This window comes from Sminthopsis crassicaudata, chromosome 1, assembly GCF_048593235.1.
Source record: "Sminthopsis crassicaudata isolate SCR6 chromosome 1, ASM4859323v1, whole genome shotgun sequence".
NCBI lineage: Eukaryota > Metazoa > Chordata > Mammalia > Dasyuromorphia > Dasyuridae > Sminthopsis > Sminthopsis crassicaudata.
In genome coordinates this window covers 397798371-397866068 of record NC_133617.1, presented here as the reverse complement: position 1 = coordinate 397866068, position 67698 = coordinate 397798371, and the positions used below count along the sequence as shown (strand labels likewise).

The window sequence follows — 67698 nt, the reverse complement described above, 5'->3', positions numbered from 1 at the left end:
CAAATTTGTCATTTAAGAAAATCAATTTTGTTTGATATCTATAGTTTTGACGTATGAAATTTCTGGTTTTATTTTCTATTTTCTAGGTGCCCAGGAATTTCTACTATTTTAAATTTTTTTCTTCTATTTTGAAGTTAACAGTTATTAACAAACATGAACATTTCAGTACAGGAAATAAAAAAGACTATGACATGTGACATGGAATTTCTTTTACATTATTGTTGTTTATTTCTTTACTGAATCATGTCACACAAATGCTTTATTGACAACTTACAGAAAAAAAATTTATTCAAAACAACACACTCACAAAATAGATGGTTAAAACTAAATGGAGTTGGTTATGCTAAGTTGACAAATTTATTCCTACTATTGTTTTAAAGTAATAAAACATTCTTATTACAGAGTCCATAGGCTTTATTAAACTACCAACGTGGTCCATAACAGAAAAAAGGTTAAGAATGCTTGACATAGGGGCAGCTATATGGCACAGTGGATAGAGCACCAGCTTTAAAGTCAGGAGGACTGGAGTTCAAATTTGACCTCAGACCACTTAACACTTTCTATGTGACCCTAGGCAAGTCACTTAACCTCAATTGCCTCAGAAAAAAAAAAAAAAAAAAAGAATGCTTGACATAAATGAAGGCAATATTGAAGGTCAGTTTGACTCTGAATAAGTGAAATGATCAATTTTGGTTTTGTAGAATTATGAAAACTATTTTCTATTTTTTGGTAGAAAGATGGGTACCTATATATGGCATACTGTAAATTTTGACAGTCAGTTTTTTAAAATAATATTTTATTTTTTACAATTACATGTAAAGACAATTTTTGGCATTCATTTTTTTCCATTTAAAAAGTTTTAATGAAAATGATATATGATTAGTATTACAAAGAAGTTCAATAAAACGCTATGCTTCTATGCAGTTCATTTTTTTCAGTTGGAGCAGTCTTTAAAACTCCTTCCAAAAATGTGACACATAGCCTTTGGTACAATGTCTCATGTCATTTTTACTTTAAAACAAGTATAGGGAGAATCAGAATGGGAGAACAGAATGACACAGATAATCATTCTTTTTGGTATTCATTTTTTAAAATTTTATTTTTTATTATAGCTTTTTATATATAAAACATATGCATGGGTAATTTTTCAACATTGACCTCTGCAAAAACTTTTGTTCCAACTTTTCCCTCTTTCCTCCCACCCTCTTCCCTAGATGGCAGGTAATCCCATACATGTTAAACATGTTAAAGCATATGTTAAATACTATATATATATATATATATATATATATATACAGTTATCTTGTTGCACAGGAAAGATCAGATTTAGAAAGAAGGTAAAAATAATCTGAGAAGAAAAAAAAAACAAAAATGCAAGCAAACAATAACAGAAAGAGTGGAAATGTTATGTTGTGGTCCATGTTCATTTCCCAGTGTTCTTTCTCTAGGTGTAGTTGGTTCTGTTCATTACAGATCCATTGGGACTGATTTGAATCCTCTCATTGTTGAAAAGAGCCTCATCCATCAGAATTAGTCATCATGTAGTATTGTTGTTGAAGTGTATAATGATCTCCTGGTTTTTCTCATTTCACTTAGTATCAATTCATGTATGTCTCTCCAAGCCTCTCTGTTTTCATTCTGCTAGTCGTTTCTTATATAACAATAATATTTTTGGTATTCATTTTCAAAATTTTGAGTTCTAAAATTTTTTCCCTCCCTCTTTCTCTTCGCCTCCTCCTAAATTGGCAAAAAACAAAAAAAACCCAAAAAAACCAGTTTGAAACAAACAAAAAGGAAAAAAAATAACAATAAAAAATGAAAATAGTGTTTTTCTATTTGTATTCAGAGTCTATTAGTTCTTTATCTGAATGTGGATGGTATGTTCCATCATGAACCCTTTGTAATTGTTTTGGATCATTGTATTGCTGGGAAGATCTAGTACTTCATAGTTGTTCATCACACAATATTTCTTTTACTGTATAGAACGTTTTCTTGGTTATGCTCATTTCACTTTGCACCAGTTCATATAAGTCCAGATTTTTCTGAAATGCGCCTGCTCATTATGTCTTATTGCACAATGAAGTATTTCATTACATATACCACAGCTTATTCAACCATTCCCTGATTAATGGACATCCCCTCAATTTCCAATTGTTTGCCACCACAAAAAAGATTTGCTATAAATATTATTGTACAAATAAGTCCAAATAAAATTATTATGGCCATTTACTCGTGTATCTTGTGTATCTAATCTATTCCACTGATCTACCACTCTTTCATAGCCAATACCAGATAGTTTTGATGATTACTACTTTATAAAATAATTTGAAATCTGATACAACTAGGCCACTTTCTTGAATTTTTTTTCCATCAATTCCTTTGATGTTCGTGACTTTTTTTTTTTTTTTTTTTTTTTCCCTGAGGCTGGGGTTAAGTGACTTGCCCAGGCTCACACAGCTAGGAAGTGTTAAGTGTCTGAGACCAGATTTGAACTTGAGGTCTCCTGATTTCAGGGCTGGTGCTCTATCCACTGTGCCACCTAGGTGCCCCTATGGTTTAAAATTTTAAGGAATGTTCCCTTTATTCTGTGCTCTCTAATTTTTAATAGGAATCGGTGCAATGTTTTCTTGGAAGTTTTTTTTTTTTTTGACATCTAGTGATATAATCATGATTTCTGTTGGTTTTGTTTTTGAGATGGCCAATTATATATAGTTTTCCTAATACTAAATCATTCCTACATTCCTGGTATAAATCCCACCTGATCATAGTGTATGATCTTTGTGACATATTGCTGTAATCTCTTTGCTAGTGTTTTATTTAAATTATTATGGAATTGATCTATCTATCTCTATATATCTATCTATATCTATCTATCTATCTATCTATCTATTTATCTATCTATCTATCTATCTATCTATCTATGAAATAGATCTTTCTCTGTTGTTGTTCTTCCTGTTTTAGGTATTAGTAGTGGTGTTGGAGAAAGAATTTGGCCTTCTTTGCCTATTTCCCCCAAATGCTTCATATATTATTGGAATTGTTCTTTAAATATTATTAAATTTATGTATGCATTTGATCCTGGAGATTTTTTTCTTAAGCAGTTTATTTATAGCTTGTTCAGTTTCTTTTTCTAAGATAGGGGTTATTTAAGTATTCGATTTCCTCTTCTGTTATTTTGTGCAATTTATATTTTTGTAAATATTCATCCATTTCACTTACTTTGTCAGATTTATTGGCATCTAATTGGACAATATATTTCCTAATGATTGCTTCAATTTCTTCCTCATTATTGGTGAATTCACTCATTTTATTTTTGATATTGGATATTTAGTTTCTTTATTTTTTAAATTAAATTAAACAATGGTTTATCTATCTTATTGGTTTTTTCACAATGCCAGCTCATAGTTTTATTTATTAGCTGAATAGTTTCATATTTTCTTTTTCTTTTTTAATTAAAGAATTTAATAAACTTTTAATAAAATGTTTTATTTACAAACCACATGCATGGGTCACTTCCCCTCCTTTCCTCATCTCCTCCCCTAAATGTCAGGTAGTCCAATACATGTTAAATATATTAAAATATATGTTAAATCCAATATATGTTAGTTTTCATATTTTCAGTTTTATTAATCTTACCTTTTGGTTTCAGGATTTCCAATTTTGTGCTCAATTGGAGATTTTTCATTTATTCTTTTTCTAGCATGCCCAACATTGATCTGTTCTTTATATTATTGATGTAAGAATTTAGAGAAATGAAATTTCCCCTAAATACAATATTGGCTGTATCCCATAAGTTTTGTCATGTTGTCTTATTGTCATTCTCTTTAATGAAATTATTGATTGTTTTGATGATTTGTTCTTTGACCCATTTATTTTTTAGGATTAGATTATTTCATTTCCAATTTTTTATCTATATTTTCACTGCCCTTTGTTGAATTTAGGTTTTATCCTAGTATGTTACAAAAAGGATCCATTTGATATTTCTGCCTTTCTATATTTGATTTTGATATTTTTATGCTAATATGTGGCCAGTTTTTGTGTAGATACCTACTGCTGTGAAAAGGTATATTCTTTTCTATTCTCATTCAATTTTCTCCAAAGAGTCATCATATGTAACTTTTCTAAAATTCTAAAATTTCTAAAATTCTTAGTTTCTTTCTTGTTTATGTTATGATTGGACTTATCAACTTCTGAGAACAGACAGCTCCTTTCTCTTTTTTTAAATTAAATTTAATTATTAAATTTAATTAATTAAAATTAATTATTTTATTAATTTTATAATTATAAAAATTTTTTTGACAGTACATATGCATGAGTAATTTTTAAAATAACATTATCCCTTGTATTCATTTTTTCAAATTTTCCCCTCTACTCCCTCCCCTAGATGACAGGCAATCCCATACATTTAACATGTGTTACAGTATAACCTAGATACAATATATGTGTGTAAATCCAATTTTCTTGTTGCACATTAAGTATTAGATTCTGAAGGTGTAAGTAACCTGTGTAGATAGACAGTAGTGCTAACAGTTTACATTCAATTCCCAGTGTTCCTTCTCTGGGTGTAGTTGTTTCTGTCCCTCATTGATCAACTGGAAGTGAGTTGGATCTTCTTTATGTTGAAGATATCCACTTCCATCAGAATACATCTTCATACAGCATTGTTGTTGAAGTGTATAGTGATCTCCTGGTTCTGTTCATTTCACTCAGCATCAGTTCATGTAAGTCTTTCCAAACCTCTCTGTATTCATCCTGCTGGTCATTTCCCACAGAGCAATAATATTCCATAACCTTCATATACCATAATTTACCCAACCATTCTCCAATTGATGGACATCCATTCATTTTCCAGTTTCTAGCCACTACGAAAAGAGCTGCCACAAACAAGCTGCCACAAGGTCCCTTTTCCCCTCTTGGGATATAAGCCCAGTAGCAGCACTGCTGGATCAAAGGGTATGCACAGTTTGATAACTTTTTGGGCATAGTTCCAAATTGCTCTCCAGAACGGCCAGATTCTTTCCAAACTCCACCAACAATGCATTAGTGTCCCAGTTTTCCCACATCCCCTCCAATATTCATCATTATTTGTTCCTGTCATCTTAGCCAATCTGACAGGTGTGTAATGGTATCTCAGAGTTGTCTTAATTTGCATTTCTCTGATCAGTAGTGATTTGGAAACACTCTTTCATATGAGTGGATAAACAGCTCCTTTCTCTCTCCTCTACCATCCCAGTACAATTTTGCTATTTCCTCCTGTAACTCACTTAAGTTTTTTAAGAAGTTGGATGTTATACTGCTTGGTGTATATATGTTTAATATTGTTATTACTTAATGTCTATTCTACCTTTTAGCAAATTGTAATTTCTTATCTCTTTCAATTAGATATATTTTTGCTTTTGCTTTGTCCTGAATCATGATTCTTACCTCTTTTTTCTTTGTTTTAGCTGAAACATAATAAATTCTGCTCCAGCTTCTTACCTTTAGTCTGTGTGTAGCTCTCTAATTCAAGTGTGTTTCTTATAAACAACATATTGTAGAATTCTGGTTTTTGATCCCCTATGTGTAATTTTTTTTGGTTCGGTTTTCTTGGGGTCTCTGGGAGCAGCCTTCTTTTCAGGAGAGTAATCACTACAAGAGTAGCCAGGGGTTAAAGTCCAAATCCTTTATTATCTCTTTCAAAGTCTTTTCTCCTTTCTTGGGGCCCAATTAGCTTTCTTATAATCCAGATTCTGTATTATCTCCTTCCTGGGGCTGGGCAGCTTTCTGGAGAGCTTTTCAGACTGGCCTTGGTCTCAGTGGAGAAATACAGGGGGAGAGCCTGCTACCAGTGGCCTGACTGAAGATCAAATGAATCTCTGTCCTTGGTTTCCAGAGCTTGAGCTCCCGCCTGTCTTCTCTACCCTCGAAAGCTTCTCTTCTGTGGCTCTCAGTCCCTGCTTATATGCTCCACACTGAGTATAAACCAATCATTATATCACTAGGAAACCATTATTTGTTGTAAGATTAAATCAATCATACTGAACCATGCTAATCTAGATAACCATTGTCTTTATTAATTCCACTGATTTAACACCTTGTAAAAATCCTTGTTTCAGAGTTCTGGCCCATAGCAACTATGCTATCCACTTCTGTTTTATGGGAGAGTTCATCCATTCACATTCATAGTTATGGTTATTAATTATATATTTCCTTCCATCTTATTTTTCTTTCTGTTTGTCCTTTTTCTCCTTTCGCTCTTTTCTTCCTCATCAGTGTTTTGCTTCTTTCCACTACTTCCCCTGGTCTGCCCTCTCTTCTGTTACCCTTTCTCTTCTCACCTCATTCCTCTTCCTATACCCTTTACCCTCCCACACACCCACTCTTATTTTATATGACTTTATTTTATTTCTTTTATTCCTGCTTCCCTGTTTTGTAAGATACATTTCTCTGTGCAATTGATTATAAGTTATTCCCTCTTTGAGCCAATTCTGATGAGAGTAAAGTTCAGGTGATACCTACCACCCACCCTCCTATTTTCCCCTCCATTGTAATAGGTCTTTTGCTCTTCTTCATGCAGAATAATTTAACCTCTTTTACCTTTCTCTTCCTACTGCTTCCAGTGTAAGCCTCTTTTACAGCCTTTAATTAATTTTTTATGTCATTTCCTCAAATTCACCTTAGACCTATATCCTTTGTCTCTGTGTAGTCATTTTAACTACACAATAAATGATATAGTTCTTAAGAATTATAAGTATCATCTTTCCATGTAGGGAACAGTTTAGCCTCATTGAATCCCTTATGTTTTCACTTTCCTTTTTCTTTTTTTATGCTTCTCTTGAGTCCTGATATTAGAAATGAAATTTTTTTGTTTAGCTCTTATATTCTCCTTATGAAAGCCTTTTATGTCATTGAATAACATTTTTTTCCTTGAAGGATCATGCACAGTTTCATGTCATAGATGATTTTTAATTATAGTTCTAGCTTCTTTGTCTTTCCTGTTTATTCCACCATCCTGACTCCTGGAAGTCTCAAAGTTACTGTAAATTGCTTTTCTGTAATTATTAGTAATTTAGAACATTTTAAAAATATGGCTAGAGACAGCTTAGATTTCTTCCCCATTAATATCCTCTTTAGCAGTTTATCAGTTGGGGAAGGACTCAGTCATATAATTTGAATTCATTTTTTATGTATCTGGGAAATGAGAACTTTATCAAAGAACTTTGCTGTAAATATTTTTTCCTAGTTAACTGTTTCTCTTGTAATCTTAGTTATATTAGTTTTGTTTGTGTAAAACCTTTTAAAGTTAGTATAATTATAATTATTGATTTTATCTTCTATGATCTTTTCTATCCCTTGTTTGGTCATTAAATCTTCCTCTATTCATAGATCTGTAAGACTATTTCTTCCTTATACCTCTATTAAAAAAAAAATACTAGGTCTCCCTATCTTACTCAGGCTAGCAGTACAGTATCCTTTTATAGGCCTGATTCCAGGAGAATTCTTATAGGCCTGGCAGAGGCTTTGATATGCTCCATTTCTGATCCATGCAGGTTATCTCCTCTTTAGGAAGCCTTGTGCCCTTCTTTGTATTGGTGTTGGATTTAGGCCTACACCTGATTGGCTTAGTCACTTCTCTGAATACTTGAGCTTGATCCACCAGCCTCAACCTTCCTGGTTGTAGGGATTAGAGAGGCTTGATACCATATCTGAACTCATATTTCTTTCTGATAGGACCTTTTTTGTCTAGTTCATGTATCCATTTGGAGCTATTATTGATACATCTTGTGAAATATCCAGTCTTCTTTTCAATATATCAAGCTGGGGGTGGAGCCAAGATGGCAGAGAGTAGACATATCTTTATCTGAGCTCTTCCTAGTGTCCCTCAGATAAATACCAGTTTAAGCTTCTGAATTGGTTTTGGAATGATAGAACCCATAAATATTTGGAGTGTAACACAATTTCCAGCAGAAGATACTTTGGAAGAACTTCAGAAAAGGTCTGAAAAAAAGGACATAGCCCAATGCAGACACAGTGCAGGGAACCAGGGGTTGTGGCTTTTACACCAGGTATCAGCAGATTAGCTATGAGACATCGAAAGTAAATGCAAAAGGCAATTAGTGAGCCTCTGAACCCCTTAAAAACACAGGACCTGACTATGCCTACAAGTACCAAAAGTCAGTCAGCAGCACTGGCCCCAGGGCAGCCTAAAGCAGGCTATCTCCTCTTTGGTCTAAGAACATACCTCAACCTTAAAAAAATGAGCAAAAAAGCAAAAGGAATTGTGACCATAGATAGCTTTTATGGAGAAAGAGAAGACAAACCCTGAGGATTCTAAAGCCAAATAATTTCTACATGAATCCCCAAGGGTGATATTAGTTGGTCCCCATTTCACAAGATGTACTGGAAGGATTAAAAAAAAAGATCTCAAAAGAGAGTTAGAAGAAAAATGGGGAAAGGAAATGAGAACTTGGCAAGTTTGGAAAAGGAAAAGCACAAATTATCTGAAGAAAACTCCTTAAAAATTGATTTGATGAAATGGAAAAATCATTTAAGTCCAATATAACAGGTGCCTTCCTATGCCATGGAATAGGACTGAATATAACTAGTTTTACCAATCTCAAGAAGGGTACATACTATACAATAAAATATAATCAAGAGCTTTAAAATATCTTCTAATTTTCTATATAAAACCAGGACATTATAAGGGCAGCCAGGAGTCAAATCAAGAACAAAAGCACTGTTGCCTCATCCATCCCAAGAAGCATATTTATTGAGGATCACTTATCTAGGACTAGGGGTAGACAAAATAGTGAATTGAATGAAACTCTGGACAGTTTTTTGTCCTCTCACCCAAATCAAGCAACTTTTTTCCATGGTTACCCTGTTCTTTCTAAGGTATTAAACACTAATCTATAAACTAATTCTAGGTAATGAAAATATATACTTAAAAAAAACTTTATAATTATCCAATATATAGTATTATGTGAAATAATAGTTCAAGTTTTTATAGTGCTTTCCCTATCTTGAAGTTAAGTAGTGGGATAAATATTTTTCCTATTTGACAAGCAATACTCGGAGAGGTGGTGCTTTGCCAACATCCATTATTCAATATGTATGAACCAGAACTTGAACCTAGATCTCTCTCTCTCTCTCTATGCTGGGTGCTCATTCACTAGCTTCATGCACCTGGTGTTTCATGGTCTCTTATGGATTGTCCCTTGGTGGCACCAAGAGATTCAAAAATTCTAGATGAGATGCAGGATTGGTGTGACCTAGAATCCTAGAAGAGTTGATTTTGTGTGTGTGTGTGTGTGTGTGTGTGTGGTGGTGGGAAGCCCAGAATGTAAATTTGAAATGAAAATGAGATTATTAAGATGAGCTGTACCTGTCAGATCCGTAGAGTGATGGCTCCTCTAGCAATCCTCAGCCTCTTCTCTTTTAACCTCTTCTTTCTGCCTCCTAGCCACTATTGTTCTTTTCCGATTTTCTCTCTGCTTTACCTGTAGTGTTCCTCAATTGACTTTTGCTTCTTGCTCATCAAGTACTGTCATCAGTGAACCAATTTCCTCTTTCAGATATGGTCTCTTCTTCCTCTCCTTTCAGATTCATTTCTATGACCTCATTTAGTAATTAGTTTTCCATCACTTCTACTAAGCTCCTGTTTATATTTGAGTAGAAGGCCCCTCACATAAAGTGAGGAGGGAAGAGTGGTTTTGGAAAGATCTTGCTCTCAAAATTTAGGGCTCTTATCTGAAAAGAAGAGAAATTCCCAGGTTTGTAAATGAAGAAAAGAGGAAGTTGGATGTGTGACAGGAATATTTCATATCACTTTGGGAAAATACTTTTGTGACTATTTGATGACCAAGCCATGAGAAATGAAATGTAGGAATTTCCTCAAAATATTTGCATTTAATCTGCTTAGCCTTCATCCACTCCTTGTAAAAGGCAAGCTAGTATATGTAAGAATATTTGGTGCCTTCATAAATGTGTGGAAAAGGAGAAAAGCTTTAGGCACAAGCCATTCTAATTTATTTTGGAGAGCTGAAAGTTAGGAAGTGAATAGAAGAGAAGAAATATTCTAGAGAATCAAATTGAAATTAATTAAAATAATAATTTCACCAAAGTTTTAGAATAGAAAAATAAATATGTATTAATTATCAGAACTTTTGTATATTATTGATGAGATTAGATTCGGGGAACCAAATAATGAGATTAAGGTTCTTTGTAGTCCGGGAGTTAAATCATGAGGTTAGTGGCAGGTTCAGGGTTCAGGAAACCAAATGAAGAGGCTTGGCTCCCCTAAACCCCCTTAGGATTGGCGCAAGGTAGGGAGTTTTGGGAACCCCCCTTTTGGTGGCACAGAGATCCTTTGTAAAGGAATTTAAGAATCCAAAAAGCTAGACTGATTAAAAGAAGTTTATTATTGGCATTGGGAAGTCAGCTATTCAAGAATAGAAAGGTTGAATTCCTTAACCGCAAAATCCCAACAGAGAGATATAAAGTCTCATTAGGAAAATAGGTGAGGATAAAGAGAAGGTAACGCTGAAAGAGAATATTATAGTGGGCAGAGTTTGCTATGCCAGGAAGAGAGAATTTCCTTGGCATGGCATATAAGCTCCTCTGCAAGGAGTGAGTTCCAAGTTGGCTCTTTTTATTTACAAGCAGGGTTTCAGTTTGAGCTGGAATTGAATAGAAAAGCTTAGAATTGAATGGGTGTTTCTATTGAATTAAATTAAACCCCATTGAATTAAAGAATGGGGTTTGAATCTCCAGCTCTGGACTCAGCTAGCTCTACCTAGATAACAGAATAAAGCTGTTTGTCCTGGGGCAAGATCAAGGAGAATATTTTCTTCAAGGAGTTTTAGAGTTTCGGGGCTCCCTTTGACATTATCACAAAACCAACAGAATGAGATGGAAGAGAAATTATATCTATTTAAAATAACTCTAGGATGCATATAAAACTTGAGAGTCTACCTACCAACACACATATGAGAACTGTGAATAGAACTATAAAGCACTGTTATAAAAATAAAGAACCTAAATATCTGGAGAAATATTAGTTGCCCATAGATAGACTATGCCAATATAATAAAAATGACAATGCTAGTCAAGTTAATTTATTTATTCAATGCCACATTGATCAGATTACTAAAGGATTATTTTATAGACTAACAAAATTCATCTGGCGAAGCAAGAAGCCAAATATCTCAAAGGAATTAATCCAAAAAATGGGAAGGAAGGATATAACAATACCAGATCTTAATCTCTACTTCAAAGCAGTAATCATTAATATAAGTTGAGACAGGTTAAGAAACAAGAGAGTTTTATCAGTGAAATAGATTAGATACACACTATATGAAAGCAACTTAATCCAGTAACCTGATGTTTGATGGAGCCCCAATTCCCAACTCTAGCAACTAGAGGTAAAAACAAACAAACAAAAAAAACCCAACAACAACAACAACAACAAAACTAATTATTCCACAAAAACTTCTGGAAAAATTGAAAAGCAGTTTGTCAGAAACTTAGACCAATATCTCATACTATACACTAAAATTAGCTCAAAATGGACACATGACTTAGATATTAAAAAAGCAAGTTATAAATAAGAGAAACAAGCAATACTTTCCTTGGCAGATCTATAGTCAGGGAAAGAGTTCAAGGGAAGATTGTAGAAGATAAATTAGGTAATTGTGATTATACAAATTAAAAAAAAATTTGAAGAGAAAACCAATGCAGCTTAAATGAGAAGGTAAATGGGGGGAAACTCTATGACAAGCCTTTTTTCATACATGCATATACATATATGGGTATATATATGCATATGTGTGTGTACTTATATATGGAATTGATTGAAATTTGTAAGATAAACTCAATTTCCCATTTGATAAATGAATTAGCAGGGAGGAAGTAAGGGAAAGAGAGACACAGAAAATGGCTATTTTCATTTTACAGATGAGGAAACTAAGGCTCATAGATGCAAGGTGAGTTGCCCATTCATTGATACATAAGCAGTAAATATTGGAGCCTGGCCTAATTGGAGCTTCTGGGACTAGTACCTTCTAGTACAACATGTTGCATCCAGATCTTCTGCATTAGGATAAAGTTCCAGGTTTATCTCTATCAAGAAATCTTTCTTGACCAGTTAAGTATATTGTATTCTCTTTCTTCTTCATCTCAGAGGAATTAATCTAAAATATAGTTTTCTCTGTGGAATAGAATTAATCATTCACTGCTTTGCATTTTACTCAATTGATTTGTATGTGATCTTTTTCTTGATAAGATTCAAAGTTCCTTGAGGGCATGGACATTGTCATCTACTTCTGTAAGTCCCATAGTCTTAGTATAGGGCTAGAAAAATAGTAGATTTAGGTAGTTGTTGATTTGAAATTCTATCCTCAAAATACCTACTGAGTTGATACTGGGGGCCATGATGTCTCATTTTGGTAGTGTGGAGCTCAGGCACTGGTAACCTAAATGAATCAGAATTGTTATCCTATTCCTAGGAAGTGTTATTCTTGCCTACATTCAAGGACATCTCATTGGTCCCTTATATTCCTAATACTCTCAGGATGCTTTCTGATTGTCTGATTCCATCTACCACTTTAGAGGGGGAGATGGTACTCCAGATCTACCTTCCTGATAATAGTAGTAGATGCTAAAACTACCTTCTCTTCAATCTTCAGTCAAAACTCTTATCCTCTTGGTGGGGTTCATTATATCTAGATTTTAAAAGAAAAGTGAAGTAGAAGTGAATTATTAGTTAATTCAACTTTTTCAGGACACTTATAATTTCAAATTGCAAATCGTTTATCCAAAATGAATCTTCATTTAGCCAAATCAGTACAGAATTTTTTTTTTAATTGCAGATACCCTTCCTAAGACTTCTAGTCTACTAAGGTTATCACTATTGTAAACCTTGACCCATCAAACTCTATCAATCCTGTCAAAAGAAAAGAGTTGGATGAGCTTTTATTCTTTTTCCTTAACTTTCATCCCTTTCAGGCAAGTGGACTTTGGCCAATTTTTTTTTTTTTTTTAGGTTCAAATACTACAAGTTTATAGAATTTCTCAATGTCTGACTTAACATACTAGGCCAACAAGTAGGTCTTCTAGGACTTGTTCTAGGAAAGGCTTTTTGATGGAGTATAGAGAATATTAGACCTAAATTAGGAAAAACAGACTTCTGAAACCAGGTGGTATAGTACAAAGAGTCTGGATTGTGGATTTAGAGTTCGTAGGTTCAAATGCTCTTTTGGGGGAGTAGGTCATCCACTCTAACTTAGGTGACCTTGAAAAAATCACTTAGGTTGAGGTAGAAGAGTTAGGAATAGTCATACAAAATTTCATTTGTCTTTGATGACCATTTAGACTTGTGAACAAACACATATCTCTAGCTGGATTTTAAAGTGTGTGTATATCTGTCCAATGAATAGGATTGTTCTCAGATTAGAGAAATGCAAAATTAAAACACAATTTGAGGTACCACTTCATATTTATCAAATTGGCTAGTATGATGACAAAAAAGGAAAATGATAAATGTGGGAGAGGATATGGGAAAGTTGTAATATTGATGCATTGCTGGTAGAATTTAAACTGATCCAACCATTCTAGAGAGCAATTTGGAACATTTATAGTTCTTCTTCTCAGCAACACAATGATCCATGACTAGTATAAAGGACTAATGAAGGAAGGAAAATGCTATCCACATCCAGATAAAGAACTGATAGATTCTGAAAACAAATCAAAACACACTTTTTTTTTCATTTACTTATTCTTTTTCATGGCTTTTTCCTTTTGATCTGTTTCTTCTTTTACAACTATGACTAATATGGAAATGTTTTACATGATGGCACATGTTTAACCTGTATCAGATTACCTATCATTTTAGGAAGAGGGGAGATGAAGGAGAGAGGGAGAAAAATTTGGAACTTAGAAGCTTGTAAAAATGAATGCTAAAAATTATCTTGATATATAATTGGGGGAAAATACTATTAGAAGATGTATTGTAATAAAATCTACACTACCTGCCTCAAAGAATTGTGTGAAAAGCATTTTGTAGACTGAAAAGTATCTTATAAATGTTAATTGTTCTTATCATTATCATTATTCCTTGGACCTTTCTACAACCACCTGGCTAAAATAGCTGGGTGGTGGTCTCCCTAGCATCTGATTGTTTCTTTCACATTTAGATGATAGAAGTTATCGTCCCTAAAATTCTTCATGATATTTCCATGCCATAGAGTAGTGATTGATCAGCTGGTGGTGGGGAGGAGGTAGCCAGACCTCTGTCACAACAAAAGAACTTACACTTTAATAGGAATGGGTGGAGTCTGGTACTCTACTGGTCCTCCCTCTTCTTCCTGTTCTTCTTCCTTTATTTCACAACTTTTTACTTCTCTAAATCTTATTCATAGCTCCAGGGCTGGAAATTTCTGTAGCCTTACTGATGCCTGGCTTGGCTTGTCGGCTCAAGCAGCATTGACCAGGTCTTATGGCAAAGACCCTGAGTGACCACCTGTTGCATACCTTAGAGAGCCTGGTGGCCTATGATCTGGAGAAGTTCAAGTTCAAACTACAAAATGCCAACTTGGATAAAGATAGAGATCGTATTCCCCAAGGCAGGCTTCAAGATGCTGATGGACCAGTGAAGCTTGCTGCACTTCTGGTCAATTCTTATGGGGAAAAATATGCTGTGAAGTTGACCCTGCAGGTGTTGCAAGCTATCAACCAAAATCTCCTGATGGAGGAGCTCAGCAAAGCAACTAACTCAGGTAAATCTGGTGGATATAACAAGCGCCTCTCTCTTTTTTTCCCTTCCAAAATGATACTAATACCTCTTTGCATTTGTATTGTGTTTCAAACTTTCAAAGCACTCTCACCCTCTGTATCTAGAAGGTAAGAACTGAAAGAGGCCTTATTTTTAGAATTTAGAACATAGAGTATCACTGACTCACAAAAATTGTTAAGAGCTCTTGCCTTAGAACATGTTATAGAAGTATTCTACAGAGCATAGAATATTAGAAGTAGGAGGAATCTTAGGATATAGACCACAGAATATCAGAGTTATAAGGGATTTTATCATATAAATCACAATATGCCAGTGTTAGAAGAGTCATTAAAACAGAGATCATAAAAATGGCAAAGCTGGAAGGAACATTAGAGAACATTTTACAAAGAAGGAAATCAATAAAGTGTCAAGTTTACACTACTTATTAATAGAACTAGGTCTTTGACTCCTAATCCAATATTCTTTGCACAACAGAATGTACCTTATACTGGTTCTTTGAGACAGGGCAAGTAACTAATAGACCCATTTGATAGATGGTGAAACTTGCAAAGCTGGTGACTTGTCCAAAATTAATTGGTTAATAGCTAAACCCAAATGAAAACCTAGATTGCAAGCCCAGGTTCTTTCCATTAGGTCAGAGTGCTAATGGGTTTCTCTTCATAACTCTTAAGTTTTATCATAGCTGGTAGTCTTCCTCCTAAGTGTTCCTCCTTCTCAGAGGCAGAAGAATGAATTCTAATTGTGTGTAAAGTCTTAGACCCAGATCATTGTATTTCAGGAAAGTCCTGGTTTCACTTCCTCTTTGGTTTCTCATTTTTTTTCTCTTGTTCATATGTACCTCCTCTGGTAGGTAAGTGACTCAGTGGATAGAATTCAGGGCCTGAACTATTCCAGTATTTTTGCCAAAGAAATCCCCAAGGTCGATGAAGAATGAGATATGACTGAAGGCCATCCTTTTGATCATCAAAAGCTTCCTTCCCCTTTTTCTGAGAACAATCTCTTGCATCAGACAGTAAAACACTGCAGAGCCCAGCTAGGGATATATGTTTATTCACACGTCTAGAGTTCCAATTTCTTTCTTCTTTTTTTTCTTCTGGATTATTCTTTTTTTTTTAATTTAATTTTTATTTTATTTTATAATTATAACTTTTTTTTTGACAGTACATATGCATGGGTAATTTTTTACAACATTATCCCTTGCACTTATTTCTATTCAGATTTTTTCCCTTCCTCCCCCAACCCCCTCCCCCAGATGGCAGGCAGTCTTATACATGTTAAATATATTACAATATATTCTAGATACAATATATGTGTGTAGAACCAAATTTCTTGTTGCACAGGAAGAATTGGATTCAGAAGGTAAAAATAACAGTTTACACTCATTTCCCAGTGTTCCTTTTCTGGATGTAGCTGATTCTGTCCATCATTAATCAATTGGAATTGGATTAGCTCTTCTCTATGTTGAAGATATCCACTTCCATCAGAATACATCCTCATACAGTATCATTGTTGAAGTGTATAATGATCTCCTAGTTCTGTTCGTTTCACTCAGCATCAGTTGATGTAAGTCTCTCCAAGCCTCTCTGTATTTCTCCTGTTGGTCATTTCTTACAGAACAATAATATTCCATAACATTCATATACCATAATTTACCCAATCATTCTCCAATTGATGGACATCCATTCATCTTCCAGCTTCTAGCCACTATGAAAAGGGCTGCTACAAACATTTTGGCACATACAGGTCCCTTTCCCTTCTTTAGTATTTCCTTGGGATATAAGCCCAGTAGTAGTTTGGCTGGGTCAAAGGGTATGCACATTTTGATAACTTTTTGGGCATAATTCCAGATTGCTCTCCAGAATGGTTGGATTCTTTCACAACTCCACCAACAATGCATCAGTGTCCCAGTTTTCCCACAGCTCCTCCAACATTCATCGTTATTTGTTCCTGTCATCTTAGCCAATCTGACAGGTGTGTAATGATATCTCAGAGTTGTCTTAATTTGCATTTCTCTGATCAATAGTGATTTGGAATAGAGTTCCAATTTCTAAAGATTGATCATCAAAGATAGTTGGAATTTTGTGTGACTTTTTTCTAACTCTTCCACTTGTTTCAAAAAGATCCTTGTTGGAAATTGCCAGCTATCTAGCTACCTATTCCATTATATACTGAATCCCATTTTTTTTTAAATACTGCTTGTGCCTTGTCATGCTCCAATCCTGAATTACCTCTACTACCTCCCTTCTCTACTTCTTGCATACTACTGGATGCTATTAGAGAAAGTTATTCAATGATACTTACTGGATACACTATGAATTTGTTATCTACCATCAGCTAGCTGTTCATGGCTACATACCAGATCTTTTATTCTTCCATGACATAAGTAGCAGGTTGTTAATGCATTTTTCTTGTCCCCTGCCTTTTTGTGGGCTAGATAGCTTTACCACCAAGGGAGAAGTTTACTTCTTAATCCAAGCTTAGAAAAATGGAAAGAAAATAGTAAAGGCTTTTCCTACAAACACCATCTATATTTATCCCCTTCCACATCCCACCCATATCATTCACTTGTTGCTTAGAGAGATCCTGGTATGATTGTTCCCTCTGTCTTGGAAAATTGAAGAGAAAAAAAAAATCAATATTTCTTTTTCTTTCAGTTCCAAGCCCTCAATCAGAGCATTGATGTGCCAAAATATATAATTTTCTCTTTTTTTCTTTCCATTTGCTCTTTTATGATCCCTCTCTTCTATATTTGAGAGAGGAGACATAGATTAGCAATGAAATGGTTAAAAATACTTATTATAATAGGCAACTTGAGAGAGAGGATAAGACATAAAGAAAACAAAGTTTTAAGGAGGAAAGATAAACTTTGGGAAATGGGCATACTCCTCTAAAAGGAGATGGGGAGGAAAAGAGGAGGGAAGACAAGCAAGGAAAGGACAGAGCCATTTATGTCCATTCTGCAATCATAGGTAAGTTTCACTCACAGCATTAATCCTGACACCTTCTACATGACAACTCTCAGCCTGGAGTCTGCTGCTGAGGATATCTCAGCCAGCACTCTTTTCCTACATGATTTCTAGTTTCCTATCTCTTCTGTTTTTAGGACACTGCCCACCCCAGTCTCCTCTATTGCCAGTCACCCCTAATCCCTTTAACTGAAAGGCTGGGAGTATATCACAATCCCCAGGTTAGGACAAATTCCCAGGGACATTGAGGAAGAGTAGAGAATAAAGACAAACCTCTGTACAAAACCAGTAGGCAACTATCTCCAGCATCCTGATCCTTATATCCTTGGCAATGCTAAAGCAGTTCCTCAGCTCCCTGAATGTGACAATCTCTGTAATGAAAACTTTTCTTTTCAAACCACTTATACCACTCTTCTCATCTCTTTTTTAGCAGAGGAACTTACCTTTTATTTTACGGGACTAATTGAGATCATCCATCATGAATACTTCTATCCCCTATTCCATATCTCGACTCTCCTTAACGTTATTCACTATTCTTTTCACTTGTTCAGTCTTTGAGAAAACAGTGGCCTTTTCCCTTGCCTTCCTATATGTGCTCCTGGTTACATTTGTTTCTCCAGAAATTTGCCCCTTTGATTAGTTTCCCAGTTCCTGACTCCATAAGTATCTCTTCAACCATGATGTTCACTAATACAGGTCTTCAGTCTAGAAGAAGAGTTTTCAGTTTCCCTTCTAGAAGAAATACAGATCTCTCCCTGTTCTTTGTTTCCTTTCTTTCTTGTGGAAAATTGATTTTGTAACAAAAAAGTAGAATGTTACAGAATGTCATAGGTGCAAAGGAAAGGACAATTGCTATGAGAAATTTGAGAAGGAAGAGTCCCTTTCAGCTGGGTAAATCAAAGAAGAACTTTAGAAGGAGATGGTACCCAAGTCAGACCTTGAAGGTTGAGGATAGAGGTGAAGCCCATTTAAGTAGTTATGAAAATAGCTATCCCACTTATCTCACAAAGCAGTTAGGAGGACCAAGTGAAATAAAGTGCATAAAGAACTCTACAGATACAAGATATTTCTATTTAAATGCAGTTGTGATTGTATGATAGTTCAGATACCTTGTATCTGAAACTAAGTATTCACAGGACCTGTTCTTCTGGATACTAGAGAGCTCAAATCCAAGTAAGTAGGCATGTCCTGGATAATCTGGAAATCTGGGTTTTAGAACCAGCTACTACTATTAACAAAAACCTGTGACCTTACACAGTTCTCTTCCCTAACTGTCAGCTTCCTCTTCTCTCAAGTCCTTTCCAACTCAAATATTGTGTGATTCTGACTTTGTCAAAGTTAGGAGGTAAGTGAGCCAGGAGTATTTATTTGTCTTGGAATTCTTTAGAATTGTCTTAGAATCTGAAAATAAATGCAATTTACCATGCTCATGGACCTCTGTAAAAGAATAAGATGAAAACGAAACTCTTATTATTTATGTTTTGTATATGAGAAAACTAAGGTTTCAAGAAGTCAAATGGTTTAACTATAATTACACAGCTAGTAAGTCAGAGCTGAATTCTAAGTTTTTTGATTCCAACTCCAGTTTTTTTTAAGTTTAAATTGAAGATATAGACAAATTGTTTAAAGAAATTTAAAAGTAATTTTAACCAAAATTCCTTGCATACCAAAAATTAGGGACTGATTATAAATTACTTTGCTCATTGAAAGTAGAAATAAAGGAAATAAATTGAATGTATCTATATCCCTCACTTAAAAGTAAAATTTAAACTTCATTTCTCAAAAATGTTTTACAATTTGGACCTTAGCTAATTTTGACAAGTGGTTCTCTCCTACCTCCTCCCTTTACTACCAAATCCATTGTGAATTTATGAGTTTTTTAAATTAATTTTATAATTTTTTTGACAGTATATATGCATAGGCAATTTTTTACAACATTATCCCTTGTACTTTCTTCTGTTCCGAATTTTTCCCCTCTTTCCCTCTACCCTCTCCCCTAGATGTCAGGCATTCCCATACATATTAAATATATTATAGTATATCCTAGGTACAATATATATGTGCAGAGCCGAATTTTGTTGTTGTTGTTGCAAAGGAAGAATTGGATTAGGAAGGTAAAAATAATCTGGGAAGAAAAACAAAAAAAAAAAATGCTAACAGCTTACACTCATTTCCCAGTGTTCTTTTTCTGGGTGTAGCTGATTCTGTCCATCATTGATCAATTGGAATTGGATTAGCTCTTCTCTATGTTGAAGATATCCACTTCCATCAGAATACATCCTCATACAGTATCATTGTTGAAGTGTATAATGATCTCCTAGTTCTGCTTGTTTCACTCAGCATCAGTTGATATAAGTCTCTCCAAGCCTCTCTGTATTCATCCTGTTGGTCATTTCTTACAGAACAATAATATTCCATAACATTCATATATCACAATTTACCCAACCATTCTCCAATTAATGGGCATCCATTCATTTTCCAATTTCTAGCCACTATGAAAAGGGCTGCTACAAACATTTTGGCACATACAGGTCCCTTTCCCTTCTTTAGTATTTCCTTGGGATATAAGCCCAGTAGTAGTATGGCTGGGTCAAAGGGTATGCACATTTTGATAACTTTTTGGGCATAATTCCAGATTGCTCTCCAGAATGGTTGGATTCTTTCACAGCTCCACCAACAATGTATCAGTGTCCCAGTTTTCCCACATCCCCTCCAACATTCATCATTATTTTTTCCTGTCATCTTAGCCAATCTGACAAGTGTGTAGTGGTATCTCAGAGTTGTCTTAATTTACCTTTTTCTGATCAATAGTGATTTGGAACACTCTTTCATATGAGTGGAAATAGTTTCAATTTCATCATCTGAAAATTGTCTGTTTATATCCTTTGACCATTTATCAATTGGAGAATGGCTTGATTTCTTATAAATTAAAGTCAATTCTCTGTATATTTTGGAGATGAGCCCTTTTTCAGAACCTTTAACTGTAAAAATGTTTTCCCAATTTGTTACTTCCCTTCTAATCTTGTTTGCATTAGTTTTGTTTATACAAAAGCTTTTTAATTTGATGTAATCAAAATTTTCTATTTTGTGATCAATAATGATCTCTAGTTCTCCCTTGGACACAAACTCCTTCCTCCTCCACAAGTCTGAGAGGTAAACTATCCTATGTTCCTCTAATTTATTTATGATCTCGTTCTTTATGCCTAAATCATGGACCCATTTTGATCTTATCTTAGTATGTGGTGTTAAATGTGGGTCCATGCCTAGTTTCTGCCATACTAATTTCCAGTTTTCCCAGCAGTTTTTGTCAAATAATGAATTCTTATCCCAAAAGTTGGGATCTTGGGTTTGTCAAACACTAGATTGCTATTTTTATTCACTATCTTGCCTTAACCTATTCCACTGATCAACTAGTCTATTTCTTAGCCAATACCAAATGGTTTTGGTGACTGCTGCTTTATAATATAATTCTAGATCAAGTGCAGCTAGGCCACCTTCGTTTGATTTTTTTTTTTTTTTTTTCATTACTTCACTTGAAATTCTCGACCTTTTGTTCTTCCATATGTTGTTATTTTTTCTAGATCATTAAAATAGTTTCTGGGAGTCTGATTGGTATAGCACTAAATAAGTATATTAGTTTAGGGAATTTATGAGTTTTTAATGATTTGGTATTTGGGTGTCTTCTTACAGAACATTTGACTCAAGGATGTGTTAGAGAAATCTTGGGAATCTCTGCTTTCTCAAAGGAAACAGAATCTAAGAAACTGAAAGCTACTGTTCCTCTGAAAAGGGCAATAAAGAATCCAGATGCTGATTTGCAGGATCCACATGAAGTTGACACGGCTGTATTGCAGGTTCCAGTTCTATCCCACCAGTTGTATGATGGGCAAGAATGTCAGAAGAAATTCCAGGGGGAAGAGGAAGATCAGAGGATTATAAAGAGCTCACATGTGACTGAGATTCAGGAGAGACAATGGAACCATTCTGTATATCTAGAAGGCAACAGATATGAAAATTCAGAAGTTGCTGTCACCTTAGGGCAAAAAACAAACAGGAATCAAAAGCTCTTATTTTTCTTGGGAGAGAAGAAATTAGAGAAGCATGGATATGGTGCATCTATAGGAGAGGAAAATTACTCAAATCAAAAATTGGTGAATAAGGGACCTGGGAATCTAGAAGTTGCTATGTTCTTGGAGGAGAAGGCAGCACTCCCTGAATCCCAGGGGGAAAAAATACTTATGAATATGGATACTTCCCTATCTTCAAGAAAGAAAGAACCTAAGAGTCCTGGAAACCAGTGTTTAAAAGAAAAATTTGAAGGTATTTTTCACAATATTTATTTTTGGCCCTAGAAGTATTATGTTGTTATTTTCTCTTAATATTTTATCATATCCTTAGTGGTAGGATTTGTATAAAAATTCTTTTATTGCAATAACTGTATGCTTTTAAATTATGCTACTTGAATGTTATTCTTTAAGAAGACTTTTGGCTACTAAATTTTATGCTCAAAGTCAGAAACCTGAGTTTTTATCTTGATTCTTCAATGGAGCATGTAACTTGTAACTTAACCTCAAGAATCTTAAATGGTAAAATGAAGATAACAATACTGGCCTTCTAGGGATCTTAGGAGTAAAATAGTTTGAGAAATTATAAAATGTTTCATAAATGGTTTCTTATTATTATAAGTAACCTTTTTTAAGGAGAGGAATGGGGAGAGGATAGCATTAAAAGTCTAAAAGATAATATCCTTCTATTTAGGTTCTAAAAGACTTACTAAGAAATCATGCAGAAAGCTTAGAAAAGTGAAGAATCAGAGAACGTAGGTCATAATTTTATCATGAGATATGATTTAGAGCTGGAAATAAGCTTAGAGGTAATTTTGTCAATCTATCGCTATCATTTTTACCAAAGATCTATTCACCAAAGATGATTGAATAGATAGTAAGTGACAAACTGGCATTTCAACTTAGATCCCAGACTCCAAATCTAGGCAAAAGTGAAATCACATGGATAGACAAGTTAGAAGCCTTGAGAAAGAGGTTGGACCTTGATTACAGAATACAGAGTTGGGGGTGGTGGTGGCCAAGGAATCATAAAATCAAAAAAGTCGTAGAACTAGAAGGTCCTGGAATCCATGGAATGAACCTCTCTATTCCATCCCTATCAAATGATCATCCTCTACTTGAAGGCCTCTATGTTAGAGAATTAATTGCAGCCCAGTTGAACAATTCAAATTATTAGGAAACTTATCCTTATGTTACATTGAAATTTGCCTCTGCAACTTCAGTTAAAATCCAGAGCTGGGATAAATGAATAGAAGCCAAACAGGTCTAATCCTGATAACTCTTCAAATATTTGAGGACAGTGTTATGTTCCCATTCCAGTTTCTCTTCTCTATGGAAAACATCCTCAAAAAGCCCACTTTCAAAAGGTTTCCAGTTTCTTTATCCTGCTGATTGCCCTTCTCTAGGTCTACTCCAGTTTTTTAATGTTCCTCTGTAATCACTGTATCCAGAACTAAACACAAAACTTCAGATGTGTCTAACCAGTATAAACATCCTCACTTGATTCTCACTTCCCTCCTTCTGGATGCTTCTCTTTCTTCAGCTTTTGGTTCACATTTTATACTGTTGACTTATATTGGAGTCCACTAAAAACCCCAGGTCTTTTTAACATGAACTGTTGTCTAGACATATCCTTCCTGTTCTTTACTTGAGTATTAAAGGGGTGTTGCTCCAAATGTAGGTATTACAGTAATTACAATTAGATTTTATTACATTAATTGCTATTAAATTTCATCTTTTTAGATTTGTTTACCATTCTAACCTGTTGATGTATTTTAAAATCCCAATTTTTTATGCAACATGTTAATTATTCCTCCTTACTGTGTCAAACACAAATCTTATTGCTTAAAATCAGTTACAGAATAGTTCCTTTCATTGCTTTCTCTATATTTTCAAGAATGAAATAAAATTAAGGCAGATAAGTAATTTACAAATTGTTTTGCTTTTAGCCAAAATAAAGTTCTAGAAGATTTTTAAATAGCTGAAATACCCCCATACTACTATATCATATTGCTTTGTTAGATTTTTGAAGTGTCCAGAACTTATTGTCTTATTTTGTTCTTCTGACTGGTTGATGGCTAGTATGCTCACTCGCTCTCCCTCTCTCTCTCTCTCTCTCTCTCTCTCTCTCTCTCTCTCTCTCTCTCTCTCTCTCTTTATATATATATATATATAAAGATGAGAGGGATCCTAATAATGATAATACTATCTGTATAGCTCATCATAGTTTGTAAATGTTTTACATGTTATTTCATTTGATCCTTCCAACAACTTTGTGAAATAGGTGCTACCATCATCTACTTCAATCCCCTCATTTTTTAATGAAGTCACTTCAGTTTCTTAAAAGTGCTTCATCATGTTTTTCTCACAAATTACCAGGCTTGGGTGGGGGTCATCTTGTTAGATAATACTTGGAGACTCTAAATTATATCATGGATACATGCCCCAGGAATATAGCTTTGTCCTGATAGTTCACTTACTACTTATGTGTTGATAAGTCACTTGATCCTATTTCTCTCAGTTTCCTCATCTGTAAAATGAGCTAAAGAAAGAAATGTCAAGTTGACATGACTATTCGCATAGTCCTTAACTGAAAATAATTATGACAATTCACTCATCTCTTTTTTCTGTGACCAGTATTGGATGTCCTTTCCCCCTGTAGGTCCCAGGGTAATCTATAAATTGACATTATCATTCCATAGAATATTTATTCCTCTTGAATAATAATCCCTGTTCAAGACGACTAGCTCTCCCTCTACTTGTGGCAAACCTGCAAAATAACTCTGAGATTTCTGTGGTTTTTCCTTCTCTGGGTGGTCTCTTCTATCTTAAATTTTCCTTACATAAGTTTGAATTCCCTCTTGCTTCTTTAGATTTCTTTTCCTATCTTATTTTCCCTCTCAAAGCTCATTCCCCATCCCCAAGAAACACTATATTATACCAAATAATTTAAAGAATTATTCTTCTAGGCCTTTTATCTTCTCTTTCATTAGGGAAACTAAGCTGCATTTTGTGCACAGGAAGTTTTTTTTTTTTTCTGATACTGGCAAAAATGTGAATATCTTTGAGGGTCTTTTGAATATTCCCCTCACCTTCCATACTTGTGGAAAGTGAGATCCTTAGTTCTTTGCCCCTCTTGTTTCTAATTCCCATTGTAGATTTCTGTAAGCAAATGTTCTATTTTGCCTTGGTAATCCACTATATTGGGAGGTTTTGTCTTGTCTACTGAGTTAAAGATGTTATTGTTGTTGTTTTTCTAATAGCAAATTTTACATTTTGCCAGGTGCATTAGACCTGCAAACACCTAAATCTAAACAGTAAATACCTTTAGCTGTTGCCTCTGAGAATATATTCTTTATGTAAAAATATATTAATAAAAAAACCCTGCATTTAGGCACCAAGGAATAATGCAAGAAATATTTTCATTTATTTAATATTAATCTATAGTTACATTATTTCTGACTTGGAGATATGTCTGCCATGATTCTTTCTCCTAAGATTTCAGATAAAATCTATAGGAACCTTGAACAAAGAAAAGTTATCTTAAAATGAATTTGGATTAACATTCTAGAAACCAAGTTACTATCTCTTTCCATCTGGACTTCATTCCTAGAGTTGAACAAAGGGATTTCCTCTCTTTCATTGATATATTAATATTTTCTCAATAGAAAAGGTCTACCAAAACACTTACTACAATAAGTCACTTGATTCTGTTTGTCTCAGTTTCTTCATCTGTAAAATGAGCTGAAGAAAGAAATGGCAAACCATTCCAATATTTTTGCTAAGAAAACCCCAAGTGAGATCAAGAAGAATCTGACATGAATGGAATAACTGAACAGCAACAAAAAAAGAAATTTCCCTTAGATGGGGTCAGATACCCAATTACTTCAGGGCTGAAGAAAGCAATGATATAAATAAAACAAGAGTTTTTTTGTTGAAAGGTTTAGTACCAACCTTAATCCATTTCCTTAAATACTCCCCTCATTTTTTTAGTCTTAATTCACTTTCCAAGGGGCTTTTTCTAGGGACTCTGGAACGGAATTTAGAGAAAAACATTATTTTTAAATATTTCTAAGGAGATTTTTACTATGCTTTCATAATTCCCCATTTGTGCGTCTTTCACAATTTGAAACATAATTTTTATTTATTATTTCTAGAATCTCAATTGTATAGCAAATGTTATTCTAATTCCTCAAAAATATGGAGTTTTCTACATTTTGCTTTTTTTGAATGTAGCAAAATTAATGCTAAAATATAGTACACAAAGTGACATAATAGGGTGGTTTCATTGCTTCTAATTGAAATACAGAAAACACTCAATATTCAAAAACACTTGTGTTTCTAGCTAGCCCTTTAATTTCCTAAACAGTAGTCAGACAGCTCTGCAGATTAATAATGCTCCCTGGAATCAAGATAATCCAATTTGCTGGCCAGGAGATAGTCTCATCTCCTTTGTTGCAGCTATTACAAAAGAGAGATTCTGGATCTATATACTCATTCTAGCATAGTTCTACCTCTCGTCCAGAGTGTATGTACTTCTATTTGTCAAATTTATTGAATCTTACCCAGAATTACAATTACATCCTCGTCTCAGAATTTTGTATGTATCGTAAACCCACTGTTTCCCTATACCATGCCAAACAGGCTTTGGCCTGGAATTATTCCAGAACAATTACTATGAAGGAACAAGAGTCCCCCGGGGGGTGGGGGGCTAGGGGGGAGGTGTTGCAAACATCTGAGAGTCCCTGAGTTAAGCCTAAGACTCTCTTCATTGGAGCAGAATTATAGAAGGAACACAATTAATGAATGCACTTCCAAACTGAAATTATCTAGTCCTAACCCCATGGTCATAGGTTGGAAGAGATTTTTGATACCTTGAACAGCTTAGCCAGCCTTGATAAGTAAGATCACAATATATGACTCATAGTTGGCCATTCAAGAAATTCTGGGCCTTAGAGTATTGCTCCATCCCATAAGAATATGCCTGCCTATTAGATAATCTCAGTAACTAATAAGGAGAGTTCTCATGTGGTTTTCCTACTCACTAAATTACAGTGGTTTATTATCTGCTCAGATCTAATATGAAACCCGCTATTTGATATTCCAAGTCGTTCATAACCCATGACCATTTCAGGGTCCTTTCTTTTCAGTTTTATTACAACTTGCTCATCTCTAAGTATGCAAGATATTTTCATACCTCTTGAACTTCTTTGCACAAGACACTCCATCTCCCAGTTCCAGGCATTTTCCCTCACTGTCTCCCATATTTCGAACTCTCCTCTTTCATTTCTATCTCCTGACTTCCCAGGCTTCTTTCAAATTTTATTTTTTACAAGAAGCCTTTCTTGATATCCGTAATGCTGGTGCCTTCTCTTGGTTGATTATCTCTAATTTAAGCTGTATATATTTTGTTTGTAAATAGTTGTTTGCATGTTTTCTCCCCCTGTGAGACTGTTAGCTTCTTGCAAGCAACAGCTCTCTTTGTCTTTCTCTATAGCTCTACTGTTTGGCACAGTGCCTGGCACATAGTAGATATTTAATAGATGTTTATTAATTGACCGATTGACACATTCCCCAAACTGGCCTAGACTTGATTCTGTTAGGCTTTTGTTATAACAACAGTGGCTTTTCTAATTGTCCTAATTAGCCATCTCATTCTAGGCCTTTATATACAAACTGTATTGTCCTATGAGGAAGTGTGGGTATCTTCCTCAAAGACTGAAGGTATCTTTCAAAATCCCAGTTTAATAACTTTGTGGTTTGTTAAATATAAATTTGTCTATTCAATCTGTTGATATGTTCAGCCTGTATCAAATATTTAGGACAATGACCCCCATAAGTTTTATCCTAATTTGTAGAGGAGAAACTTTTTGTTTTCTTACCTCTTTCAAGCTTTACCAGACTCTTCACATTCTCCTAGTCTATATTTGGCAAGCGAATCTATATTTACCTTATTTATAGCTTTTGTGATTTTTTTGTCCAGATTTTGACTTTATCTTTATAGAACTCCTAGTGAGAAAGCTCCTTCTACCAATGCAGATGAATGACTATTTTGTAACTTATAATTTCAGGGAGTTGCCTAAATGATTGAGAGTTTAAATTATTTTCCAAGGGCCACACTGCTAGTAGGGGGACTTGCATTTAGGTCTTCATGACACAAATGCTAACTTTCTCTCTCCACAATTTTTTATAAGTGTTGGCTCATAGGAAGATTCACAGACCTTAAATGAGAGAAAGAGAATGTGATCATTTAGTTTAGGAGTTCATAAAGATTTCAAGGTATTTGACTTGGATAGAAAAAAAATCTACCTTTATTTTTACTAACCTTTAACAAAATTAATACTTCCTTTAATAATGAATGTAGATAACAATGTTGAGAAAAAGTCATGGATTTTATCAGACTGCCAAAGGGAGCCATGAAATTAAAAATGATAAGAAATTCTGATTAAATCAAACCACTCATTTTTGCAGACTTAATAAATTCAGACCTAAAAAGAAATGCCCTGTACCTGTTGTATAAGTACTCTGTAGGAGTAAATTAACTGCAGTCAGCACCAACTGTTGTTATCATTCAATAATTTTATCTAAACTTTGTTGCTTCATTTCTTCTCTCAGCTTTCTTATTTCTAGATTCTATATCTTATCTTTTTCATCTGCCATCACCCTCCATAAAAATCATAGACAATAGAAGTTAAGAATTAGAAGGAACCTTAAGAGCTTAAAATGTGAGATCTGGAAGGGACAATGGAGTGTTGCAAGTAGAAAGTTTGAACTGAAAGGGACTTCAGAATGTAGACTACAGCTATAAGAGTTGGGACTTTAGAACATAGTGAAAAAGGACTATATTTCATTAAGTTCCTCACCTGTTAAATGAAGTTGATCTAGATCAGGAATTTTTAACTTGGAGTTAGATATTTTGATTATTGTATTTAAATATAATTGGTTTCCTTTGTAATTTTGCATTTATTTTATGCATTTTAAAATATTTTGAGAAGAGGTCTCTGGGCTAGATTGCTAAAGGGATTCATAACACAAAAGTGTTTAAGAACTTCTGGGAGAAATGATCTCTAAGGATAGTTCCTAGTTCCAAATCCCGTGATGCTATGAATATATGCTATGAAACATTAGAGCTAAGAGAAAACAACAATCCCTATAGTCCCTGGGTCTAATTCTTTCAGATGAGCTGACACTGACCAGGATACCCATTGAAGCTTTGAACATCAGAAAGATCACAGGAGCTCCTGTCAGAGCAGCATCCCTGAGGAAAATGCAGGAATCATGTTCTGTTTGTCAGGACATGGTGAGAAAACCATCAAGGAATTCCTGTAGTCACGACATCAGATACCATTGCAATATTGGGTATAATGTCTGTCTCAAATGCAAAATCATGTTTTCTAAGAATTTCCAACATAGCAAGAGTCTTGGAAACATACCCACTGATTTCCAGGAGCCAATACTAAGTCCTCGTTCCACACCTCATTGTGAATACCACCCAAAGCAGCTCCAACTACTGTTCTGCAAGGATCATGGAAAAACCATTTGTCTCAACTGCAGTATGTCCCCCGAGCACAAAGGTCATCGAATACTCGCCATAGAGGAGGTTGCTCAAAGCTATAAGGTAGGAGCCTCTAGAAGGCTGGATCTCTTTCCACACAGAAAGCTGGGTTCTGGATACCCATTAGATGTATGTTCATGGAGTGACTGTATAAATGGGAGGTGAATATTCATTCTCTCTTCAACCACTTTGGAAAAGGGCCCATTATTCACTTTAATGTACGAGTAGAGCTGATCCTCAGCAAATTTGGGAAATAGGTCAAATTTGTCTTTGTTGTTATGCTGCTTTCCTTTTTTAAGTATTTTTAAAAAATTAATGAGTATTTGTTTTGTCTTCTTCTCGCCTCCCTCCATTAGAAAAAAAAATCTTTATCTATCCATCTATCTATCTATCTATCTATCTATCTATCTATCTATCTATCTATCTATTATGCTTTGATCCACTCTTTAGAAGTAAGCTATTTAATCTCCAATTATTTTTAATTGTTTCTTTAAAAAACATAATTTTTTTTTATTTATCAAGTATTTATTTGGCCTTCCTTCCACTTGGAAAAAAACTCTTGTAACAAATATACATCCCATACTAACTATATTCAAAATGTATGTCTCATTTTATTCTATTAGTTCATTACTTCTCTGTCAGGAAGTAGATAACATTCTTCAGCATTAGTTTTCTAGGATTACTGTGGATTATTACGTTGATTAGAGTTAAGTATTTCAAAATAATTTATTTTTACAATATTCTTGTTATAATATTATTTATTTTCCTGGTGTTGCTGACCTTATTTTGCAATTTCATATTTCTTCCCAGCTTTCTCTGAAACCATTCTTTTCATTATTTCTTGTAGAACAACAGTAATCCATTACATTAATACATTACTTTCTCTTTAGAATCACAGAATAAAGAATGTTGCAAACTGGCAGGAAATTTACAATAGTGAATGTAGAATGTTACAATTTGAGGGGATCTTAGAACTTAGAATATTAGACTAGCATTAGAATGGAACTTAGAATTCCTTAAATACAACCCTGTCATTATATATTTGAGGAAAATGAAACCCAGAGAAGATAATTGATTTGCCCATGGTCACTAGGCTAATGAGTGGTAAAACCTGTACTAGATCCTAGGTGGTTTGGCTTTTACACTAAGATTCACCCTATTACACCATATTTTTTTTTTCTCTCCTTCTTTTGTGGCTATTCTGTTGCAATACTCTGTATCTCCTAACTTCCCCATAGCTATCTAGATCACATGGTTTGAGCACCCTCATACATATTGAGAAGTGTCATATTCTCTAAACCTATTCTACCTTATAAACTCTGATACATCCCCATTCTTCATTAAAATGCTATATTGCTATCCTTAAGAAATTAATTAGAAAAGATTTGTAGAATTTCTATTATACTAAGCAGAATGGTATATATAACAGAAATCTTTTACCTCATGGAGCTCATAGTTTCAATCAGGACACAAAAGTGACAAAAAAAAAAAAAAACAATTAGAGGAAAACACAGGACTGTATAATCAATGCTATGTTGTATAAATGTAGACTACAAGTGGAATAGAGCAGAAAAGATAGAAGAAAGGCCAGAATATATAGATTTATTTGAAGTAGTAGGTAGAGCTAGGATTTATATTGGAGAGGGAAATATTTCCCATACCTTTGCAAAAAAGTAAGCAAAGATGGGTAATGGGTATAGCTGGTGCTGAGGACAGTGATATTGAAACAGGCTTATTGAGAAGCAGTGGGTAATCAAGTGGGGCAAGTTTATGGCAACTATATGAGTACAGCTACGTGACATGTTTTACACAAATTAAAACTGATATAAATAATTGGAGAAATAGTTATTGCTCATGGGTAGGCTGAGCCAATATAAGAAAAATGACAATACTGAATTAATTTACTTATTTAGTTCTATACAAATCAAATTACCAAAGAATTACTTTATTGAGATAGGAAAAAATTAATAATGAAACTTATTTAGAGAGAAACAAAAGGTCAAAATTCTAATGGGAGATAATGAAAAAATGTGGGATAAAGGGGGCCTAACAGTACCAGATCTTAAACTATAGCCTACAAGTCATCAAATCATTTGGTACTAGTTAAGAACTAGATTGGTCAATCAGTGGAAAAGATCAGTTGCATAATATATAGAAGCAAATAAGCAAATAGCATAATGTTTAGTATATCCAAAGATCCCAGCTATCATGGCATCTATTCACTAAAACTACTGGGAAAATGGAAAGCATGCTGACAGAAATTAGATTTAGATCTCCATCTCACACCACATACCAGCATAAATAAAAATACATGACTTAGACATAAAGGAAGACATCATAAAGTAGAGGAGCAAAGATAAAATAAAATTGGAAACAACTAGTCTGCTTTGGTAGGAACCCAAAGGGATAAAGGGAAGTAGTATTAGATAATACTGAAATAGTAGTTTTGAGTTCAATTTTAGAGTGCATTTAATACCAGACTAAAGAGTTTGTAGTTTTATTTGATAAGCAATTGAGACATAATAAAAGTTTTTGAGTGGAAAAGTGAAGTTTTTTGACTTGTATACTAGAATAATTAGGAAGTTTTGTGAAGGATGGCCTGTATTGGTTATAAATCATACACTGTTACTCTTTAAGTTATCCAAAAACCCATCCCTAGATATTTCTAAGAAAAGAACTTGAGTTCAGTGCAGTCTAACATGGAGACAGAGGAATGAACTGCAGCAATGTTTCGTGATTATTATTAATGCACCACTTAGAAAAAATAAATTCATATAATTCTTAATACAATTTCTCCTTACTTCTTAAAAATACTTAAAAAAATAACTGTATCCTTATTATTCCTGTACCTTCTTATTCCTAGCTCCTGACTTCCTCAGAATGACCTGGTGAAAAAGAGCTAGGCTTTGAGCATGAGGAATTGGGATCTGATTCTAATTGTGCCAGTTAATGTCTAGGTAACTGTGGACAAATCACTTTGTCTTTCTGGGCCTTTTATTTATATGAAAAATAAGGAGTCTGTACCAGATAACCTCTAAGGTCTCTTTTTAACCTGCCATCTTTCTCTTTGAATTTGAGACCTTCATCTTGTTCTTTCCAATAACAACTTTTATCTTTATCTTAATCACTCATGGTCATTTCTATTCACTCTGCTCCTCTATTGTGGCATATTGTCCTAGGGTACTTGGGCCTAGTGGTCCTTGGGCCATTGTGGGCTTGGGAGTCTTAATCTTTGCCCAACTAAAAATTATGTGAAATGATTGCTTTAGTATTGATTTACTAAGGGCCTCACACGTTGAAGGTATGTCTCTATCTGCTCATTTAAGTGGCACTTAGGTTACAGCAAGCTAAAAAGGGAGACCTTTATTCTGATCCTCAACATTTTATTTTATTCCTTTTTTTTTTTCTTTTTGCTGAGGGAATTGGGGTTAAGTGACTTGCCCATGGTCACACAGCTAGGACATGTTAAGTGTCTGAGACCAGATTTGAACTCAGGTCTTTCTGAATTCAGGGCTGGAGCCACCTAGCTACTCCAGTCTTCAACATTTAAAAAAAAATTTAAACCAGGAACAAATTCGGAGTCGTCTGGAGCATCTTGAGAAAGTAAGAGAAGCAGCTGAAAAGAAGAAATCACAAGGAGATGAGAAAATGGCAGCCTTCCTGGTAAGGCCAGTAACATTCTACAGACACTCCTATCTGGGGAACTACGGAGGGAAGTTTGCTTCTGGATAGAGTATGACTAGGACCTGAGCCTTTCTGAAATTCTTTCCTGATTCCTGGGGAAATGGAGAGAGCATAGAAATTCATATGGGTTTTATTGGTAGTCAAAAAGAGTGGGGAAAATTTCTATAAAATGATTGCTTTTCCTTTTATAATTATCCCTTCCACATTTGAGGATTAGGAACATGGTGCCCTGCACAATCTGGAAAATTCTCATAAAATTTTTTGACCCTACTTTCATACCAGAGAAAAAATTTTTATTTTTCTTTTATGGGGTGTTTATAATAACTTTTTGTAAAATTTGGGTTAAGTATTTGGTCATAGGCCCTGTGTTATCTTATTGGGGTTCAAAGGAGACCCCAGAAAGGTTGGCGATCCAGCTCAGTGTCTCCTGAGGTGTCTCAAATTGTATGAACCAGGAGATCATTGTACACAGCAACCACAAGATTATATGATGATCAATTCTGATGGACAAGGCTCTTTTCAACAATGAAATGATCCAGGCCAGTTCTGGTTACTCTTGTGATGAAGAGAGCCATGTATACCCAGAGAGAGGACTGTGGGAACTGAGTGTGGACCTCAACATAGCATTTTCACTCTTTTTGTTATTGTTTGCTTGCATTTTATTTTCTTTTTCATTTTTTTCCTGATTTGATATTTCTTGTGCAGCCAAGATAACTGTATAAATATATATGCATGTATTGGATTTATTGGATTTATTTTTTACCATGTTTAACATATATTGGGTTACTTGCCATCTAGGAGAGGAGGATTGGGGGAAGGCAGGGAAAAATTAGAATACAAGGTTTAATGTTGAAAAATTATCCATGCATATGTTTTGAAAATTAAAAAGCTTTAATAAGAAAAAAAAAAGAATTTGCAAGCTCATACCCATCTCCAAGTCAAAGGCAAAGTTTATTATAATTGTAAGGGCAATTGAAGAAGGCTAAGTTCCAAAAGAATTTAGCAAAGAATCAGGAGCAAGAAGATAAGTTTATTGGAAGAAGATAGAAAGATCAGTTGCTTCATCTCTGATATGCTAATTTTCTGACTTAGAGGTAGAATTGAGGTGTGGTCTTAGTATTGAATTCTATGGCTTAGACTGTTTCAGAAATTTTGTTATTACTGAATAAAAGATTGTTATTTGATACCCAGCATTGTTTGTGGAATTAAAGCACTCCCAAGGTCAGGTGGCCTTACTGTGAAGACCAGGTAGATTTAGGATTATCCTCCCAAAGAGCTCTACTACATCAACAACAGCTTTTTCAAAATTCTCCCAAAATTCCCTTTGAATTTTTTATGCTAAACCTTAATACATTAAAAACCTTGATGGGAGAAGTCTCTATGTGGAAGGGATTACTGTATATTATCAAGGGGACAGATCATTCAAGAAGAATGGAATAAGCTATGAGAACAGTGTTCCTTAATAGGAATCATGGTCACGCTGAAAGTGAACCAGCTCCAATAACCACTATATATTTTGTTTTGCTTTTTCATTTTATTTTTTAATTAATAAGCATTTATTTCATCACCTTTTCATATCTACTGTTGTGCCACAGTTCCCTTTTATTGTCCTGACTCAGTTTCCCTGATTGCAATTTCCCCTTTTCTGCTCATTAGAGATAATTAGGGCTGTGGAGATCTGGCATTCCAAAAGATAAAACTCCAGATGTTCTATCTCAGATACCTAATTGGTATTGCTTATAACTCTAAGTTTCAGACTTCCTGGTTCTAGTTGGACACCTTAATTCCCAATTTGTTAGAATTTATTTTCCTACCCCTCAACCTGTCAGAACCAGATTGATGGTCCTTGCTTGGAGATTCCAGCTCACCAGAGTTTGGACTCCACCCCCTGCCTTTGTTTAGCTACCCAAACTTGGAACTGAATGTGTACATGTATATGTCATTGAGAACTCACATTCTCAGCTTAGATGACATCAGTTCTGGGGGCATGATGCTCCCAGAACAATCTCTCCCTCTCAGAAATCCAAATAAAATATTAAAAGCTCTCTAATCTCTATCTTGCCTCAGTTTCTCTGGCATTACACTACCTCCACTTAAGAAGGAAAAGAAAAAAAAATTAAATCCTTGTAACAAATAATAGTAGTCAAATAAAACAAATACCCATATCATTCTTGTTGGATGAAGGGATAGACAGAACTATCCTCAGGCCCACTCTGAAAAATGGGAATTTTTAGCATATATTCAAAGTTCTTCTAACTTTTATGGGCTTCCAGTGAATCATAGTGATGGGAAAATGAATCCAGTGGCCATCCTCATAGTAAAAACCTCAATGGATAATGTCCTTGAACTATCCCTAACACACTGTCCCTCCATTTTCCTGATCCTATTGCTCCCAGAACAAGACAGAAACTCAGAAGGAGCAGATTTTGTCCCGACTGATGCAGGTGCATCAGTTTCTAGAGGAACAAGAAGAACTCTTCCTGGCTTGGATGGAAGAACTATCCAGAACCATCATCAGGAGCAAGGAAGAGTACAACACTAAAGCATCCCAGGAAATCTCCCTTCTTGAAGAGCTGATGGAGGAATTGGAAGAAAAACAGAAACAGTCAGCATGGGAACTCCTGCAGGTGAAAAATGAGTGACCCCTTTGACTTCTTGCCCTGTCCTGAAATCTGATTAATTTCCTTAGCATGTGGGTGGAGAAAAGCTCAGCATATCTGTGCCAATTGACAAGTTCTAGTAAAACTCTTGAGTGGCTTCAGATGTCTGTAAGACCCCTTGGAAACTCAAATCATTTTCTAGCCATTTTCCAACACATTCAGATCTCCTTAAAGAAGGAGGTCTTTAGTCCTTATGAAACTGGATATTCAACATATTCTCTTTCTTCCTATTTCACTAATAGCTTACACCTATATGAGCCTAAATTTTTGTATTCAATCTAATAGAAACATCAAGGAACAACCAACTTTGGTTTGGTTTTGGGGAAAGAAGAAACCTAAAAGTGGGAAGGAGCCATTTGAAAACTCCTTAAGGATTTCCAAATCATCTTTCTTGCCAGTTTCTACATATTCCAGCTAATGTCTAAGGTTAGATTAATGTCAGGTGTAAGCTATCAAATGTTCATTGTAAACAAAAACTCATAAATATCTTTGCTCTTGATCCCTTTGATCCAATATATTGTCTTTTCTGAATCAATAAGGAAAGGCATAACTGTAAACTTAAAGCACTTTACACTGAACCAAATTTTCTCTACATTCCCTATCATATTGGGCTGAATATAGGCTAATCCTCTCCTCCCCCTAATATCAGATCTTTTTGAAAAGAAAAAAAAAATTGTAGAAGGCTCACAAAGTAGAAGGTGTGGCCAAATATGAATCAAAATGATGTATGTCAAGATGCTTTTCTGTACCATGTAGTATAATTGTCTTAAGCTATTTGAAATGACAGCAACCTTGGAAATGGCTCCTAAAGCCCTGTAAGCAAGGGGCTTACTCTATTATATTTGAAATAAACTGTTAGGAGTCAGGACCTGAATGAATTTCCCTTAAGGGTTATTAAAGTCAAAGAGGAAAGTGAGATTTAAAACTGCCTTGTGTCTCTTGCTGGAACTATTATAGCAAAACTATGGGGAAAGTCCAGGGCATTGGGAACAGGCTAGAGTCAGCAGCATTTGTAGGAGGAGTTGCTGAAGTAGAAGATTGGCAGATTGGGAAATGAGGAAATGAGTAATCCCATCCTGTAGCTGAGTATATCAAATAAAGAGTTCATTAAATATAAGGAATAGCTCCAGAGCAAGACTAATAAACTGTTTCTCTTTTTCCCTTTTAGGACATAAGAGTCACCCTGATGAGGTAATTACACAGTTGAACACACACACACACACACACACACACACACACACACACACACACACACACAGTTCTGAGAAGAGACTGAACATTCAGAAGACCCAGCACCTTGGATTCTGTAACATAGAACTTTCTATTCTGGCTCCTAATTGCTGTGAGGGTTTCTTATATTCCCTTATTTCCAAATGGGTAGGTATATCTTGAACCTTTAATTTGATCTAAATATTTCCTCTCAGAGGAAGTGAGATGATTCTGGCTCAGGAAAGATAAAGATCACTCCAATTGTCCATGATGGGTTTCCCTTTGGGATGTTCTGAAGCAGTAGTGCCCTTTCTGATAAGTTTCTTGGTTTCAGAGTAGTTTTTAGGGACATATTCATGGAAATCGAAATTTCATACCAACATGGTGCTTCAGTCACTCGTCCATAAACATTCATAAAATGTTGACTATGTGTTGGTGCAATGTTGGGTGTGGGAGAAAAAAGAAAGATAAATAAGACTGTACACAGATTTTAGAAATACACAGAAGAAGTAGCAAGTAATATTATATCAGAAAAGATGATTTCTGAATAGAGTATCAGAAAAGGTTTCACAGAGTAGGTGATTTTTGAACTGGATCTTGAAAGTTGGATAGACTGCTTAGAGGGGAAGATTTCAGGAACTTAGTGCTGACAAGACAGGGAAAAGCCATTGATAAACAGGAATTCAGACATGATAATCAAGAACATCAAGTTTATCCATATGAGGTTTCACTAAAGGAACTTGACATGTTTAACTTGGAGAAGGAATAAGAGATAATGGTAGCTATTTTAAGGTATTTGTAGGGTTGTCATGTGGGTACATGGATTAGCTTTGTTCAGTTTAGCTCCAGAGAACAGAAGTTGGAGGAGTGGGTAGAAGTTACAAAGAGGAAAATTTAAGTTTGAAATTAAAAAAATTTTTTTTCAACAAGTAGAGCTGTCCAAGTTTGGAATGGGCTGCAACTAAAGGAAATGTATTTTTCTCAGTGATCTTCCAGCACAAGTAGAATGGCCTCTTATTGGACATGTTATCAAAGGAATTGGGTAAGGGGTTGTACTTTATGGCTACTGAGGCTCCTTCTACACTGCTACTATGCTAATCCTTGATTATAAGATCAGAATTTGCAAAAGATAAATGAGGTTCAGAACTTTCACTAATGCTCTGATCTAGAAAGAAGAGAGCCTTCTATTAGAGACTAGAATGAAGCCAAAAGATAACAAGGCATTTGCCTAATGTACTAAGAAGTATGAAAAGTAGTAATGGTCTGTGTCCCTACTTTGAGTTCAATTGGGAGTTTTCTTGGCCTCCACTCTTATAAGAAATCTATGAAGTGTGACTGGAGTTTGCCCCAGTGCTGCCTTCACTGTGACATACACCATTTTTGTTGTTGTTGTTGTTGTTTGTTTGTTTCTGTTGTATCTGCAGGGCAGAATGGATGATTCTCCCTAAAGAATGGGCTGTATCTCCTGAGTTGAAAGAGAAAGTGCATATTATCTTCTGGAAATCAGAGTGTATGCATAAGAGCATAAGGAAGTTCATAGGTTTGTATATAAAATTATTTGGTATTAGAGAAATTGGAAACAGCATAGCCATCTCATCCCTGATTCAGATAGCAGAATTCAGTAGTTTTATCTTGGTCTCTTTTTTTCTTCCATCTTTTAACAACACTATTAATTTCCATCTGAAATCTCCCTTGCAAGAGGTCCTAAGAACTCATCTCATTTCCCTTTTCTCCTAGAGAGTCTGCAATCAGAAATGGAAACGTTCAAAAGTGAGTGTCTGGATCTGCTTACCCAAAGAGGGAGGGCATAATTTTATATTGTTCCAAGAATGCTAATTTCTTTGAGTCATCTAGAGAGAGAAACTAAGGGGGAAAAGGATTATTTCCCAGTGGAAATCCCCCAAAGTTCACCTCTATTGGCCTCTCTTTTTGTTCCCCTTTGGCTAAGTTACTACTGGTAGGTATACTTAGAGATTCCTAAATAAACTTGGCATATTATCAAGGAATCAGTCTGACTTTGAGGCATGAATCTCTTCCTCCCAATTTCTTTGGTTAGGTTCTATGAGTTGTCTCCTAATACCTTTGTCATTTGATAAAACTTGATAGTGTTCTTCCTCCTTTTCCAAAGCTTTCCCTCCCTTAACTTATTCCTACTCTAGGCCCAAATCAAGAGTCAGGCTAAATGTGGGAAAGAGAAACGCATATATGAATTGTAAGGATTTATGAAAATTCCAAGAACCCGCTGTCCTGGGGAGGTTCCTAAAATTAAGTTCCACGTTTCATTATAGAAATCAGAACAAGGTTAGATCTTTACCTTAGCTTACACTTTAGATTCTTTCTCATCTTTTTTTTTTTTTTTTTTTTTTTTTTTTCTTTTTTGGTCTATTTAGTTTTACAGCTGAGAGAAGTCCAACTGTATACAGGTAAGTGGCTAAGGCCAGAGATTTTCATAGTGGCAGAAACCTTATACCAGGGTCAACTTGTTCTTTACTCTTAGGCCCTAAAAGAACAAATACCAGTTCCAGAGCCTGGAAAAGGTATATATGTACCTTGGGCAAAGTTTGAAAATTTTATATATTGTCTCTGTGTTAACACACAGTAAGCTGTCCACTAAGTTCTTTGAGCCTACACTACAATATATGTAACAACACAAAATAAATACTCCCGGCTCATAGAGAAAATAATTTTTTAATATACATACACACGTCATAAATTTATATAAAACTGGTCCACACATTCCCTTGAACATTATTGTATCTTAGGGAGCTGACAACTTTGCCTCCACTAGTCTTACCTTTTCCTAGAACTTATTGTATAGGGAGTGGAGATACCATTAACTTCTCATTGGTTATTTGGATTTTCATTGTAGCTAATGTGACTCTGGATCCAGAAACAGCACATCCTCAACTTATCATATTTGATGAGCAGAAAAGTGTGAGACTTGGGAAGAAATGTCAGAAGTTGCCTAATGTCCCACAAAGATTTGATAATTCTCTCTTTGTTCTGGGATCTCCAAGTTTTGTCTCAGGGAAACAGTATTGGCAGGTATATGTGGGAGACAAGACTATGTGGACTTTGGGAGTTTGCAAAAATTCTGTGAACAGGAAGGGCAGTACAGCCTTTTCACCAGGAAATGGGTATTGGTTGGTAATGATGACAAAAAAGAATGAGTACAGTGCCTCCACCGTTCCACCAACTCCTCTCTCTTTGGGAGAGCCCCCAAGATGTGTGGGAATTTTCCTGGACTATGAAGCTGGAGATATTTCTTTTTACAATGTGACTGCCAGATCCCACATATATACATTCCCTTTCTCCGGTTCTTCCTCTGATCCTCTTCGACCTGTCTTCAGCCCTGGTATGCATGATAGAGGCAAAAACACAGATCCTCTGACCATCTGTCTATTGAGTAGATAGAATAAAAGAAGTTTAGCATTCATGCTATTGAATATGAATCTACTCAGGTGATCTCATGCTCTCTATAACATTTTAAAATCTCATTTATGGAGTAAACACACGTATCTTACTTTGTCTTTTGGTTATCACTATGCTTGCTTTTAATCCTCCTATTAGACTTTAAACTCTTTTACAGGCAGAAACTCTGTCCTATTCAATTCTGTATTCCCCATAGCACTGTGAATAAAGACTTGTATAGTTTGTGCTAAATAAATATTTGTTGAATAAATGACTAGCCTCAGTTTCTTCTGAAAGGGACCTAGATGTAATAATAAAAATGTTTGGAAGTGGTTGAAAAATAGATATTTTAAAAGCCAACAAACCTAGAGTATTTGATAAAAACCCAAAGGCCTCTGCTACTGAGTTAAAAAGTCACTCTTTGACCAAAACTGCTGGGAAAATTGGGATACAGCAGAAATTAAGTTAAGATAAATGCTAAATGAATATATAACCTAAACATAAAAGGTTATATCATAAACAAATTAGAGGAACAAGGTAAAAATGGCTTTTCAGGGCTGCGGAAAGGGAGAAAGTTCATGATTAGCCAAGGGACAGATAAGATGACAGATCATAAAATGGACAATTTTGGTTACATAAAATTTAACAAATTTTATACAAATAAAGCCAATGCAGTTAAGATAAAACAGGTACTAAAAAACTAGGAAAATTTTTGTAGCAATTTTTAATTCCAAGATATAAAAGGTTCTGAGTCAAATATGTGAGTAAGAATTACTTCAAATTGTGGTAGAGTGGGTTATTACTATGTTGTTACAAATTATTGATATAAGGAATTCAGAAAAATATTGAAATATTTTCACATCTGATATAGAACAAATTAAGCAGAAACAAAAAAATATATGTATGTATGTATGTATACATATATTATACACACATGACATACTCTATATATTGTATGTTATATATACATATATACACACACATACATGTATATACATACCCACACACATAAAGCTATAACAATGTAAATCAAAAGATCATAAAACTATCAGAAGTGAATGTTGTAAAATGACAAAGAAGTATGGGAAAATATTCCTTTGTGAAGGAGTATTTTCCCACTCAAGATTGCTTTAGCTTTATCTGAGAAATTTGTGGTATAGTATCATTAAAATAATTTACTTTCACCTAATAATTGTTTTGTGATTTGTTCTTTGACTCCCTTATTATTTTGGATTTCATTGGTAAGTCTCCATTTGAGTATATGTCTTTTGTTTGTGCTACATCAGTATTTACTATTTTATTACATTGTAACAGACAAAGGATAAGTTTACTATTTATGTCTTGATACATTTATTTTGCAATATCCTTATCCCTAATATATTGTCAATTTTTGTAAAAGTTTTACTTGGTTCTTGGAAATAATTATATTATTTAAAAGTTGAATTTAGAAGAACACTGTATATTAGCTTCAGCTTTTCCAGAAATTTATTCAATTCTATACTTTCTATTTTATTTATCTCTTTGCTAGATTTGTCCACAACTGAGAGAGACATTAGAGTTTCTTGCTATTATCATATTAATGTCTATATTTTCTTTCAGTTAATTTTTCCTTTTTTAATTTAGATAAGGGTAAGGCGTTTGGAGCATATCAGCTTAATAGTGTTCTTGGTTTGTAATCGTTCAGCATAATATAGTTTGCTTATTTATATCTTTTTATGTTGTGAATTTTTGTTTTTGTTTTGCTTAATAGTAATTTCAGTTCCTAATTTTTTTAGACTTACCTGATGCATAGTAAATTTTGTCCCAGTCTCTAATTTTTATTCTTTATATGTCTTTGTTTTTAAGGTGTATTTCTTTTTTTTTAATTTTTAAAATTAATTTTATAATTATAACTTTTTTTTGACAGTACATATGCATGGGTAATTTTTTTACAACATTATCCCTTGCCCTCACTTCTGTTCCAAATTATCTCTTCCTTCCCTCTACCCCATCCTCTATATGGCAGGCAGTCCCATACATGTTACATATGTTATAATGTATCCTAGATACAATATATATGTGCAGAACCGAATTTCTTGTTGCACAGGAAGAATTGGATTCAGAAGGTAAAAATAACCTGGGAAGAAAACCAAAAATGCAAACAGTTTACACTCGTTTCCCAGTGTTCCTTCTCTGGGTGTTAAGATGTATTTTAAAGTATTTTAAAAGTTTGTAAAGTATTTTAAAGTTTTGTTTTTATATTTAATTGGTCACTCTAGTAGACTATTTAACATTTAAAGCTATGACAGGTTTAGATTCTCTTCTATTTTCCCCCCAAATTATGATTCTTCTGTTAGTCTTTATCTTTAAAGACATTACTTTGTCTCTTCCATTAATTTTGCTATATCTATTTTTATTATTTTATGAATTTTTTTATTTAATAATTTTTATTTACCAGATATATGCATGGGTAATTTTACAACATTGACAATTGCCAAACCTTTTGTTCTAATTTTTCCCCTCCTTCCCCCTCCTCCCATGGCAGGTTGATCTATACATGTTAAATATGTTAAAGTATAAATTAAATACAATATATGTATACATGTCCAGACAGTTATTTTGCTGTACAAAAAGAATCAGACTTTGAAATAGTGTACAATTAGCCTGTGAAGGAAATCCAAAATGCAGGCAGACAAAAATAGAGGGATTGGGAATTCTATGTAGTGGTTCATAGTCATCTCCCAGAGTTCTTTTGCTGGGTGTAGCTGGTTCAGTTCATTACTGCTCTACTGGAACTGATTTGGTTCATCTCATTGTTGAAGATAGCCACATCCATCAGAATTAATCATCATAATAGTATCGTTGTTGAAGTATACAGCGATCTCCTGGTCCTGCTCATTTCACTCAGCATCAGTTCATGTAAGTCTCTCCAGGCCTTTCTGAAATCATCCTGTTGGTCATTTCTTACAGAATAATAATATTCCATAATATTCATATACCACAATTTATTCAACCATTCTCCAATTGATGGGCATCCACTTAGTTTCCAGTTTCTGGCCTCTCACCACAAAGAGGCCTGCCACACACATTCTACACATACAGGTCCCTTTCTCTTCTTTAAGATCTCTTTGGGATATAAGCTCAATAGTAACACTGCTGGGTTAAAGGGTATGCACAGTTTGACAACTTTTTGAGCATAGTTCCAAATTGCTCTCCAGAATTTGCTTTATCTATTTTAAGGCAACCTTATTCCCACTGGTTTCCCCTCATTTTCAAGCCTTCACACCTTTGATTTATTAACCTTTTCTCTAGTTTTGGAGTTTTATTTAATTTATTCCTTTACTGAGTTACTTAATTCTTCTCTTTTTTTCTCTCAGTTATGTATTCAAGTAAAATTTCCCTTTTCCTCTCTTTCACCTTTTGTTTGTTAGATTTTTTTTTCTATTTTTGAGCCTTTTGTTAGAAAAATATTTTTTCCTTTGTTTTCTTTATAAATTCTTCTTTCTTTCTGGCTATTCCAGATTTATTTTTTGATTCAAGTCCATATATCTTTTTACTCTTTCTATAATCTTTGTGTTTCTCATAGAATTCAAGCTCCTGTTGTATCTATTTTGAGTTCCCTCTTCTACATAATTCCTATATTACTACCTTGTAGATTTTGGCTGCCTCCCCAAACCCCAGCCTTTTCCTGTTGTATCTCACTTAGAAGTAACATTTCCCATAAGAAATAGAAAGTATGGAAGTATTTCCCTACTGATGAAATTTTCTTTTTTTGCTCCTGATTGTTCCTTTCATTACAAATCTGCCCTTCCCAGGATAATTTCCCTCCCATTTGGCATGAAATATCTCAAGTTTCATTCTTGCCTGTCCTTCAGGTAATCAGTTGCCCTAGGAGTTCTGATTTTTTTTTTCTTTTGAGCCATATTATTCATAGAAGCATAATAACCTTTGTGAGCATGGAATGATTTCAGATTATGCCTATTGGAAGGTCCACATCTTCCATTTTAGAATATCTCTTTCCTTACCATGGAAATATTCTTCAGTGGCACACTTTCCCATCACTGAATTGAGATTTCTTCTTTTCACCCATTTAAATCCATCCCTTTTCTCCTTCATCCATTCTCTTCTTCTAGAGGGGCTATAGGTATTGTTTTCTTTTTACTATTTATCACTGATTTTTTTTTAACAAAAATTTAAAAGAATTTAAATTTTTAAAAAATTATTTGTTTCCAGTTTCTGGCCACCACAAAGAGGGCTGCCAGAAACATTCTTGAACATCAGGTCTCTTTTCCTTCTTTAAGATCTCTTTGGGATATAAGCCCAGTAGTAATACTGCTGGGTCAAAGGGTATGCACAGTTTGATAACTTTTTGAGCATAGTTCCAAATTGCTCTCCAGAATGGCTGGATGTATTCACAGTTCCACCAACAATGTGTCAGTGTCCCTGTTTTCCCACATCCCCTCCAATATTCTGCATTAAATGGTATGCCATTTTCATAGATAGTGAGCATAGGATGCTCAGCTATAAAAGATGCAGTCCAGAATATCCCTGGATTCCTGGATTGTTGGGAGTCAAAAACTGGGTAAATACTACCAGATTGCCTATCAGTAAACCTGATGCTACTACTTCTCCTGGGTGATAAGTCACACGTTGTTTACCTGTGTAAATGACTGGGATATTAGCTACACATTCTTCAGTTTCTCAAATCAGTGTATAGATAGACACAGTTTTGTAAGCACTCTCAGGAGGTAAGAATGGTCAAGCCTACTGTGCCTGAAAGCAAACTGGGACAAATTTCGCCTCTCCAGGGGATATCTCAGTAGTCCCAGCTGCATACAACTCTATTCTTCTCAACTGTAATCCTTTTCTCCCATCAGGATCCTTCTCGGCTGATTGATCATGTCAGAGTACTGAACTTCTAAAGATTCTCTGGGTGTAACACTGGCTGCCATTATGCTCCCAGTGTTTTTTGCCTGGGGCTGTGGAGCTGGGGCCTACTTCCCATTTCCCTGAGTCATTCTACATTCTAATGCCCAATGGAAGCTTCTGTTGCATTTTAAACATAGGGTTTTGGGTCTTGTTCTCCCACCCTGTCTTCTATGCCAACATTGAGCTTTCAGATACCCTACTTTACCACATTGAAAGCATTGAGGATTCTCTCTGGAAGTTCTTTGCCCAAAGGGACCCTGTCTTCCTATGTTCAGATCTTGAGAAGTCTGCATCATAACCTGGGTATAAAAGGCATTTATGTCCATTGTGGCACAATGTTTTATGATCTCATCTAAAAGAGCATCCTTGTGTAGTACTAGAATAATTCTTCTACAATCCTTATTAGCATTTTCTTTAGCAAGTTGTCTTATCATTATTCATGTTGCTGCATTTTCACCAATAGTTCATATGACAGCTGTCTCCAGACATCCCATGAAATCGGTAAAGGGTTCATTTGGACCTTGCACTATTTTCATGAAAGTTTCCCCTCTATCTTGTCTTCCTCAGAAGGTGCTCCCTGCTTTGATAGCAACAGCAGCAATTTGCTCATATACTGCTATAGGGTAATTAATCTATGCTAAAGTGTCTGCATAAAGACCTAAACTTGCTATTTGAGCAAAGGTGACTGGTATATTAACTCCAGATTGTCTGTTGGGCTTGTTTTCTACAGAGTTCATTGTACTCAGAAAGTCACAAGTTTTGTCCAGTTTCTAAACATGTCTTTGCTATATATTTCCAATCAATAGAGGTTAAAACTTCAAAAACCAAATTCTCTAATAACATCTTAACATAAGATGATGTAGACCCATAAAGAATGCAAGCTTGTTTCAGATCTTTGATAATTTCCAACTTAAATGGAGTGTATTTTCTTTTTTCTTGACCTGATGAGTCAAACTCTTCAATCACAGGGTACGCTTTTATTCTCAAATCAGAGGTATCCTGTCCTTCATCTTTAGCTTTAATGCTTTTTGTAATTATGTCATGGGGGTAAACAAAGCTGCTGATTGAGAAGTGCCACACTCCTTAATTTCATCAGCACTATACTTAACTCCTTTTCTTGTCCAATTCTTCATGCTTTGAAGCTTCTTTGTCAGTACCATCCCCATCCTGCTCTTTCTCCTTTTTCCTTATTTTAAAACTTGTGGGAAAAGCCAATTGTATAATGTTGTATATATAGAATGTTTCCTCAGGACTAAATCAGGACCATTATCATTGTAACATTCAATTAGTTACTCTCCCACTAGTTTCTGGCTCTAATTTTTCTTCCTTAAAGAACAAAGGAGAGGTTTGATCTGCTGCCAAGTTAACAACAAATCTTGCTCCTTTATTAACCTAACTATGCTTGCTACACATTTCCTTTGGGGTAGAGAAGGCTTAGTATTTGCCCCATTTTAGTTAAAAAATGAAAGTGATTAGTTTGCTTACCCTATTTCCGGGTCACAGGGACTTCTCCACTGAACTTATGATTACATCAGTCAAACTGCTGAGTCTAGGTCCTTATATCCATTTTGGGGAGCCAAAATGTAGTGTTTGGGCTAACTTTCTGGAGGTCCTTCAAACAGGCTTTGGTATCAGCAGGATAGATACTAATGAGAATGACCAGAATAGAGTCTAGAGTCTTTATTCTGGCCCAATCTTGATCTTAGTAGAGAAGTGCAGGAGGCAGGAGAGCCACCAGGAGGATGGTTAAAAATGGAATGTCTCTTTTCCAATCTTCAGCCCTTAAATACCCTATTACAATTACATCATTACATCATACTGATTATGTGTAAACTAGAGAACCATTACATCACCATGCTAAGTCCTAAGTATAGTATACTAAAGAACCATCAACTCATCAGTTCCACTGAGTTAACACCTTGTTGTAAATATCCTTGTTCTAAGTATACTTCTCCAAAGTTCTGGCCCTCTACACCTACCCATGAGCAATTAATAATTTTCAGATTAGACTTTATTTGTGAAAAGTGTTTTATAACTATGTTCACACAGTTCCTGAGTTTGTCATGGCAAGTAGACTTCCCAAATATTTTTTACTGTATGAATTATTTTAAATGGAATTTCTCTTTTCACAGTCTTTCATTGAATGTAACTTTTATTGTATTATGATCCAAAAAGGATGCATTTAGTGTTTATACTTTTCTGTGGTTATGAGTTTTTTGTGCCATAACATATGGTCAAATTTTTAAAAAAATTTTATTTATAAATTTTTTGACAGTATATATGCATCAGTAATTTTTTTTTATAACATTATCCCTTATATTCATTTTTCCAAATTATCCCCTCCCTCCCTCTATTCCCTCCCCTTGATGATAGGCAATCCCATACTGTAAGGGGCCTTTAAATGGGTGCCACAGCAAATCGGGAGATTGAGGCCCGGAAGTAATTTCTGTGGATATTAGGACTGCCCTTGGGCGGGATCCTGGCCATTTTGAGATAGCTTCATAATGGGTGACTCTCTCGCTGATTAGCTGTGTGTGTGACCTCACAGGCCCTATGTAAGCCCACTGCAGGCAGCAGGCGGTCTCTTTAACCTGGCGTTCTTCACCCTGGCTTCCCAGCCTGGGTGGCCAAGCCAAGATGGATAGCCAAAAGAGGTAAGGGTTTTGGTAGTGAACACGTGGGTCTGCTGACCAGGTGTTCACTCGGGAACCAACAAGTCAGGGCATCAGTTAGGGCATTATGTGAGTAGGTATAATAAAGGCTTTTAAGATTACACGTGGTTGTTCTTGAGTGCGCTACCGGTTATTAAGCTATAGATTCAAGAGATTGTGGCCAGAGACCTTTGAAGGCCTCAGAGGAGGCGAGCCGGGTAGAGCTCACACTGCAAAGGACAGTGGTCAAAGGTACTCTGGTGGGTCTAGGACAGACTAGTAATTGTAACTGCCAGGAGAGCACGTTACACCATACATTTTACATGTGTTACAATATAACCTAGATACAATATATGTGAGTAAATACCATTTTCTTGTTGTACATTAAGTATTAGATTCTGAAGGTATAAGTAACCTGGGTAGATAGACAGTAGTGCTAACAATTTACATTCACTTCCCAGTGTTCCTTCTCTGGATGTAGTTAGTTCTGTCCATCATTGATCAACTGGAAGTGAGTTGGATCTTCTTTATGTTGAAGATTTCCCCTTCCATCAGAATACATCTTCATACAACATTGAAGTGTACAGCGATCTTCTGGTTCTATTCATTTCACTCAGCATCAGTTCATGTAAGTCTCTCCAAGCCTCTCTGTATTCCTCCTGCTGGTCATTTCCCACAGAGCAATAATATTCCATAACCTTCATATACCATAATTTACCCAACTATTCTCCAATTGATGGACATCCATTCAACTTCCAGTTTCTAGCTACAACAAAAAGAGCTGCCACAAACATTTTGGCACATACAGGTCCCTTTCTGCTCTTTAGTATTTCTTTGGGATATAAGCCCAATAACAGCAATGCTGGATCAAAGGGTATGCACAGTTTGATAACTTTTTGGGCATAGTTCCAAATTGCTCTCCAGAATGGCTGGATTCTTTCACAACTCCACCAACAATGTATCAGTGTCCCAGTTTTCCCACATCCCCTCCAACATTCATCATTATTTGTTCCTGTCATCTTAGACAATCTGACAGGTGTGTAGTGGTATCTCAGAGTTGTCTTAATTTGCATTTCTCTGATCAGTAGTGATTTGGAACACTCTTTCATATGAGTGGAAATAGTTTCAATTTCATCATCTGAGAATTGTCTGTTCATATCCCTTGACCATTTATCAATTGGAGAATGGTTTGGTTTCCTATAAATCAGGGTCAGTTCTCTATATATTTTGGAAATGAGACCTTTTATCAGAACCTTTAACTTTAAAAATATTTTCCCAATTTGTTACTTCCCTTCTAATCTTGTTTGCATTAGTATTGTTTGTACAGAAACTTTTTAGTTTGATGTAATCAAAATCTTCTATTTTGTGATCAATAATGATCTCTAGTTCTCCTCTGGTCATAAATTCCTTCCTCCTCCACAGGTCTGAGAGGTAGACTATTCTTTGTTCCTCTAATCTACTTATGATCTCATTCTTTATGCCTAAATCATGGACCCATTTTGATCTTATCTTGGTATATGGTGTTAAGTGTGGATCCATATCTAATTTCTGCCATACTAATTTCCAGTTTTCCCAACATTTTTTTCCAAATAATGAATTTTTTTTTTCATTCATCTTTCCAAATTATCCCCTCCCTCCCTCCACTCCCTCCCCCCGATGGCAGGTAATCCCATACATTTTACATGTGTTACAATATAACCTAGATACAATATATGTGTGTAAATACCATTTTCTTGTTGCACATTAATTATTAGCTTCCAAAGGTATAAGTAACCTGGGTAGATAGACAGTAGTGCTAACAATTTACATTCACTTCCCAGTGTTCCTTCTCTGGGTGTAGTTGTTTCTGCCCATCATTGATCAACTGGAAGTGAGTTGGATCTTCTTTATGTTGAAGATTTCCACTTCCATCAGAATACATCCTCATATAGTATTGTTGTTGAAGTGTATAATGATCTTCTGGTTCTGCTCATTTCACTCAGCAACAGTTGATTTAAGTCTCTCCAAGCCTCTCTGTATTCCTCCTGCTGGTCATTTCTTACAGAGCAATAATATTCCATAACCTTCATAAACCACAATTTACCCAACCATTCTCCAATTGATGGACATCCATTCAACTTCCAGTTTCTAGCTACAACAAAAAGAGCTGCCACAAACATCCAAATAATGAATTTTTATCCCTAATGTTGTTATCTTTGGGTTTGTCAAAGATTAGATTGCTATAGATGTACCCTTTTTTGTCCTTTGTATCTAATCTGTTCCACTGATCTACCGTTCTATTTCTTAGCCAGTACCAAATGGTTTTGGTGACTGCTGCTATATAATATAGCTTTAGATCAGGTATACTTAGACCACCTTCCTCTGACTTTTTTTTCATTAGTTCCCTTGCAATTCTCGACCTTTTATTCTTCCATATGAATTTTGTTGTTATTTTTTCTAGGTCATTAAAATAGTTTCTTGGGAGTCTGATTGGTATAGCACTAAATAAATAGATTAGTTTGGGGAGTATTGTCATCTTTATTATATTCGCTCAGCCTATCCAAGAGCACTGAATGTCTTTCCAGTTATTTAAATCTGACTTTTTTTTTGTGGCAAGTGTTTTGTAATTTTTCTCATATAATTCCTGACTATTCTTTGGTAGATGGATTCCCAAATACTTTATACTCTCAACATTTGTTTGGAATGGAATTTCTCTTTGTATCTCTTGCTGTTGCATTTTGTTGGTGATATGTAAGAATGCTGAGGATTTATGTGGATTTATTTTGTATCCTGCCACTTTGCTAAAATTCTGAATTATTTCTAATAGTTTTTTAGCAGAGTCTTTGGGGTTCTCTAAGTATACCATCATGTCATCTGCAAAGAGTGATAGTTTGATTTCCTCATTTCCTCCTCTAATTCCTTGAATCTCTTTCTCGGCTCTTATTGCCGAGGCTAGCGTTTCTAGTATTATATTGAATATAATGGTGATAGTGGGCAACCTTGTTTCACTCCTGATCTTACTGGGAAAGGTTCCAGTTTATTTCTATTGCATACTATGCTTATTGACAGTCGTAAATATATGCTCCTGATTATTCTAATATATGGTCAAATTTTATGTAAGTGCCTACTTCTTTTTTTTCCCCTGAGGCAATTGGGCTAAGTAACTTGCCCAAGATCACACAGCTAGGAAGTGTTAAGTGTCTGAGACTAAATTTGAGCTCAGATCCTCTTGACTTCAGGGCTGGTGTTCTATCCACTGCACCACTTAGCTGCCCCAGTGTCACATACTTCTGAAAGAAGAGGTATATTCCTTTCTTTTCCCATTCAGTTTTCTCCAGAGGTCTATCATATATAACATCTAAAATTCAACTTATCTCCTTAACTTCTTTCTTGTTTATTTTTAAATTAGATTTATCTAGTTCCAGGAGGGGAAATTTGAGGTCCCCTACTAATCTGATTTTATTATTACCTCCTCTAAGTTGGTTAACTTTTCCTTTAATTATTTGGATGCTATACTATTTGATGCATATATGTTTACTAATATCACTTCATTATCTATGCTATCTTTTCACAAGATATATTTTCCTTGCTTATCTTTTTAAATTGAATATATTTTTGCTTTTGTTAGATAAGATTCCACTCTGATCTCTTACCTTTATTCTCCATATTTCTCTATTCAAGTATGTTTCTTGTAAACAACATATTGTCAGATTCTGGACTTTAACCTACTCTGCTATCAAGTTCTGTTTTATGGGCAAATTCATACCATCTACATTCACATTCTACTTTCCTCGTTTATCCTTCTTTCCTTACTCTATCTTTTCTTAAAGGCATTTTTCTTCTGACTATTGCCTCCCCCAATCTGTTTTCACTTCTGTCAGCCATCCCTTCTTTACTTCTTCTCCCTTCTTACTTCTTTGTAGAGTAAAATAAAATTTTTAAATACCCAATATATTTTTATATATTATTCCTCCTTTCAGCCAATTTCAAAAAGAGCAAGATTAAGAGTTTGCTCATCTCCCTCCATCTTCACTTCCATTGCAAAAGCTCTTTTGCATATCTTTTGTGTGAGATAATTTACCTCATTCTACCTCTCCCTTCACTCTTTCACCAATGCATCCTTTTGTCTCACCTCTTAATTTAATTTAAATTTTTTTTACATTGATAAGATTTAGATTTATGGAACCAAAATGAGATTAGGATTTCTGGTGGTCAGGAAGTTAAATGATAAGGTCTAGTGGCAGGTTTAGGGTTTAGGGAACCAAATGGAGAGGTTTGGCTCTGCTGCAACCCTTTGGAATTTGGCACAAGGATAGGGAGTTTTGGGGACTCCATTCTGGTGGTGCAGAGGTTGTCTGTAAAAGAATTTACAGACCCGAAAACCTAGATTGACAAAAGGGTTTATTATGGGGATTGGAAGTAAGGTTAGAAATCCTGACAGAGAGGCATAAAGTCTGGTTAAGGAAATAGGTGAGGATAAAGAGAGGATAACACTAGAAAAGAATATTCCAATGGACAGAGGTTCCTTGGCATCCCAAGCATGGCATAGCTGGCATATTTGAAACCTTTGCAAAGAGAGGGTTTTAGTTTGGCTCTTTTATATTAAATGTCTTATTGGGGGCTGTGACAGCTAAAGTTGAGGGCTTCTCTTGATGGGGTTGCTCTTGATGGGGCTAAGTACAGCTTGAGTTGAATTGAATGGAAGATCTACATTTGAGTAGGGTTGGAATTCTCTAGCTCAAGACTCAAACAGTCCCACCTAGGCAAACCATTTTATCTGATTCCCTGGAGTGATCTCTCATTGAGACAGGGTTGAAGATTTTCTCCTTCAAGGATTTTTTAGAGTTTTGGGGTCCCCTCTTCAATATCATCCCAGTATAGTCAATTAGTACTCATCCCCTCTATTTATACTTCTTTTAACTGCTCCAATAATGATAAAATTCATAGGAGTTACAAGTATCATCTTCTCATGTAGGATTATAAACAGTTTAACCTTCTTACATCCTTTATTATTTCTTGTTTCTGTCTACTTTTTCATGCTTCTTTTGGGTCTTGAAGTTGAAAGCCAAATTTTCTCTTCATCAGAAATGCTTGAAAGTCTTCTACTTCATCAAACATCCATATTTTCCCCTGAATACAAATTTTCTGGGAAGATGATTCTTTGTTGCCCTCTTAGCTTCTTATCCTCTGGAATATCATATTACAAGCCTTCAATACTTTAATATAGAACAGAGGTGGGGAATATTCCACCTAAGGGCTACATAAGACAAGCAAAATTGTTTGTTAAGGCAATGATGAGCTGAAAGTTAGGTACAACAACTTTCCACTGCTTCGGTTTTATGTACTGATAATTTTATATGACCTGTGAATGATGTTATAAATATACAAATGATTCCTGGCAGTAAAGAGGTTCTTCATCCCTGATGTAGCAGCAGCAGCTGATAAATAATACATTATCCTATAATTTTTGAATTGTTTATTTCTGTCTCCTTATACTATTTGCTCCTTGGTCTGAGACTTCTGGAATTTGGTTACTCTTATTCCTAAGAGTTTTCATTTTGATCTCTTTCAGGAAGTAGTCAGTGCATTTTTTTTCCCAGAGGCAATGGGGATTAAATGACTTGCCCAGGGTCACATAGCTAGGAAATGTTATGTGTCGGAGGCCAGATTTGAACTCAGGTCCTCCTGACTTCAAGTCTGATGCTCTATCTACTGAGCCACCTAGCTGCTCCCCAGTGCATTCTTTAAATCTCTATTTTACCCTTCAGTTTTATGATATCAAGGCAATATTCCTTGATAAATTTCTTGAGAGATGCTGTCTGGGCTCTTTTTTTTTTTTTTTTAACCTTGGCTTTCAGGTAGTCCAATAATCCTTAAGTTTTTTTCCTGGATCTATTTTCCAGGTCAGTTGTTTTTCCATTGGGATATTTTTTATACTTTCTTCTATTTTTTTCATTTTTTGATTTTTGTTTACTTGATTGATTTTTGATGTCTCAAATTCATTAGCTTTCACTTGTCCAAATATTTTAAAAATTGTTTACTTCTTTTTTTTTCCATTTATTTATTTATTTGTTTTTATTCATTTTTCCAAATTATCCCCTTCCTCCCCCCGATGACAGGTAATTCCATACATTTTACATGTGTTACAATATAACCTAGATACAATATATGTGTGTAAATACCATTTTCTTGTTGCACATTAATTATTAGCTTCCAAAGGTATAAGTAACCTGGGTAGATAGACAGTAGTGCTAACAATTTACATTCACTTCCCAGTGTTCCTTCTCTGGGTGTAGTTAGTTCTGTCCATCATTGATCAACTGGAAGTGAGTTGGATCTTCTTTATGTTGAAGATTTCCCCTTCCATCAGAATACATCCTCATACATTATTGTTGTTGAAGTGTATAGTGATCTTCTGGTTCTGCTCATTTCACTCAGCAACAGTTGATTTAAGTCTCTCCAAGCCTCTCTGTATTCCTCCTGCTGGTCATTTCTTACAGAGCAATAATATTCCATAACCTTCATATACCACAATTTACCCAACCATTCTTCAATTGATGGACATCCATTCAACTTCCAGTTTCTAGCTACAACAAAAAGAGCTGCCACAAACATTTTGGCACATACAGGTCCCTTTCCGCTCTTTAGTATTTCTTTGGGATATAATCCCAATAACAGCAATGCTGGGTCAAAGGATATGCACAGTTTGACAACTTTTTGGGCATAGTTCCAAATTGCTCTCCAGAATGGCTGGATTCTTTCACAACTCCACCAACAATGTATCAGTGTCCCAGTTTTCCCACATCCCCTCCAACATTCATCATTATTTGTTCCTGTCATCTTAGACAATCTGACAGGTGTGTAGTGGTATCTCAGAGTTGTCTTAATTTGCATTTCTCTGATCAGTAGTGATTTGGAACACTCTTTCATATGAGTGGAAATAGTTTCAATTTCATCATCTGAGAATTGTCTGTTCATATCCCTTGACCATTTATCAATTGGAGAATGGTTTGGTTTCCTATAAATCAGGGTCAGTTCTCTATATATTTTGGAAATGAGACCTTTTATCAGAACCTTTAACTTTAAAAATATTTTCCCAATTTGTTACTTCCCTTCTAATCTTGTTTGCATTAGTATTGTTTGTACAGAAACTTTTTAGTTTGATGTAATCAAAATCTTCTATTTTGTGATCAATAATGATCTCTAGTTCTCCTCTGGTCATAAATTCCTTCCTCCTCCACAGGTCTGAGAGGTAGACTATTCTTTGTTCCTCTAATCTACTTATGATCTCATTCTTTATGCCTAAATCATGGACCCATTTTGATCTTACCTTGGTATATGGTGTTAAGTGTGGATCCATATCTAATTTCTGCCATACTAATTTCCAGTTTTCCCAACAGTTTTTTCCGAATAATGAATTTTTGTCCCTAATGTTGTTATCTTTAGGTTTGTCAAAGATTAGATTGCTATAGATGTACCCTTTTTTGTCCTTTGTATCTAATCTGTTCCACTGATCTACCGTTCTATTTCTTAGCCAGTACCAAATGGTTTTGGTGACTGCTGCTATATAATATAGCTTTAGATCAGGTATACTTAGACCACCTTCCTCTGACTTTTTTTTCATTAGTTCCCTTGCAATTCTCGACCTTTTATTCTTCCATATGAATTTTGTTGTTATTTTTTCTAGGTCATTAAAATAGTTTCTTGGGAGTCTGATTGGTATAGCACTAAATAAATAGATTAGTTTGGGGAGTATTGTCATCTTTATTATATTCGCTCAGCCTATCCAAGAGCACTGAATGTCTTTCCAGTTATTTAAATCTGACTTTTTTTTTGTGGCAAGTGTTTTGTAATTTTTCTCATATAATTCCTGACTATTCTTTGGTAGATGGATTCCCAAATACTTTATACTCTCAACATTTGTTTGGAATGGAATTTCTCTTGGTATCTCTTGCTGTTGCATTTTGTTGGTGATATATAAGAATGCTGAGGATTTATGTGGATTTATTTTGTATCCTGCCACTTTGCTAAAATTCTGAATTATTTCTAATAGTTTTTTAGCAGGGTCTTTGGGGTTCTCTAAGTATACCATCATGTCATCTGCAAAGAGTGATAGTTTGATTTCCTCATTTCCTCCTCTAATTCCTTGAATCTCTTTCTCGGCTCTTATTGCTGAGGCTAGCGTTTCTAGTACTATATTGAATAGTAATGGTGATAGTGGGCAACCTTGTTTCACTCTTGATCTTACTGGGAAAGGTTGCAGTTTATTTTTTTTGCATAATATGCTTACTGACGGTCTTAAATATATGCTCCTGATTAGTCTAAGGAATAATCCATTTATTCCTATACTCTCAAGAGTTTTTAGTAGGAATGGATGTTGGATTTTGTCAAATGCTTTTTCTGCATCTATTGAGATGATCATATGGTTTTTATTAATTTGATTATTAATATGGTCAATTATACTAATAGTTTTCCTAATATTAAACCAGCCCTGCATTCCTGGTATGAATCCTACTTGAGATCATAGAGTATTATCCTGGGGATGATTTTCTGAAGTCTTTTTGCTAATATCTTATTTAAGATTTTAGCATCAATATTCATTAAGGAAATTGGTCTATAATTTTCTTTCTCAGTTTTCGATCGACCTGGTTTAGGTATCAGTACCATGTCTGTGTCATAAAAGGAGTTTGGTAGGACTCCTTCATTCCCTATTTTTTCAAATAGTTTATATAGCATTGGGGCTAATTGTTCTTTAAATATTTGGTAGAATTCACATGTAAATCCATCTGGTCCTGGGGATTTTTTGCTGGGGAGTTGATTAATAGCTTGTTCTATTTCTTTTTCTGAAATGGGACTATTTAAGCAATTTATTTCCTCCTCTGTTAATCTAGGAAGCCTATATTTTTGGAGGAAGTTATCCATTTCACTTAAGTTATCAAATTTATTGGCGTAAAGTTGGGCAAAGTAACTCCTTATTATTTCTCTAATTTCCTCTTCATTGGTGGAAAGATCCCCCTTTTCATTTGCAAGACTAACAATTTGATTTTCCTCTTTCTTTTTTCTAATCAGATTTACCAAAGGTTTATCTATTTTATTGGCTTTTTCATAAAACCAACTCTTGGTTTTATTTATTAATTCAATAGTTTTTTTACTTTCAATATTTTGATTTCTCCTTTTAATTTTTGTATTTCAAGTTTAATTTTTGGTTGGGGGTTTTTAATTTGGTCTTTTTCTAGCCTTTTAAGTTGCAAGCCCAATTCGTTAATCTTCTCTTTCTCTATTTTCTTCAGATAAGCCTCTAAAGATATAAAATTTCCCCTTATTACTGCTTTAGCTGCATCCCACAGATTTTAGTATGATGTCTCATCATTGTCATTATCTTGGGTGAAATTATTAATTGTTTCTATAATTTGCTCTTTCACCCAGTCATTCTTTAAGATAAGATTATTCAGTTTCCAATTACTTTTTGGTCTATTTATCCCTAACTTTTTACTGAATGTAGCTTTTATTGCACTGTGGTCTGAGAAGAAGGCATTTATTATTTCTGCCTTCCTACATTTAATTTTGAGATCTTTATGTCCTAACATATGGTCAATTTTTGTATAGGATCCATGAACTGCTGAGAAGAAAGTATATTCCTTTCTATTGCCATTCAGTTTTCTCCAAAGGTCTATCATACCTAATTTTTCTAATGTTCTATTTACTTTTTTAATTTCTTTCTTGTTTGTTTTGTGGTTTGATTTGTCTAAATCTGAGAGTGCAAGGTTGAGATCTCCCATTATTATAGTTTTACTATCTATTTCTTCTTGCAACTCTCTTAACTTTTCCTTTAGAAAGTTAGATGCTATACCACTTGGTGCATATATGTTTAGTATCCATATGGCTTCATTATTTATGCTATCTTTCAGCAGGATATAGTTTCCTTCCTTATCTCTTTTAATTAGATCAACTTCTGCTTTTGCTTGATCTGAGATAAGGATAGCTACCCCTGCTTTTTTGGCTTTACCTGAAGCATAATAGATTCTGCTCCAACCTTTTACCTTTACTCTATATGTATCTCCCTGCTTTAAGTGTGTTTCCTGTAAACAACATATTGTAGGGTTCTGATTTTTGATCCAGTCTGCTATCCGTCTCCCTTTGATGGGAGCGTTCATCCCATGCACATTTACAGTTAAAATTACTAATTCTGTATTTCCTGCCATCATATTATCCCCAGATTATGCTTTTTCCCTTGACCCCCCTGAACCCCTTCCCCAATATTTAATTTATAGACCCCCCTTGTGACGTGCAGCCCTCCCTTTTTTTTTTTTTTTTTTTTAGTATCCCTCCCCCCTCCCTCCACGTCCCTTCCCTTATTCTCCTTTTCCTTTTCCCTTTTCCTCTCCCCCCTTTTAATGAGGTGGGAGAGAATTCTCTGAAAAACAAATATGACAATTATTTACTCTTTGAGCCTCTTCTGATGAGAGTAAGATTTACACAATGATTCTCCCCCTCTCTAAATTCCCTCAGATATGGTGTATTTTCTATGCCTCTTCCTGGGATGTAGTTTCCCTCTTTTTATCACTCCCTCCCCTTTTTCTGATACTACCCCCTTCCCTTTACTACACCCCCTCCTTTTTTTTTTCTTTTATCAGTAAAATCAAATTATCCATGTGTACCTTCTATATACCCACAACAGAGATATAGTTCTCAAAGGTTCTGTGTATCTTTTCCTGTTTCTCTTCAGTCTTGTGTATGTAGATCAAATTTTTTGTTTAAGTCTGGTTTTTTTCTTAGAAACATATGGAATTCCTCTATTTCATTGAATGACCATCTTCTTCCATGGAAAAAGATGCTAAACTTAGCTGGGTAGTTTATTCTTGGTTGCAATCCTTGATCTTTTGCCTTTTGGCATATCAGGTTCCAGGCCCTTCTATCTTTTAATGTGGAGGCAGACAGATCTTGTGTGACCCTTATTGTGGCACCTTGGTATTTAAATTGGTTTTTTTCTAGCTGCTTGCAGAATTTTCTCCTTTGTGTGGTAATTCTGCAGCTTAGCCATAATATTCCGTGGTGTTCTTTTTTTAGGGTCTATTTCAGAAGGAGTTCGATGAATTCTTTCAACATCTACTTTTCCCTCTGTTTCTATTATCTCTGGACAGTTCTCTTTGATAATTTCCTGTAAAATAGAATCTAGGCTCTTTTTTTGGTCATAGTTTTCGGGAAGTCCAATGATCCGCAGATTATCTCTCCTAGATCTATTTTCCAGGTCTATAGATTTTCCCAGTAAGTATTTGACGTTATTCTCCAGCTTTTCATTTTTTTTGTTTTGTTTGACTGATTCTTGCGTTCTCAATGAATCATTCATTTCTATTTGTTCCATCCTGAATTTTAAGGAGTTATTTTCTTCATTCACAGTTTTTAGTTCTTTTTGTAAATGCCCAATTTCGTTTTTAAATGAGTTATTTTGCTCTATTGAATTTTTTTCCATTTCCCTAATTTTTTTTTTTGAGAATTATTTTCTTTTTCCAATTCAGAAATCCTATTTTCTTGGGACTTTTTTTATCTTCTCCAATTCAGAAATCCTATTTTCTTGAGACTTTTTTATCTTCTCCAATTCAGAAATCCTACTTTCCTGTGATTTTTTTTACCTTTTCTAATTCACTAATTTTGTTTCCCTGCATCTCCTGTGAATTCTTTATTTTTTCCAACTCCAATTTCAGAACGTTGTTATTCTCTATCATAGCTTCTCTTTCCTTTCCCCATTTTTCTTCAAACTCTCTTAACTTTTTAATAGTCTCTTCAAGGAGAGAGTTATGTGATGGGGGGCAGGAATCGTTCCCCTTTAGGCTGTTATCTGCTGACTCTCTGCTGTTAACTTCCTGGGGGTTGGATACCTGCTCTTTCTCTGTGTAGAAGGAATCTATAGTTTTTTGGGGCTTTTTGCTCATATTTAAAAAATCTTCTGGGGTCTGTCCCTGGGGTATGAAATTATTTATTTATTTCTTTACCAGCTTCCTCCCAGACTGGGTGGATGCAGCGTCTCCTGCGCCTGAGCTAAGAGAGAGCTCTGGGAGAGAGTTCCCCACCCCCTCCCTGGAAGTGCCTCAGAGGTGATCAGCACTGCTGTGCTTTGAGGGCGTTGTGTTTTAGTGGCTTCCCTGAGGTTTGAGACTGAACAGTAAAGGCGACTCAAAGCCCAGCCTATGCGTCCCGGTGGGGTGTGGATGTCAGCAGCAGGTGACGTGAAAAGCCCCTGCTCTCAAACTGGAAGTATCTGCCAGAAACCGCGGTCCCTAGTTCAAAGGTTCCGCTTCTCTGGGACTTCCGTTCCACAGCCTCCAGCCGAGCCAGGCACTATGAGTTACTGCCCCACCCACTTTTCAATCTCTTAACTACCCCCAGGTCAAACCCTGGATTGCCTATGTCGGCCACGCCCACAGTGCCGAGATCTGCTGAGTCACCCCCGGGATCCGGGAAGATCCAATCTGGTTTTAAATTTTAAAGTTGCTTAGATTTCTCTTCTGAACTGCTGTATTATAAGCAGAGTCTGTGCCAGATTCTTTTATCTCAGTGGCTTCTCTGATCCCAGAGCCCTCCCTAGCGAGACCAGCGCAGTGTGCCATTACCCCACCGTATGTGCTGGCCTCTCTTTTTCCTCCCCTGGGAGCTGACCTTTCCTGTTGAAACTCCAGATTCTCCTCAGCTGGTAAGTTGTGCTTCCAGTCCTTGTGGATTCTATCAGTCCAGCGCTATTTCTGAGGCTGGTTATATCTAGTTGGTTGTGAGGGAAGAAAGGAGCTTACACAGTCGCGTGTATCTTCTCCGCCATCTTGGCCTAGAATAGCAAATTGTTTACTTCTTTAAAAAAAATTTTTTTTAATTGAAGCTTTTTATTTTCAAAACATTTGCAAGGACAATTTTTCAACATTGACCTTTACAGAACCTTGTGTTCCAATCCCCCCCCTTCCCTTAACGCTCTCCCCTCAATGGCAAATAATACAATATATGTTAAACATGGAAAAATATGTGTAAATAGAATATAGGCATACATATTTATACAATTATCTTGCTGTACAAGAAAAATCTAATCAAAAAGAAAGAAAAATGAGAAAGAAAATAAAATTTAATCAAACAACAAAAGAAGTGAAAATGCTATGTTGTGATCCACATTCAGTTCCCACATTCCTCTCTCTGGGTGTAGATGGCTCTCATCATCATAAAATCATTGGAACTGGCCTGAATCATCTCATTGTTGAGAAGAGCCATGTCCATCAGAATTGATCATCATATAATTTTACTGTTGCCATGTACTGTGATCTCCTGGTTCTGCTCACTTCACTTAGCATCACTTCATGTAAGTCTTTCCAGGCTTCTCTGAAATCATCTTGCTGATAATTTCTTATAGAACAGTAATATTTCATAACATTAATATACCATAAATCATTCAGCCAGTCTCCAACTAATGGGCATTCACTCAGTTTCCAGTTTCTTGCCATTACAAAAAGGTTTGCCACAAACATTTTTGCACATGTGGGTCCCTTTTCCTCCTTTATAACCTCTTTGGGAAATAAATCCAGTAGAAACACTGCAGGATCAAAGGGTATTCACAGTTTGATAATCCTTTAAGTATAGTTCCAAATTGTCTTCAGAATGGTTGGATCAGTTCATAATTCCATCAACACTGCATTAGTGTCTCAATTTTCCCATGTCCCTTCCAACATTCATCATTATCTTTTCCTATCATCTTAGCCAATATGATAGGTGTGTAGTAGTTTTAATTTGCATTTCTCTGATCAATAGTGATTTAGAGCACCTTTTCATACAACTACAGATGATTTCAATTTCTTCATCTGAAAATTATTTATATCCCTTTATCATTTATGAATTGGAGAATGGCTTGCCAATTCTAATTTTTAATGAATTATTTTCTTGAGTTTGCTTTTGTACCTCCTCTTCCATGTGGCTAACTCTACTTTTTTTTTTAATAATAGCTTTTTATTTTAAAAATACATTCAAAGTTTGTTTTCAACATTCATCCTTGTAAAACCTTGTGTTCCAAATTTTTTTCCCTGCCTTCACCCTAATCCCGTCCCCTAGACAACAATGTTAAACATGTGCAATTCTTCTAAATATATTTCTACATGTATCACACAGCACAAAAAAATCAGATCAAAAAGGGAAAAAATATGAAAGATAAAAAAAAGTAAATAGTAAGAAAAAAAGTTAAAATACTGTTGTAATTCACTGTCAGTCCCCACAGTCCTCTTTCTGAATGCAGATGATTCTTTATATCTCAAGTGTATTGGTTTTGCCCTAAATGACCTCATTGTTGAAAAGAGCCATGTCCATCACAGTTGATTATTATATCTTGTTATTGTACAGTGTTTTCTTGATTCTACTCACTTCACTTAGCATCAATTCAGGTCTTTCTGAAATTGTCTTGCTGGTCATTTCTAATATTCCATTACATCATATAGCCATAACTTATTCAGGCATTCCTTCACTGATGGGCATTCACTTGATTTCCAGTTCTTTGCTAGGCCAAATCTACTTTTAAAGGAATTATTTTCTTCAGTGGGTTTTGTACTTCTTTTTCTGTTTAGCCCACTTTATTTTGTACTACCTTTTCCATTGGCCAATTCTACTTTTTAAGGAGTTGTTTTCTTCAGTGAAGTTATGTACATCTTTTTCCAGTTTTTCGTGTTTCCTTTACAAAGCTGTTGACTTTTTCCATCTAATTCTCATTTTTCCCCTCAATTTTTCCTTCTACCTCTATTATTTGATTTTAAAAATCTTTTTAAAGCCCTTCCAGGATGATGTTTTGGGCCCTAGAGAAATTTATATTTTTCTTTGAGGCTTCATATGTAAACATTTTTGTCCTCACCTGAGTTTGTGTTTTGACCTTCCCTGTAAGTGTAGTAGTTTCCTAGGTTTTTTTGTTTTGTTTTATTTTTGCTTATTTTCTAACCTATTTTATGACTTTGAAAATTTGAGCTCTGCTCCTGAGGCACTGAGGGCATTGCTCCACACTTTTTGCATCTGGGACAGGACCGTGGTCACTGGCTTGCCTTGTGGTAAGGCTTGTGGGGCTTGTGGCTCACCTGTTGTGCTGGGATCACTTGGCTTAACTTTAATCACTAGCCTGCTTCACTGCGGCTGGAGACCTCACAGTTGTGCTATTGACCTGCTTAACTGGGACCAAAGCATCTCATTTGCTTATTTTGCTGGGATTAGAACATCTCCTGCTAGCTTACTCAGACACTGACTATACCTTCCTTAGTCCAAATGAGACAGACTTTTCCTTCAGTCCTAAATTATCTTGAGCTAGAAAATTGTTTCACTCCTTCCTTTTGTTAGTTCTGTTGCTCTAGAATTCATTTCAAGGTTTGATTTGAAATTATTTTAATAGAAATTGGAGAGAGGTCTGACATCTGTCTGTCTTTTTTCCCCCTTCCACTTTGGCTGTGCCTTTGTCCTCCAACTTCATGTTAAAGCTGATTCTGATCTTGGGGGCAGAGAGAGCACTGTCCAAAGCTCTTCAGGGATTTTGTGTGTGTGTGTGTGTGTGTGTGTGTGTGTGTGTGTGTGTGTGTGTCTGTGCTGCTTCTGTTTTCAGAGCTAGTTCTGTGGTCTATGAATTTTTAATTATTTTTTTAAGGTGGTATCATCTATAGAGAGGTCAGTCACTGCTCTCTAGATTTGTGCTATGATCTGTGAGCAACTTCAAATATTCTTTTCCATCCCCTGGAATGGAGAATAGGATCCCCCTCCTAAGCTAAGGCTACATGCTTTTTTTGTATTAGTGCTTTTCCTTGCTCTGGAACTGAGTCCCAGATCCCTGTATGAAAAATAAAACCACATCCTGCATCCAGTGACAGCAAAAGATCCCTGTAATCTCCTTTGGACCAGTTGTCTAATCCCCTGCCTGTGGGCTGAGAGCTCCAGAAGTCACTATCACAGGTTCAGTTACTCCAAAACCTGCTGCTTCTTTGCCTGGTCTATTCTGTGCTATACTGCACTCCATTTTTTCCAGTAAAACAGACTTTCCTGTTGACCTAAGTTGTTTTGACCTGGAAAATTTTTTCACCTTGTCATCCGGTTGGTCCTGCTCCCCCAGAATTAATTTCAAGATGGTATTTTAAAGTTGTTTGGAGGTGAATTTAAGAGAGCTCAGGTGGACACCCTGCCTTTATTTTGCCATCTCCCTTTGACAGTCTTAGGAACTCTGACAACGACCAGTCACAATTCCAGAGGGATTGTGATTGAACATTCTATTTGCCTCCTAATACAAAAGTGAGGGACTGAGTGTAGATTGAAACTATGTTGGCAGCAGGGTCAATGTAGAAACTTATTTTACTTGAATGTACATGCATGTAATAAGGATTTTGTTTTTCTTTCTTTATGTGGAAAAAAATTAATGAAAAATCCTTCGGGCTATTGTTAGAATTATTAAAGTTTTAACCTTCAGAGGAGGGTGGAATTGTACTGCCTAGAAATGCTGTTTTTAGATTTCTTTTGTCTCATTTGGTTATAGATTTTTCAGTGGATAAATTTTGTGCAAAGTTGTTATATAAATAACAATAATTATCCCATCTTTCATTTTCCTTTTTCAGAGGATTATTTTAATCACATATCATCTTTTTCTTTTCTCCAAATTTTTAGTTTACAATCATTTTGATCTTTGTTCTAGCAGTTATCTAACTGTACACAGATATCTATATCTTTAAGAGTCCTTTCCCTTCTGTTAAAATATAATTAATTGCATTTTTTTGATGATATTTGGTAGTCTCCATTTCCATTATGGGAATAAAAAGAAGGGGAAAACAGTCCTTAATTTCAAGGAATTTATACTTTTATTAATAATGAAATATATCATGCTCTCTAACAAGGTCTTTCATAATGATTCTAATTGAATCAGTTCCTCCAGGAATATGGACTTGTTTTGAAATAATTATTTGTCACAGTAAAGATAGTTCCAAAGGTTTTCCTTTAGGTTGCCCCCAATTCAGAATGACCCCCTATCCAGAATTCAACATCTTATGTTCGCTCACACTAAAGCCCTACTCTAAACTACAAGACATCATATTTGTCTGCCAGCTTAATGTCACCTCCTCCCTCGTAGTGAACTTCTGGACTTGGCTCTCAGATAACTGAGTGTTTGTTGGCTGTCACCACTGTTTCCTGTAGCAATGGGGTGTGATGTGAGTCATCTCATTTTCATTTTGGGCCTGAAATCATTAAATTCCTTCCTGCACTTGTTCCTTTCCCCCCTCAAACCATTTTTCCTTCTTAGAGTTAAAAGAAGCCAATCTACCCTCTATTCTATACAATTTATCATCACTGAAGAAATACTCTACATCTCAGTATTTTAAGGAACAGTTTTATGAATTTCAGTTTTGTCTCATAACAAACTGCAGAGTAGTGGCCTTTCAACATAAAAAAAGGGGAGATCTTCCTATTCCTGCTTGTTCTTATTGCAAATACCCACCTATGGATTTGCTTTTCTTGAATTATGCTTGAAATTTCAGATGTGTCAGGTGAGTCATCTACAGATTTCAGAATTTTATTTTATTTTATTTCATTATTATTTTTTCCCCCCTGAGGCTGGTGTTAAGTGACTTGCCCAGGGTCACACAGCTAGGAAATGTTGTGTCTGAGACCACATTTGAACTCAGGTCCTCCTGAATTCAGGGCTGGTGCTCTATCCACTGAGCCACCTAGCTGCCCCCAGATTTCAGAATTTTAGTAAAGGAAATCTGTTGGAGGTTGGAGGTCCAGCAGAACTGGACATTAGGCAAAACAAAAGGATTTGGGATAGGAAGGTATGCAATATCAATTCTGTAATCACAGTGGATCTAGGGATTCCCAACTTGGAGATGTTGCCCCATTTAGCTCTCCACTGGGACTATCTTACTATTACCAGTATGCTATTACTAAACCAGCATTCCACATACTATACACCTGATCTAGACCTCCAGACCTAAACTTCTGCATTTAGGACATCCAAAATCCATGTGCCGAGTCTAGAGAATTTGATCCACTCTATAGTTTTACCCCAGGGCCCAACCAAGTTATTTGGTGACTGAATAGGATTATTACTCCACTATATTCATTTCTGACCTTGGACATCAGACATAGTTAATTTGATGACAAGTAATGTTTGAATCACAAATAATGCCAATTTATTATTTATATACTTCTCATTGTATTAAAAGATAAAACAAGAAGCAAGATATCTATTTCCCCATTTAATATGAAGCACATATTCAAACTAGAATTCCAATAATATTTTTTTATCTCTATGCAAGTGGAAATTTCTGTATCTGAAAATCTATTTAATTGTGCAATTGAGGAACTTCCACCTAATCTTCAACTTAAAGTAATTAATTTGCAATTAGAATGCCATACTAAAAAAAATCAAAAGAATTCTATAAATGCCTTCCAAGTAATGAACATACTCATTAAAATCATATGCTCATGGATTGATATAAATATTTAGCAGTAACTTATGTGAAGACATTTTTACAGATGAAATATTTAAAATACTAGCATTGATGAACATTTGCAATTGATTATGATCAACTATATGGGGAACTCTACCTTTGAACCCCAAGTAAGTGAAAAATCATCTCCCAAAAAAAACCCAAGTCTTCTCATTATTAGATCTGTATTACAAATAATTATATTACAAATAATTATACTCAATTATTATTTTTATATTTTGAGTTTCATCAACAAAAACTTAATGTAATTTAATGGAAATTTGTTTTCTCTCTTGTATATAGATACTTTTATAGTATCTTTAATTTTATCTCTTACCTAAAGAACATGGGACTTTTCCCATGGTGAAACTCTCCTTATGTGTTTGTTGTGTCCCTGTTTAAAATGTGAACTCTTGAAAGTAGAAACTCTTTGTTTTGTTTGTTTGTTTTTATCCCTAGCACTTATAACAGTGTATTGCATGCAGTAAGTGTTTAATACTTATTTTTTTATTTATTACTTAAACATGATGTTTCATCTCCCAGCATTAAGCCTTTGCCCTGGATTTCTCCAATACCCAGAATGTATTCCTGCATCACCTCTGCTTCTTAGAATGTTAAGATTCTTGTAAGGATTAGTTCTAAATTAAGCCTTTCTATATGTTTCCACTCCCTACCTGCTAGTGACCTCTCTCAAAACCATCTTTTACTTTATTTTTTATATATACCAATATATGTGCATTGTTTCCATTCCACACCTTAGTAGGCTATGAACATCTAGAGGGTAAATATTTTGTCTATTTTAAGTCCGTCCTATAGCAACTGGCACATAGTTAAGTGCTTAATAAATGCTGACTGATGGTGGCAGAAGTTAAGAATAGAGATACTGGTTATCTGATAGTAGTATACACTACAAATAGTAGCAAAAATGGAAGAAGCAGCAGCCTAGGAAGACAGTTCTGCATGTTGTATGATAGGGAAGAGGAATTTAATTTGGGAGATTTAAGGCTGAATACAGGATCCACAACAAACCAATTGATCTGAAATGAGAAAGCATGTCATTTAATCTCTCCTTCAGTTTTTTTTTTTTTTTTTTTTTTTTAATTTTGTAAAAGGATGGTGAAACTGCTTCTAATTAACTCACAGGGTTTGGAGGAATTCTATAAATTATAAAGCCCTAAAATTGCCGATTTTTAAAGAATAAAACAAAAACCCACTTGACACCATGTCTTCTTTTTGCCTCAGACTTTTTAGTTATTAGACTAAAGACTAGACTTTTAGTTATATAGATTAGAAATTATTTTGTTTTAACTAATTCCAGATTAACTTCTGTGGTTTGTATAAAAATACTATCAAGTTTCAGTCTCTACTATGATAAAC

At 35.2% G+C, this 67698-nt stretch overlaps 1 protein-coding gene across 1 annotated transcript; it reads left to right on the top strand.

Moving 5' to 3' along the window:
• Positions 1 to 14412: 14412 nt before the first annotated feature.
• On the top strand, positions 14413 to 40590 carry MEFV (MEFV innate immunity regulator, pyrin). The gene is made up of 10 exons (XM_074279917.1): positions 14413 to 14753; positions 21427 to 22056; positions 28979 to 29418; positions 32923 to 33018; positions 35436 to 35666; positions 36868 to 36890; positions 38333 to 38448; positions 38646 to 38678; positions 39299 to 39331; positions 39778 to 40590. The coding sequence occupies exons 1-10, from the start codon at positions 14474 to 14476 to the stop codon at positions 40320 to 40322; spliced, it is 2427 nt and encodes an 808-aa protein (XP_074136018.1). The 5' UTR covers positions 14413 to 14473; the 3' UTR covers positions 40323 to 40590.
• The last annotated feature ends 27108 nt before the right edge of the window (positions 40591 to 67698 follow it).

Coding starts and splice junctions, on each gene's coding strand:
- MEFV (XM_074279917.1), top strand. CDS start 14,474: ATGGCAAAGACCCTGAGTGACCACCTGTTGCATACCTTAGAGAGCCTG. Junction 22,057..28,978: donor TTTAAAAGAAAAATTTGAAG/GTATTTTTCACA, acceptor TAATTCTTTCAG/ATGAGCTGACACTGACCAGG. Junction 38,449..38,645: donor GAGCATAAGGAAGTTCATAG/GTTTGTATATAA, acceptor CTTTTCTCCTAG/AGAGTCTGCAATCAGAAATG.